Source organism: Atractosteus spatula, chromosome 17 (genome assembly GCF_055471065.1).
Source record: "Atractosteus spatula isolate fAtrSpa1 chromosome 17, fAtrSpa1.hap1, whole genome shotgun sequence".
Taxonomy (NCBI): Eukaryota; Metazoa; Chordata; class Actinopteri; order Semionotiformes; family Lepisosteidae; genus Atractosteus; species Atractosteus spatula.
In genome coordinates this window covers 1,239,501-1,311,589 of record NC_142722.1, presented here as the reverse complement: position 1 = coordinate 1,311,589, position 72,089 = coordinate 1,239,501, and the positions used below count along the sequence as shown (strand labels likewise).

At 41.3% G+C, this 72,089-nt stretch overlaps 2 protein-coding genes across 2 annotated transcripts; both read right to left on the bottom strand.

Moving 5' to 3' along the window:
* Positions 1–13,776: 13,776 nt before the first annotated feature.
* LOC148818815 (uncharacterized) lies at positions 13,777–17,887 on the bottom strand. Its single transcript, XM_088935293.1, has 11 exons — positions 17,862–17,887; positions 17,444–17,728; positions 17,223–17,345; positions 16,975–17,143; positions 16,554–16,855; positions 16,254–16,461; positions 15,479–15,610; positions 15,229–15,368; positions 14,929–15,135; positions 14,498–14,715; positions 13,777–14,402 (listed from the first exon to the last, which is right to left on the bottom strand). The coding sequence occupies exons 1-11, from the start codon at positions 17,885–17,887 to the stop codon at positions 13,777–13,779; spliced, it is 2,436 nt and encodes an 811-aa protein (XP_088791419.1).
* A 20,164-nt stretch (positions 17,888–38,051) lies between these two features.
* On the bottom strand, positions 38,052–42,162 carry LOC148818814 (uncharacterized). The gene is made up of 11 exons (XM_088935320.1): positions 42,137–42,162; positions 41,719–42,003; positions 41,498–41,620; positions 41,250–41,418; positions 40,829–41,130; positions 40,529–40,736; positions 39,754–39,885; positions 39,504–39,643; positions 39,204–39,410; positions 38,773–38,990; positions 38,052–38,677 (listed from the first exon to the last, which is right to left on the bottom strand). Exons 1-11 carry the CDS (start codon positions 42,160–42,162, stop codon positions 38,052–38,054), a joined length of 2,436 nt encoding a protein of 811 aa, XP_088791446.1.
* Between the last annotated feature and the right edge of the window lie 29,927 nt (positions 42,163–72,089).

The following is a 72,089-nucleotide window of genomic DNA, read 5'->3' as shown; positions in this document are numbered from 1 at the left end:
GTGTTTATTTCTGCCGAAAAACACGTTTTAAAAACTTTTGCACACTGGGGTTAAGGGCTGTCTCAGTGTGCTCTTCTTAGCCAGGCATTTACACTTGGATTCCAAAGTTTGAAAAAAGGCGTTTAATTCGGCTGAAAAACACGTTTTGAAAAGTGTGTTGTTCCTGCCACATAAGTTACATGGGGGTTACCAAAGTTGCCAAAACGTATTTATTTCTGCTGAAAAACACATTTTGACAACATCTGCACACTGGGGTTAAGGGCTGACTCAGTGCGCTCTTCTGAGCCAGGCAGTTACACTGGGATTCCAAAGTTTGAAAAAACGCGATTATTTAGATGAAAAACACGTTTTGAAAAGTGTGCTGTTCCTGCCCCATAAGTTACATGGGGGTGACCAAAGTTGCCAAAATGTGTTTATTTCTGCCGAAAAGCACGTTTTGACAACTTCTGCACACTGGGGTTAAGGGCTGTCTCAGTGTGCTCTTCTGAGCCAGGCAGTTACAATGGGATTCCAAAGTATGAAAAAAACGCGTTTATTGCGGCTGAAAAACACGTTTTAAAAAGTGTGCTGTTCCTGCCCCATAAGTTACATGGGGGTGACCAAAGTTGCCAAAATGTGTTTATTTCTGCCGAAAAACACGTTTTGACAACTTCTGCACACTGTGGTTAAGGGCTGTCTCAGTGTGCTCTTCTGAGCCAGGCAGTTACACTGCGTTTCCATGGGCTGAGAAAACGCGTTTATTCCGGGCTGAAAAACACATTTTGAAAAGTGTGGTGTTCCTGCCCTATAAGTTACATGGGGGTGACCAAAGTTGCCAAAATGTTTTTATTTCTGCTGAAAAACACGTTTAGACAACATCTGCACATTGGGGTTAAGGGCTGACTCAGTGGGCTCTTCTGAGCCAGGCAGTTACACTGCGATTCCATGGGCTGAGAAAACGCGTTTATTTCGGGCTGAAAAACACGTTTTGAAAAGTGTGCTGTTCCTGCCCTATAAGTTACATGGGGGTGATAAAGTTGCCAGAACGTGTTTATTTCTGCTGAAAAATACGTTTTGACAATTTCTGCACTCTGGGGTTAAGGGCTGACTCAGTGGGCTCTTCAGAGCCAGGCAGTTACACTGCGATTCCAAGGGCTGAGAAAACGCGTTTATTTCGGGCTGAAAAACACGTTTTGAAAAGGGTGCTGTTCCTGCCCCCTAATTTACATGGGGGTGACCAAAGTTGCCAAAACGTGTTTATTTCTGCTGAAAAGCATGTTTTGACAACCTCTGCACACTGGGGTTAAGGGCTGACTCAGTGGGCTCTTCTGAGCCAGGCAGTTACACTGGGATTCCAAAGGCTGAGAAAACGCATTTATTTCGGGCTGAAAAACAGGTTTTGAAAAGTGTGCTGTTCCTGCCCCATAAGTTACATGGGGGTGACCAATGATGCCAAAACGTGTTTATTTCTGCCGAAAACACGTTTTGACAACTTCTGCACACTGGGGTTAAGGGCTGACTCAGTGTGCTCTTCTGAGCCAGGCAGCTACACTGGCATTCCAAAGTTTAAAAAACGTGTTTTTTTCAGCTGAAAAACACGTTTTGAAAAGTGTGCTGTTCCTGCCGCATAAGTTACATGGGGGTTCCAAAGGTGCCAAAACGTGTTTACTTCTGCTGAAAAACACGTTTTGACATCATCTGCACACTGGGGTTAAGGGCTGACTCAGTGGGCTCTTCTGAGCCAGGCAGGTACACTGCCATTCCAAGGGCTGAGAAAACGCGTTTATTTCGGTCTGAAAAACACGTTTTGAAAAGGGTGCTGTTCCTGCCCCCTAATTTACATGGGGGTGACCAAAGTTGCCAAAACGTGTTTATTTCTGCTGAAAAGCATGTTTTGACAACCTCTGCACACTGGGGTTAAGGGCTGACTCAGTGGGCTCTTCTGAGCCAGGCAGTTACACTGGGATTCCAAAGGCTGAGAAAACGCATTTATTTCGGGCTGAAAAACAGGTTTTGAAAAGTGTGCTGTTCCTGCCCCATAAGTTACATGGGGGTGACCAAAGTTCCAAAATGTCTTTATTTCTGCTGAAAAACACGTTTTGACAACTTCTGCACACTGGGGTTAAGGGCTGTCTCAGTGTGCTCTTCTGAGCCAGGCAGTTAAACTGCGATTCCATGGGCTGAGAAAACGCGTTTATTCCGGGCTGAAAAACACGTTTTGAAAAGTGTGCTGTTCCTGCCCTATAAGTTACATGGGGGTGACCAAAGTTGCCAAAATGTGTTTATTTCTGCTGAAAAACACGTTTTGACAACATCTGCACACTGGGGTTAAGGGCTGACTCAGTGGGCTCTTCTGAGCCAGGCAGTTACACTGCGATTCCAAGGTCTGAGAAAACGCGTTTATTTCGGGCTGAAAAACACGTTTTGAAAAGTGTGCTGTTCCTGCCCCGTAAGTTACATGGGGGTGACCAAAGTTCCAAAATATGTTTATTTCTGCCGAAAAACACGTTTTGACAACTTCTGCACACTGGGGTTAAGGGCTGACTCAGTGTGCTCTTCTGAGCCAGGCAGCTACACTGGCATTCCAAAGTTTAAAAAACGTGTTTTTTTCAGCTGAAAAACACGTTTTGAAAAGTGTGCTGTTCCTGCCGCATAAGTTACATGGGGGTTCCAAAGGTGCCAAAACGTGTTTACTTCTGCTGAAAAACACGTTTTGACATCATCTGCACACTGGGGTTAAGGGCTGACTCAGTGGGCTCTTCTGAGCCAGGCAGTTACACTGGGATTCCAAAGGCTGAGAAAACGCATTTATTTCGGGCTGAAAAACAGGTTTTGAAAAGTGTGCTGTTCCTGCCCCATAAGTTACATGGGGGTGACCAAAGTTCCAAAATGTCTTTATTTCTGCTGAAAAACACGTTTTGACAACTTCTGCACACTGGGGTTAAGGGCTGTCTCAGTGTGCTCTTCTGAGCCAGGCAGTTAAACTGCGATTCCATGGGCTGAGAAAACGCGTTTATTCCGGGCTGAAAAACACATTTTGAAAAGTGTGCTGTTCCTGCCCTATAAGTTACATGGGGGTGACCAAAGTTGCCAAAATGTGTTTATTTCTGCTGAAAAACACGTTTTGACAACATCTGCACACTGGGGTTAAGGGCTGACTCAGTGGGCTCTTCTGAGCCAGGCAGTTACACTGCGATTCCAAGGTCTGAGAAAACGCGTTTATTTCGGGCTGAAAAACACGTTTTGAAAAGTGTGCTGTTCCTGCCCCGTAAGTTACATGGGGGTGACCAAAGTTGCCAAAACGTGTTTATTTCTGCCTAAAAACACGTTTTGACAATTTCTGCCCATTGGGGTTAAGGGATGACTCAGTGGGCTCTTCTGAGCCAGGCAGTTACACTGGGATTCCAAAGGCTTAGAAAACGCATTTATTTCGGGCTGAAAAACAGGTTTTGAAAAGTGTGCTGTTCCTGCCCCATAAGTTACATGGGGGTGACCAAAGTTCCAAAATGTCTTTATTTCTGCTGAAAAACACGTTTTGACAACTTCTGCACACTGGGGTTAAGGGCTGTCTCAGTGTGCTCTTCTGAGCCAGGCAGTTACACTGCGTTTCCATGGGCTGAGAAAACGCGTTTATTCCGGGCTGAAAAACACAATTTGAAAAGTGTGGTGTTCCTGCCCTATAAGTTACATGGGGGTGACCAAAGTTGCCAAAATGTGTTTATTTCTGCTGAAAAACACGTTTAGACAACATCTGCACACTGGGGTAAAGGGCTGACTCAGTGGGCTCTTCAGAGCCAGGCAGTTACACTGCGATTCCAAGGGCTGAGAAAACGAGTTTATTTCAGGCTGAAAAACACGTTTTGAAAACTCTGCTGTTCCTGCCCTATAAGTTACATGGGGGTGACCAAAGTTGCCAAAACGTGTTTATTTCTGCCGAAAACACGTTTTGACAACTTCTGCACACTGGGGTTAAGGGCTGACTCAGTGGGCTCTTCTGAGCCAGGCAGTTACACGGGGATTCCAAAGGCTGAGAAAACGCGTTTATTTCGGGCTGAAAAACACGTTTTGAAAAGTGTGCTGTTCCTGCCCCATAAGTTACATGGGGGTGACCAAAGTTCCAAAATATGTTTATTTCTGCCGAAAAACACGTTTTGACAACTTCTGCACACTGGGGTTAAGGGCTGACTCAGTGTGCTCTTCTGAGCCAGGCAGCTACACTGGCATTCCAAAGTTTAAAAAACGTGTTTTTTTCAGCTGAAAAACACGTTTTGAAAAGTGTGCTGTTCCTGCCGCATAAGTTACATGGGGGTTCCAAAGGTGCCAAAACGTGTTTACTTCTGCTGAAAAACACGTTTTGACATCATCTGCACACTGGGGTTAAGGGCTGACTCAGTGGGCTCTTCTGAGCCAGGCAGTTACACTGGGATTCCAAAGGCTGAGAAAACGCATTTATTTCGGGCTGAAAAACAGGTTTTGAAAAGTGTGCTGTTCCTGCCCCATAAGTTACATGGGGGTGACCAAAGTTCCAAAATGTCTTTATTTCTGCTGAAAAACACGTTTTGACAACTTCTGCACACTGGGGTTAAGGGCTGTCTCAGTGTGCTCTTCTGAGCCAGGCAGTTAAACTGCGATTCCATGGGCTGAGAAAACGCGTTTATTCCGGGCTGAAAAACAGGTTTTGAAAAGTGTGCTGTTCCTGCCCCGTAAGTTACATGGGGGTGACCAAAGTTGCCAAAACGTGTTTATTTCTGCCTAAAAACACGTTTTGACAACTTCTGCCCATTGGGGTTAAGGGATGACTCAATGGGCTCTTCTGAGCCAGGCAGTTACACTGGGATTCCAAAGGCTTAGAAAACGCATTTATTTCGGGCTGAAAAACAGGTTTTGAAAAGTGTGCTGTTCCTGCCCCATAAGTTACATGGGGGTGACCAAAGTTCCAAAATGTCTTTATTTCTGCTGAAAAACACGTTTTGACAACTTCTGCACACTGGGGTTAAGGGCTGTCTCAGTGTGCTCTTCTGAGCCAGGCAGTTACACTGCGATTCCATGGGCTGAGAAAACGCGTTTATTTCAGGCTGAAAAACACGTTTTGAAAAGTGTGCTGTTCCTGCCCTATAAGTTACATGGGGGTGACCAAAGTTGCCAAAACGTGTTTATTTCTGCTGAAAAACACGTTTTGACAATTTCTGCACACTGGGGTTAAGGGCTGACTCAGTGGGCTCTTCTGAGCCAGGCAGTTACACTGCGATTCCAATGGCTGAGAAAACGCGTTTATTTCGGGCTGAAAAACAAGTTTTGAAAAGTGTGCTGTTCCTGCCCTATAAGATACATGGGGGTGACCAAGGTTGCCAAAACGTGTTTATTTCTGCCGAAAAACACGTTTTGACAACTTCTGCACACTGGTTTTAAGGGCTGACTTAGTGTGCTCTTCTTAGCCAGGCAGCTACACTGGGATTCCAAAGTTTAAAAAACGCGTTTATTTAGATGAAAAACACGTTTTCAAAAGTGTGCTGTTCTTGCCCCATAAGTTACATGGGGGTGACCAATGTTGCCAAAACGTGTTTATTTCTGCCGAAAACACGTTTTGACAACTTCTGCACACTGGGGTTAAGGGCTGACTCAGTGGGCTCTTCTGAACCAGGCAGTTACACGTGGATTCCAAAGGCTGAGAAAACGCGTTTATTTCGGGCTGAAAAACACGTTTTGAAAAGTGTGCTGTTCCTGCCCCATAAGTTACATGGGGGTGACCAAAGTTCCAAAATGTGTTTATTTCTGCCGAAAAACACGTTTTGACAACTTCTGCACACTGGGGTTAAGGGCTGACTCAGTGTGCTCTTCTGAGCCAGGCAGCTACACTGGCATTCCAAAGTTTAAAAAACGTGTTTTTTTCAGCTGAAAAACACGTTTTGAAAAGTGTGCTGTTCCTGCCGCATAAGTTACATGGGGGTTCCAAAGGTGCCAAAACGTGTTTACTTCTGCTGAAAAACACGTTTTGACAACATCTGCACACTGGGGTTAAGGGCTGACTCAGTGGGCTCTTCTGAGCCAGGCAGTTACACTGCCATTCCAAGGGCTGAGAAAACGCATTTATTTCGGGCTGAAAAACAGGTTTTGAAAAGTGTGCTGTTCCTGCCCCATAAGTTACATGGGGGTGACCAAAGTTCCAAAACGTGTTTATTTCTGCCGAAAAACACGTTTTAAAAACTTCTGCACACTGGGGTTAAGGGCTGTCTCAGTGTGCTCTTCTTAGCCAGGCATTTACACTTGGATTCCAAAGTTTGAAAAAAGGCGTTTAATTCGGCTGAAAAACACGTTTTAAAAGTGTGTTGTTCCTGCCACATATTACATGGGGGTTACCAAAGTTGCCAAAACGTATTTATTTCTGCTGAAAAACACATTTTGACAACATCTGCACACTGGGGTTAAGGGCTGACTCAGTCCGCTCTTCTGAGCCAGGCAGTTACACTGGGATTCCAAAGTTTGAAAAAACGCGATTATTTAGATGAAAAACACGTTTTGAAAAGTGTGCTGTTCCTGCCACATATTACATGGGGGTGACCAAAGTTCCAAAATGTCTTTATTTCTGCTGAAAAACACGTTTTGACAACTTCTGCACACTGGGGTTAAGGGCTGTCTCAGTGTGCTCTTCTGAGCCAGGCAGTTACAATGGGATTCCAAAGTATGAAAAAAACGCGTTTATTGCGGATGAAAAACACGTTTTAAAAAGTGTGCTGTTCCTGCCCCATAAGTTACATGGGGGTGACCAAAGTAGCCAAAACATGTTTATTTCTGCCGGAAAACACGTTTTGACAACATCTGCACACTGGGTTTAAGGGCTGACTTAATGTGCTCTTCTTAGCCAGGCAGCTAAACTGGGATTCAAAAGTTTGAAGAAACACGTTTATTTCTGCTAAAAAACACGTTTTGAAAAGTGTGCTGTTTCTGCCCCATAAGTTACATGGGGGTGACCAAAGTTGCCAAAACGTGTTTATTTCTGCCGAAAAACACGTTTTGACAACTTCTGCACACTGGGTTTAAGGGCTGACTTAGTGTGCTCTTCTTAGCCAGGCAGCTACACTGGGATTCCAAAGTTTAAAAAACGCGTTTATTTAGATGAAAAACACGTTTTGAAAAGTGTGCTATTCTTGCCCCATAAGTTACATGGGGGTGACCAATGTTTCCAAAACGTGTTTATTTCTGCCGAAAACACGTTTTGACAACTTCTGTACACTGGGGTTAAGGGCTGATTCAGTTTGCTTTTCTAATCCAGGCAGTTACACTGGGATTCCAAAGTTTGAAAAAAAGCGTTTATTTCGGCTGAAGAACACGTTTTGAAAAGTGTGCTGTTCCTGCCCTGTAAGTTACATGGGGGTGACCAAAGTTGCCAAAACGTGTTTACTTCTGCTGAAAAACACGTTTTGACAACATCTGCACACTGGGGTTAAGGGCTGTCTCAGTGTGCTCTTCTGAGCCAGCAGTTACACAGGGATTCCGAAGGCAGAGAAAACGCGTTTATTTCGGGCTGAAAAACACGTTTTGAAAAGTGTGCTGTTCCTGCCCCATAAGTTACATGGGGATGACCAATGTTCCAAAATGTCTTTATTTCTGCTGAAAAACACGTTTTGACAACTTCTGCACACTGGGGTTAAGGGCTGTCTCAGTGTGCTCTTCTGAGCCAGGCAGTTACACTGGGATTCCAAAGTTTGAAAAAAACGCGTTTATTGCGGCTGAAAAACACGTTTTAAAAAGTGTGCTGTTTCTGCCCCATAAGTTACATGGGGGTGACCAAAGTTGCCAAAACGTGTTTATTTCTGCCGAAAAACACGTTTTGACAACATCTGCACACTGGGTTTAAGGGCTGACTTAGTGTGCTCTTCTTAGCCAGGCAGCTAACCTGGGATTCAAAAGTTTGAAGAAACACCTTTATTTCTGCTAAAAAACACGTTTTGAAAAGTGTGCTGTTCCTGCCCCATAAGTTACATGGGGGTGACCAAAGTTGCAAAAACGTGTTTATTTCTGCCGGAAAATACGTTTTGACAACTTCTGCACACTGGGTTTATGGGCTGACTTAGTATGCTCTTCTTAGCCAGGCAGCTACACTGGGATTCCAAAGTTTAAAAAACGCGTTTATTTAGATGAAAAACACGTTTTGAAAAGTGTGCTATTCTTGCCCCATAAGTTACATGGGGGTGACCAATGTTTCCAAAACGTGTTTATTTCTGCCGAAAACACGTTTTGACAACTTCTGTACACTGGGGTTAAGGGCTGATTCAGTTTGCTTTTCTAATCCAGGCAGTTACACTGGGATTCCAAAGTTTGAAAAAAAGCGTTTATTTCGGCTGAAGAACACGTTTTGAAAAGTGTGCTGTTCCTGCCCTGTAAGTTACATGGGGGTGACCAAAGTTGCCAAAACGTGTTTATTTCTGCCGAAAAACACGTTTTAAAAACTTTTGCACACTGGGGTTAAGGGCTGTCTCAGTGTGCTCTTCTTAGCCAGGCATTTACACTTGGATTCCAAAGTTTGAAAAAAGGCGTTTAATTCGGCTGAAAAACACGTTTTGAAAAGTGTGTTGTTCCTGCCCCATAAGTTACATGGGGGTGACCAAAGTTGCCAAAACGTATTTATTTCTGCTGAAAAACACATTTTGACAACATCTGCACACTGGGGTTAAGGGCTTACTCAGTGCGCTCTTCTGAGCCAGGCAGTTACACTGGGATTCCAAAGTTTGAAAAAACGCGATTATTTAGATGAAAAACACGTTTTGAAAAGTGTGCTGTTCCTGCCCCATAAGTTACATGGGGGTGACCAAAGTTGCCAAAATGTGTTTATTTCTGCCGAAAAGCACGTTTTGACAACTTCTGCACACTGGGGTTAAGGGCTGTCTCAGTGTGCTCTTCTGAGCCAGGCAGTTACAATGGGATTCCAAAGTATGAAAATAACGCGTTTATTGCGGCTGAAAAACACGTTTTAAAAAGTGTGCTGTTCCTGCCCCATAAGTTACATGGGGGTGACCAAAGTTGCCAAAACATGTTTATTTCTGCCGGAAAACACGTTTTGACAACATCTGCACACTGGGTTTAAGGTCTGACTTAATGTGCTCTTCTTAGCCAGGCAGCTAAACTGGGATTCAAAAGTTTGAAGAAACACGTTTATTTCTGCTAAAAAACACGTTTTGAAAAGTGTGCTGTTTCTGCCCCATAAGTTACATGGGGGTGACCAAAGTTGCCAAAACGTGTTTATTTCTGCCGAAAAACACGTTTTGACAACTTCTGCACACTGGGTTTAAGGGCTGACTTAGTGTGCTCTTCTTAGCCAGGCAGCTACACTGGGATTCCAAAGTTTAAAAAACGTGTTTATTCAGATGAAAAACACGTTTTCAAAAGTGTGCTGTTCTTACCCCATAAGTTACATGGGGGTGACCAATGTTTCCAAAACGTGTTTATTTCTGCCGAAAACACTTTTTGACAACTTCTGTACACTGGGGTTAAGGGCTGACTCAGTTTGCTTTTCTAATCCAGGCAGTTACACTGGGATTCCAAAGTTTGAAAAAAAGCGTTTATTTCGGCTGAAGAACACGTTTTGAAAAGTGTGCTGTTCCTGCCCCGTAAGTTACATGGGGGTGACCAAAGTTGCCAAAACGTGTTTACTTCTGCTGAAAAACACGTTTTGACAACATCTGCACACTGGGGTTAAGGGCTCACTCAGTGGGCTCTTCTGAGCCAGCAGTTACACTGGGATTCCGAAGGCAGAGAAAACGCGTTTATTTCGGGCTGAAAAACACGTTTTGAAAAGTGTGCTGTTCCTGCCCCATAAGTTACATGGGGATGACCAATGTTCCAAAATGTCTTTATTTCTGCTGAAAAACACGTTTTGACAACTTCTGCACACTGGGGTTAAGGGCTGTCTCAGTGTGCTCTTCTGAGCCAGGCAGTTACACTGGGATTCCAAAGTTTGAAAAAAACGCGTTTATTGCGGCTGAAAAACACGTTTTAAAAAGTGTGCTGTTTCTGCCCCATAAGTTACATGGGGGTGACCAAAGTTGCCACAATGTGTTTATTTCTACCGAAAAACACGTTTTGACAACTTCTGCACACTGGGGTTAAGGGCTGACTCAGTGTGCTCTTCTGAGCCAGGCAGCTACACTGGCATTCCAAAGTTTAAAAAACGTGTTTTTCTCGGCTGAAAAACACGTTTTGAAAAGTGTGCTGTTCCTGCCCCATAAGTTACATGGGTGTGACCAAAGTTGCCAAAACGTGTTTATTTCTGCTGAAAAACACATTTTGACAACTTCTGCACACTAGGGTTAAGGGCTGACTCAGTGGGCTCTTCTGAGCCAGGCAGTTACACTGGGATTCCAAAGGCTGAGAAAACGCGTTTATTTCGGGCTGAAAAACACGTTTTGAAAACTGTGCTGTTCCTGCCCTATAAGTAACATGGGGGTGACCAAAGTTGCCAAAACGTGTTTATTTCAGCCGAAAAACACATTTTGACAACTTCTGCACACTGGGGTTAAGGGCTGACTCAGTGGGCTCTTCTGAGCCAGGCAGTTACACTGCGTTTCCAAGGGCTGAGAAAACGTGTTTATTTCTGCTGAAAAACACGTTTTGACAATTTCTGCACAGTGGGGTTAAGGGCTGTCTCAGTGTGCTCTTTGAGCAAGGCAGTTACACTGGGATTCCAAAGTTTGCAAAAAACGCGTTTATTGCGGCTGAAAAACACGTTTTAAAAAGTGTGCTGTTTCTGCCCCATAAGTTACATGGGGGTGACCAAAGTTGCCAAAATGTGTTTATTTCTGCCGAAAAACACGTTTTGACAACTTCTGCACACTGGGGTTAAGGGCTGACTCAGTGTGCTCTTCTGAGCCAGGCAGCTACACTGGCATTCCAAAGTTTAAAAAACGTGTTTTTTTCGGCTGAAAAACACGTTTTGAAAAGTGTGCTGTTCCTGCCGCATAAGTTACATGGGGGTTCCAAAGGTGCCAAAACGTGTTTACTTCTGCTGAAAAACACGTTTTGACAACATCTGCACACTGGGGTTAAGGGCTGACTCAGTGGGCTCTTCTGAGCCAGGCAGTTACACAGGGATTCAAAAGTTTGAAAAAACGCGTTTATTTCGGGCTGAAAAACACGTTTTGAAAAGTGTGCTGTTACTGCCGCATAAGTTACATGGGGGTTCCAAAGTTGCCAAAACGTGTTTACTTCTGCTGAAAAACACGTTTTGACAACATCTGCACACTGGGGTTAAGGGCTCACTCAGTGGGCTCTTCTGAGCCAGCAGTTACACTGGGATTCCAAAGGCTGAGAAAACGCGTTTATTGCGGGCTGAAAAACACGTTTTGAAAAGTGTGCTGTTCCTGCCCCCTAATGTACATGGGGGTGACCAAAGTTGCCAAAACGTGTTTATTTCTGCTGAAAAACAAGTTTTGACAACTTCTGCACACTGGGGTTAAGGGCTGACTCAGTGGGCTCTTCTGAGCCAGGCAGTTACACTGCGATTCCAAGGGCTGAGAAAACGCGTTTATTTCGGGCTGAAAAACACGTTTTGAAAAGTGTGCTGTTCCTGCCCCATAAGTTACATGGGGGTGACCAAAGTTTGAAAATGTCTTTATTTCTGCTGAAAAACACGTTTTGACAACTTCTGCACAGTGGGGTTAAGGGCTGTCTCAGTGTGCTCTTCTGAGCCAGGCAGTTACAATGGGATTCCAAAGTATGAAAAAAACGCGTTTATTGCGGCTGAAAAACACGTTTTAAAAAGTGTGCTGTTCCTGCCCCATAAGTTACATGGGGGTGACCAAAGTTGCCAAAACATGTTTATTTCTGCCGGAAAACACGTTTTGACAACATCTGCACACTGGGTTTAAGGGCTGACTTAATGTGCTCTTCTTAGCCAGGCAGCTAAACTGGGATTCAAAAGTTTGAAGAAACACGTTTATTTCTGCTAAAAAACACGTTTTGAAAAGTGTGCTGTTTCTGCCCCATAAGTTACATGGGGGTGACCAAAGTTGCCAAAACGTGTTTATTTCTGCCGAAAAACACGTTTTGACAACATCTGCACACTGGGTTTAAGGGCTGACTTAGTGTGCTCTTCTTATCAGGCAGCTAACCTGGGATTCAAAAGTTTAAAAAACGCGTTTATTTAGATGAAAAACACGTTTTCAAAAGTGTGCTGTTCTTGCCCCATAAGTTACATGGGGGTGACCAATGTTTCCAAAACGTGTTTACTTCTGCTGAAAAACACGTTTTGACAACTTCTGCACACTGGGGTTAAGAGCTGACTAAGTGGGCTCTTCTGAGCCAGCAGTTACACTGGGATTCCAAAGGCTGAGAAAACGCGTTTATTGCGGGCTGAAAAACACGTTTTGAAAAGTGTGCTGTTCCTGCCCCATAAGTTACATGGGGGTGACCAAACTTGCCAAAACGTGTTTATTTCTGCCGAAAAACACGTTTTGACAACTTTTGCACCCTGGGGTTAAGGGCTGTCTCAGTGTGCTCTTCTTAGCCAGGTAGTTCCACTGGGATTCCAAAAGCTGTGAAAACGCGTTTATTTCGGGATGAAAAACACATTTTGAAAAGTGTGCTGTTCCTGCCCTATAAGTTACATGGGGGTGACCAAAGTTGCCAAAACGTATTTATTTCTGCTGAAAAACACGTTTTGACAACATCTGCAGACTGGGGTTAAGGGCTGACTCAGTGGGCTCTTCTGAGCCAGGCAGTTACACTGGGATTCCAAAGGCTGAAAAACGCGTTTATGTCGGCTGAAAAACACGTTTTTTCAAGTGTGCTGTTCCTGCCCCATAAGTTACACGGTGGTGACCAAAGTTGCCAAAACATGTTTATTTCTGCCGAAAAACACATTTTGACAACTTCTGCATACTGGGGTTAAGGGCTGACTCAGTGCGCTCTTCTTAGCCAGGCAGTTACACTGGGATTCCAAAGTTTGAAAAAACGCGATTATTTAGGATGAAAAACACGTTTTGAAAAGTGTGCTGTTCCTGCCCCATAAGTTACATGGGGGTGACCAAAGTTTCCAAAACGTGTTTATTTCTGCTGAAAAACAAGTTTTGACAACTTCTGCACACTAGGGTTAAGGGCTGACTCAGTGTGCTCTTCTTAGCCAGGCAGTTACACTGGGATTCCAAAGTTTGAAAAAAGGCGTTTATTTCGGCTGAAAAACACGTTTTGAAAAGTGTGTTGTTCCTGCCCCATAAGTTACATGGGGGTGACCAAAGTTTCCAAAACGTGTTTATTTCTGCTGGAAAACACGTTTCGACAACTTCTGCACACTGGGGTTAAGGGCTGTAACACATCATCTCAAAAAGATTTGAGAGTTTGTTCAATTTAAAGTGACCCAAAAGCAGATTTCTTACACTGAAAAAGATTATTTGCATTGCTCCACTCATCATGAAATTATTGGAAAACTTTTAAGTGTTTTAATGGAGTGTTTCTTTGAAACATTCTGATAAAGTCAACAGTTTTTCAAAAGTGGTGACAATTAGACCTCTTCATTCCAAAACTTTCAATAAGAACGAGAGCTGGACAGATGTCTCGTAGTGTTTTGTCTTGGGAATATTTGTGTGGGGTGGCTAATCAGCCTCTATGCTCTTCTGAGCTCCATATATCTACTTGTCTGTCTCTTATCCCCTCCTGGTGCCCTAGCTGTTGGAGAATGAGACATGTCTTCTTCAAAACAATGACACAAGCAATAATGAGATGGATTTCAAGTCACAAGAAGACACCATCTTTAATAGCTAAAAGAAGATATGTTCTTCATACTTACAAAGTATTTTCGGGAACTGGTCAGTTATCCAGCCACTCTAGAGCCTGTCCTTCACCCTGAAATGATTTCCTCGAAACTCTGTAATCAAAGAGGAGCTCTTCTCCCTCAGCAATGTCCCTCTTCGCTATAAACAGAATTGTCATGACGGGCTGTCCGTTGATTATGAATGACTCTCTGACAGCCCTGATGTTATCTTTTTTCTTAGAGGAATTTATCCGCCTTCCGATCGTCTCCTTATCCGGGTGGCAAGCGCAGTGTTCTTCAAAAGCATCAATGCACATTTTTTGTGCAGGTCCGTCAAAAAAGAAAAGACATCTCATTTCTCCCTCTGCCATATGTGCCATTAGGGCTTCTGCAGCTGTCTTTGTGATGACCTCGCCATGGTAATCACACACCACCTCTGCCTTCTGGAAACGCCTGGAAGTCACAACCTTCTTCCCCTTCACTGGATCGTCAGTGATAGTCAGGCCTCTCCAGGTTTGACGCTTTACCATCTTTTTAATTTGCCTTTCATTTGGTTGTGCACCTGTGTTGGGCTTCCACTTCTCAAGCACTTCAGACGCTTTTGGTGTATTTGCAGTCCAGCTCATCTTTTGAAAATAGCGGGTCACCTGGCCTTCCGTTGGTAACCGTCTAGCGTAATGGTCTGGAATGAAAACCAGAACAGAAACCCTCAGAATTGATTCCAAATTCACTTTCTTTGTCTGTTTCTCTGTGAAAATAATTGATACGTAAACTTACCAATAATGTTCTGCAGTCTCATCTTCCTCTGATCTGATCTCCACCTGTCGTAACAGTGTCGGTCATGACTTCCAGTCAGTCTCAGGCGCTCTTTCTTTCTGGGAAGCTGCCCATCTAACAACACTGGAAACTCCCGTGTCAGCTCCTGGAAGGCTGTGGCATCATCCATCTTCGGATTTCCAGATCCTGCAGCTGCCACAGCGGATTTTGGTGTTGATCTGATGTAAAAACGAATATTAGATCACAATAATCTCTGTAACACATTGGCTGAAAAGAACTGAAAGTGGTGTTTTCTCTTCCAGTTACACAGCAGATGTGCATCCTGCAGCACTGACTGGCGATTGCTCTCTTGATGTTTCAAAAGCATGAAGTAATTGCTGTTTTTGACACAAGAATATTTTGTCGTCTATTCAGAACATGGTGACACTTACTGAGCTCCCTCCTCTGCAACACCTTCAATGACTTCAATGGCTGAGCAGATGTTGTCTTGTGTCAGTATCCTATAGTGTTTCTCTGCAGTACCATCTGAGTGGGCCAGATAATCCGCCACAATGCTCTTCTGTGCATCTGTGAGCCTCTTTGTGGCCGTCTCAAATGCACTCCTGGCAGCCTGGCTGGTGATGAGTGAGAGGTGGTATCTACAAAACAAACACATACACACAGTGTATGATTGTTTCCAAGCCACAGACAGTTCAATTAATACATTAAAACAACTTTGTGATTTGGTTTACTTCTCATGCAGTCTTCGCAGGTCATTGGAAGGACTATAAATTGGCTCCCCCACAGAAGAAATGAAAAAATGTTCAGTCTCTGTTCCACAGATGCTGTCAGTGGCAGTACAGCGTAGTTTAGTGAAGTAAAGGTGAAACATCTGAAAAAACAGACAAAATGCAGTTATTGTACTTTTCAACTATTGTTGAATGCCGAAGACAGATGTTGGCAATGAACTGGAGAGAGTATATCAACGTAACTTTGACTTACATGTTCCTCTTCTTCATTCAGGGCAAAGCATGCCAGCTGCTGTGAGGAGGTTGTGTGCTTTGTCACTGCTATTATCGCCAGTTTTCGTCCTCTTTGTGACACAAAATTCTTTCTCTGCATCCATTCCTGGACCTGAAATCACAAGCAATTCAATAAATAATATCTGATTCAAAACTGCCAATGATCATTTTACAGTAGCAACAGCAGCACCCAGCAATGAAGTGTATGGAGAGTGTTGAGTGTTTCAATCAGTCAGTCTGACCCACTTGGCTGGGTGCTAAGGTTCTGTAGGGCGAGGCGGCTGGGATCCCAATGAGGACTCACAAGTAGGGGATGGTGTGGAAGAGAGGTGCCGAGAGGTGGAAGAGAGATAAATGGGAAAGAGAGAAGGGGCTTACATATAACACGAGGCGGTGTCATCAAGAATGATTACGATTTAGTGCCGCTGAGGCTGTTTGAACTTGATGTTTGCCATTCACTAACTCTTGTTCCATATGAAGTTACTGAAGAGAAGCTGGGGTGGAAATCAAATTCCACTCTCACACTTCCGCTGTCCAATCTCTCTGACTGAACACAGAGCTGAGAGCATCTTCTCCCTCACCCTTCCCTCCAGTCCAGGATCACTGGCACAGCAGGTCTCCCTGCAAAGGCCACCTAAATGACAGCGATGAGCCCCGACCAGCACTGTTATTCTGTCTCTTTATGAACGTCAGATCATTGTTTCATTGTTAGAATTTGGCCAAACAACTGAAATATGCATGACTGTCATGCTTACTGTCATATTCTTTACCACCCATGGGTGCTGCAGATGCTTCAGCTGGAGAATGGCCTGCAGGTAATACAGCACAAGAAGCTGCTCAGGCATGGTGATGTCTTCAGAAGTGTGCGTCTTCTCCAGTATCCGCTCCACATCTCTCTTTGCAGCCCTCAGCACCTTCCAGCAGTCACTGGCGCTCGGCCCAGGACTCTGCAGCTGTCTGTATCTGTGGCAGAAGGAGTAGTACCATCAACGTCAATTCCCGTCATGTACTGGAACCGGAAACCAACTGGAATCAGAGTTCCAAATGGAAAATACCTCTTTCTGATGACTTCCTGTGAGACATCCTTGCTGTTTTTCTGCTGAATGTCCTTCAGGATGCTTTGGAAGATGATGATGACGTTAGCCAGGCTGGGATCCTCCTGTCTTAGGTTGGTGGCATTCAGGATGTAGCGCAGGAACCGGTTGATGTTTTTGATGTAATTAGCAATGGTTTGGTGAGACAGTCCAGTCATCCTCAGTTGGTAAAAAAATTTGCGCGTTTTGGGAATGTCCTTCACAAACATCAAGGATGCTTTAGACGGATCCATAAAAAACAGGAATCTGGAAACGTTGTCTATCTAAAAAAAATGTTTTTAGGGTTTATTTTTAGGACAGGCACAATCTCAGATGGGTAAATTCTGTGCGGATGAGTTAAAATATGTACTTTGTGAGCCTCTGCCCAGTTTTTAATACCTACCTCCTGAGAGCAGTTTACCACACCCAGGTCCTGGATAAGGTACTGTTTAAACCCAGCCAGGAGAGGAGCATCCAGAGTGTGTTTTCTGTATAGTCCAGCCCGGGCCACTCTCTTCCGGAGAGCCTGCTGATAACTCTTAACTACTGGGGTCCTGTAGGGATATAGGACACTAATCATAGAATGATTTCATACGTAAGAGAGCCAGTGGAATTATTAATCAATCTGGAAACATGAAAGGAAAGTCTTACTGCTGCTCCAGTTCTTCAGAGCTCCCATGTTCCCCTTCATCTTCCTCGTCCTCCTCAGTCTTTGGAGGAGCCTGCGGCAGCTCTTTCTGCTGGACAGCAGGCGCTTCCTCAGGGCATCTGGAACTGTAAAAGTACCATTACATAAAATACTAACCGAGATAACCGGTTTCAAAAAAGCCTTTGAAAATACAATGAAGAAATGTCAAAATTTAATCTCTCACCTTGCTGGTTTGTCTTCAGGTCTCCCCCGTACGAAACAGCCCATGGACTCCACCAGTCTCACAGCTAGGTTCCTATTTGCCTTGTCAAACAATAGCTCTATGCTCTCGTAATCCACAACACGCCCTTTCCTCAGGTGACTCATCAAGTCCTTCCTGGCCTGGCGAGAGGCCATCCTGATCTCCTCTGGTGTGGCTTGCTTCATACACGCCCTCTTCAAGTGAGCAGGAAGCTGGTCAAATGTCCTCAGGCACATCTTGCACACCAGGGGAATCCTGCTGGGTTTCCTAAGACAACATAGAAAAATGTTTGTCTATAGAAACAAGAGAAGGCCTACATTTTCCTAATTAAGCTTTCTCCCTAATTGCATTTTATCAGATAGGTACGTGATTCTGAAATAAAACAACAATGAACTCTTACTTGGTGGATGTTCCAACTGAAGCCATTTGAGATCTGTCCCCAGACGTCTTCAGATGTAAAGGACTGAGGGAATTTTCCTTTTCAAAAGATATATGAAGAATGAAGTCAACATTATTAATATCAGGGGAAGTCAAAATGAATTAGCTAAAACAATTCCCTTAGGTTCTCATCTAATTGCCAGCAACCATACCACCCTGCAACTCACAACTAGCAACCCACTGAAGCTAAGCAGGTGTGAGCCTTGTCAGTACCTGGATGGGAGACCTCCTGGGAAAAAGAAAGGTAAGTAAAGTAAGGCTGCTGGAAGAGGTGTTAGTGGGACCAGCAGGGAGCGCTCACCCTGCAGTCTGTGTGGGTCTTAATGCCCCAGTATAGTGATAGAGAAACTGTACCGTAGAAAGGTGCTGTCTTTCGGATGAGATGTAAAACCGACCTGTTGGGTCCTGACCCCCTGTGGTGTTACCCAAGCATCCTGGCTAAATTTCTCATTGGCCTTTACCAATCATGGCCTTGTAATAATCCCTATTTATGAATTGGCTTCATCACACTGTTCTTCTCCCCACTGAGAGCTGGTGTGGTGAGTATTCTGGCACACTATGGCTGCCATCGCATCAGAAAGAAATGAGTTTTACATTTGTTCTGTAAGTACTTTTTCAGAGATGTTCTGAACAATAACACATTAAAAGATAACTGTATAATATTCATATTTAAATGAACTCTTAGTGCCATTTTAAATATTCCAATAAACAGAGAATGTGGGAAACAGTCTCTTAACAATCAGAGTTAGGAAGTCTTAAAGTTTTAATCTTATATCACGTCAAAACTAAAATCAGTAAGATCATTGGGACATATTTAGCTCCGCTTCCACTTTCCTTATTCAATATACTGACACTGTTATATTTTCCATAAGCTTCTGTGAAGATGTATGCATACCCACAGTCCAATTACCCAATTACCAAAAAAATTTAGGAAGAAGTAAGAGTGCAAAGGAATATTTAAATGACCTCTAGTTAAATTGGAGATTTTACAGAGAGAATTAACTGCCTATCTGTCCCCCAGTCTGAGAACAGCAGGTGTCTGTCTCAGGTTACACCCAGACCCTCACAGACACAGGAGATGGAGGCTGACTCCTGACATCCTGACTCTGAATGTCTCTCTGTGGACTTGATTAACTGTCCACTTTCCTTATTCAATATACTGACACTGTTATATCTTCCATGAGCTTCTGTGAAGATGTATGCATACCCACAAAACAGTTAAGATATATGGCAATAAGAATCCTAGGTTCTCAAAAGAATTGAGGACAGGTCTTTTATCATGGCTGACTGAACTGAATATATCTCTGACAAGTGTGAACTGTGCTCAGCAGTGAAGAAAGCAAAGAGAAGCCACATTACAAAGCTGGAAGAGCAATTGGATGAAAACAAGCAGAAATCAGACTGGAGAAAAAGAAAAAAATGACCAACTATGAAACAAAAAACTGGTCAAAGGCTCCAGCCTCCCAGGTAAATGTAATCAGTTTGATGCGCTCTTTGAGAAACTTGATTGAAGGGCTCTAGACAATATGTCACTGTGCAGACCACCTACAGATGCAGCCATTCAAAGTGCGCGGTACAGACACCGCGGTACAGATACCGCAGGTATGATGACACGGGATACCGCGGTGCGTGATTGGTTGACCGACAGGGGCACTCGTGGTCCGTTGGTCTGTCGTAGAAAGACTTACTGTAAACGTCTTTACTGTGCCCGTTGTAGATATTGAATTTTACCACTGAAGGGAAATCTTAGTAGCTGAGCATAAAAAGAATAGGAGCATACTGTAACGCGTGTGAAGGCCATAAACAATATTAATTTTGGAACGTAAACATACAGTATATAGCTGGTCTTGGTACTTTAAAGAAAAAAATACACACCGGTATTCCATTTCTCCCTAAACATTGTAAGCTTCGAAGTCTTTAACTAATGTGATACTGGAGTCAACAAGCATACTTTTAGAATTTGATTAAAAGGGAATATAATATGGAATCGCGTATCTAAAGAATTTAATAACGGTATGATTATATCCGTGTACTGCGGCAGGGCTGTGTAGGGCTGTTTCGCCTGCCTGATCATGCGAGCTCTCTTGTAGCCTACTGGTCTAGGTGCGTGACTACCAACTGGCAGGTTGTGTGTTCGAATCCAACTGGTGCTGAACTTTTATTTTAACAAACATTTCTTCGAAAAAATAGGTAAGCGATATTATGGACAATCAGTTGACTTTTATATTTCAAAATATCGCAACATGATCGATATTTGCGATATTTTGAACATATCTTCCCTTCTGACAGCGGTTCCTGCTTCTATTGTGTGTGTGTGTGCAACAGTAAATTTTTATAGAGAAATGGAGGCTGGACAGTATGCGTTACAATATAAACATTTATATTGATTTAAATCGTGTTCTGATTTAAATCGCAAACGCGTGTTTAATTATGTGTTTTTAATCATAATCAGGCTAATGCATTTCTACATTTTCTGTATGAACCAGCTTAGAGGTTCATACAGAAAGACAGCTTGTGTTTAAATTGAGTGTAAGGTAATTTATGCTTCTAAAGTCATGGTCAGTATTATTGTACTGTGCTGTACTGTGTCACAATATTTTATAGCGTTTTTATTGCGTTATTAAATCCGGTGGCGCTGTGTTAGTTTCCTGACTCACATTATTTAAACTACCACATTGATCATTCATCTCTAAATAAACTTTATTTTATATAGCGTTTTAAGCGATTAGGTAATTAGATTGCTCATATACCTAATCGCTTTTTCTACATAAACACAGCGTGATTGCTCTCTGAAAATGCTTTTCCTTTATTTTTAAAGTAGGCTCAGATTTCAACTATAGATCGTATTATTATAAACTTTCTTGGAAAAATGTATTTTATGTAAACCATGTTTGCTATTAATTCATTTAGGGCTAAAATACGTTCATTGTCTTCCAATCGAGTTGACATTGGAAGCCTGCCACACCCGGACTGTTAAACCAACGCATTAGCACGTCAAAGCCCATTGAGCCAGTATTGGCTTTAGTATCCCCCCCTTCTCCCCTCAATTCAATTCAATTCAAGGTGTTTTATTTGCATGACAGATGGGTACAAGCAGTGTTGGGTATGTATATTGTAACGCTTACGGCAGACAGGCACTGTGTAAGAGCCGGCGCACCAGAGCAGCGCACCGAGGGAGCGTCTGCATTTCTAACTTAGTTTTTAAAATTAGTCAAGCAATATGAAGCATCTCCTTTTACTTAGTGCCTGAGCATAAAAAGAATAGGAGCATACTGCAACGCGTGTGAAGGCCATAAACGATATTAATTTTGGAACATAAACATACAGTATATGGCTGGTCTTGGTACTTTAAAGAAAAAAATACACACCAGTATTCCATTTCTCCCTAAACATTTTAAGCATCGAAGTCTTTAACTAACACGATACCGGAGTCAACAAGCATACTTTTAGAATTTGATTAAAAGGGAATATAATATGGAATCGCGTATCTCAAGAAATTAATAACGATATATATTCATGTTATATTCAAAAGAACTGCAACGGACATAAAAACTCCCTTGCTTTTAACAGAGCGTTCCATAATTTCTAACTACGAAAATGCCAGGTGAAAGGATTTGTAAACATATTTTGTTAAAGCAAGTCAGTTTTTTCCACAACACATAAAAGACATTTTTCCAAGAAAGTTTAGCCTTTGTCACTAATGAAACCACTAAATAAAGACATAAATATAGAAATCTTAAGATTTGTTCTATTTAATGTTGGTAGCAGGATGAACTGTCAGAGTGTATATTTTGTCGCAGAGTTGCTGCAAGATGTTAACAGTGAAAAAGGTATTTAGAAATGAGTTATTTCAAGATGAAAATTTTCAGAATAATTGCAAATCTAGCAGGATAGAGAAAGCACAGAAAACTGGCAGTTAGATTGATCAGATTAGTATGAAAAGTCATTTAGCAAAGGGAATTAGAAGAGTGACAAACTAGTATACTTTAGATCTTTTTTTCTGAACCAGGGACAATCTGATCATGTTTCCCTATAACAATAATAAAAAACTTTATTTGATATATCACCATTAAAGGTGGCATCTCAAAGCAATACAGTAGATGTAAAAACAGATAAAAGGACCACAGATTACAAAGTAAATGCATATAAGAAAGACAAGCAGTTAGAGGTGCTACCAAAATTAGAAAATGAAGCAGATACAGACACTAAGTCTTCTGAAAAGAAAGGTTCTGAGGTTAGATTTAAACTGGCCTTGGTGTGTGTGTGTTTGTGTCTGTCTGTCCTGTGATGGACTGGCGCTATGTCCAGGGTGTATTCTGCCTTGTGTCCGTCGCTTACTGGGATAGGCTCCAAATCCTCTGTACTGGATAAAGAGATTAGAAATGGATGGAAGTAAAGGCACTGTGTGGATGGAACTATACACAGTGTTAGAAACCCACTATGAAATGGCAGCATCTCACTGAGAATAAAACATTTTATACTGCTGGCTTAAGGAAACAGCCTTTCCACCTCTCTTGCACATCAGTATCCATACCTAGTTATTTAAACAAATTGCCTCTAATTATAAACATCTTAATATGCTGGCTCTGTGGATCCTTATCAGCTATGTTTGCCCATTCCTTCAATTCATGTGCATCCAACACACAGTTCAACGCTAGCAACTACACAAAATCTAAAATATGAGCTCTACTTGCCACTTACAGTACCAACAGTACCAGCTAACTTTAGTAGTGACATTTTCATGGATCTTTTTAACAATAAAATTTACAACATCAGACTTCAGACACAATTAAACAGGCCTCAAAAAAGTCTGGTACAAACATTTTCAGCATGGAATAAACCGTTACTTTAATGGTATAAACCTTAAATGGATTCATATTCTCAATAAGATTTGGTGCTCAGTAACATGACAGAAGACATACGTATCATGCTTATCCTTCTATTTTTCATAATCGTAAACTCCTTAAGGCAGTTACATTTTCTCTGTTCCGACCTGGAGTTACAGAGAAATTTAAATTCTAATAAGAGATTTGTAATGAGGAAAGTCATACCAATCACTCATACAGTACCAGGATTTGCAATTACAATACAAATACTTTCTTTCTGTATGTGTTTATTTTGCAGTTTGAGTCTATGGCATTCCTTTGGGGGTCTATACTCCAAGGCATGACTTTTTTATGTATAAACATCAGTATTTACTGCTATTAATTACTGTACGATTTATAGTTGAAATCTGAGCCTAGATATAAAGTTAGATATAAAGTTAAAATCTCGACAAAGCAATGTAGGAAATACAGAGAAAATTAATCCTTTCTGACATCTAAAATCAGTTTCAATCAAGGTCTCTAAAACGAACAAGAAAAAGAAGATTTTCAGAGGGCAATTACGCTGTGTTTATATAGAATAAGTGATTTATGAGCAATCTAATTTCTTGTTCGTTTAAAACAGTGAAATGTCAGCTGTAAAAGATCGCACCAGAAACAGCACTCTCTCTGCCTGTCATAGACGTTCAGGAAAGGCTGAATGAAGTCATGTCAAGTACAATAATTCGGAGATCAATAATAACAGTTGTAGGACAGTATATAAGGAGGATAAGGATTTTGAAGTTGACTCGAAATCTGATAGGTAACCAGTGCAAGGACTTGAAAACAGGTGTAATGCATCCCTGATAGGATTCTTGCTGTCATATTCTGAACATATTGAAGATTGCTTAGTGTGGATTTAATTTCCCCAGTGAACAGGATGTGCATTTATTAATTCTAGAAAAAAACTAGATTTCTCTAGTTCTTAGTTTCTCTAGTTCCCTTTAAAATAAACTATTATTCCACAATGCAGAGTATTACATGGCCAGTATTTACACATGATATTTGTGATTTAAAGAAATTAACACAAGCAGCTTTTGGAGATTTAAGTGTTGGCTGAGTTATTGCAGGATAAAAGACTAGAGATGTTGGCAAGAAGAAGATAGTTTGGGGAAAGCTGAGGAATACACTTATAACAAGAACACTTCCTAATGGGGTTAGGCATACTTTTGATGAAGATGATGAAGTTAACAGACTATATGTTTACATAGATACTGAAATAAGGATTGTATTTTAGATTATGTGTAGTTGCTGGCATTGAACTGTGTGTTGGATGCACATGAATTGAAGGAATGGGCAAACATAGCTGATGCGGATCCACAGAGCCAGCATATTAAGATGTTTATAATTAGAGGCAAGTTGTTTAAATAACTAGGTATGGATACTGATGTGCAAGAGAGGTGGAAAGGCTGTTTCCTTAAGCCAGCAGTATAAAATATTTTATTCTCAGTGAGATGCTGCCATTTCATAGTGGGTTTCTAACACTGTGTATAGTTCCATCCACACAGTGCCTTTACTTCCATTTCTAATCTCTTTATCCAGTACAGAGGATTTGGAGCCTATCCCAGTAAGCAACGGACACAAGGCAGAATACACCCTGGACATAGCGCCAGTCCATCACAGGACAGACAGACACAAACACACACACACCAGGGCCAGTTTTCCCATAAACCAATTAACTTACCAGTATGTTTTGGAGTGCGAGAGGGAGTCATATCACACATATGGAGAAAAACCATGTAACCCAGAGAGAACATGTAAACCCCACACACACAGGATGGCAGGAATTGAACCTAGGACCCCAGTGCTGCAAGATAGCAATGCTAACCACTTTGCCACCATTAGAAATGGATGGATATCTTAGTTATCTTTCTAGTTCACAGGTTTGCATGCATAATTTAATTTTGAAAGCCACTGAGACATCAGGTACTACTGTTGTATTTATGAAAAAGAAACAAAACAAAAAACATACTAACAACTGTGCCATCCTACTCCTTAGCTAATACATTTTATTATTCATAAACAGTTAACATTGTTAGCAAAATATTTTGAATTATATTTAACCCTATTTTTTCTTTAGTTTTGTATTTAACTTATTATATGATAGTCAGACTTAATGTATATTTGAACAATGAAAATATATTTTTACAAGATTTTACATTAAGCACTTAAAATTAATATGGTTAATAATAGTAAACTGTAACATGCTGTAACAAGATCGGTTAAACTGCGAAGAAAATGCTTTCAGAGAAAATGTTTCAGGTGTGAAGAACATAGATCTCCAATGCAATTTCAACCAAACCTGTTCCCACACACCCTGCCCCCACTACCATTAGAATATACACAAAGCACTCAAATCTTTCGAGCTAATGATCAGGTGACCCGAGAGAGAGCGAGAGAAACACCAAGGGGTGCGGAACCAGGGAACTATTTACATGGAAAACGGGCGATCTCCCCAGACTGTCCGCCCGTTTCACTGTTACCTGGATACCTCTTTATTTAGAACTCACAAACACTGATTTTTAGTTTAGAAGGATTCAAGTAGGGTTTTAGATGAAAGGCAGCGACCTTAATCAAGCCCAAATCACAATTGAACCCATTCAGAGCCTACATTACATTTTAGCGTTTCATTCTGAGCAGAAGACCCTCACACCTGAAGAAGGGGGAGGTGTTTTTCGCTGGAAATCTCGCCTGCTTCTACTTTACAACCGGAGTGCTGGCTGTGACGAATTAAACCGGTATTACGGGTTTCAATCACAGACCATGTGACATGGGAGTCAGGAAACTAACAGCACAGTCCCAGCACGAAACGAAACTAAAACGCATACCGTTTCGCGCTTCTTATTAGTTGCTCAAAAGTAATTTGACCGTATGAAATGCATAATATAAACCTAGAAACATATACGTGAGCAGTACTTAAGCACTGTAGTATCGGTGTTAAGACATACCTCTCAAATACTGTAAATCAAGTTAAAAATATCTCAAGACAGATTCTGGTCATAATGAAACCATGTTTCGTGTATGTTTTCTTTAAAGTACCGAGACCAGCCATATACTGTATGTTTATGTTCCAAAATTAATATCGTTTATGGCCTTCACACGCGTTGCAGTATGCTCCTATTCTTTTTATGCTCAGCTACTAAGATTTCCCTTCAGTGGTAAAATTAGATATGAATAGTCAATACTTAAACGGGCACAGTTAAGACATTAAATATACATATACATACTGTATACAGTACAGTTTGCATACGGTAATATGTTTATGTTCCTAAATCAATCTCTTTTATGAGCATGTGTAAGGCATGGTGAATCGATTCTCAAAAATTACTGTACTTTGCATGATTGGAAAAAAATGCGTGATTGCGAAATGCTGTGGTGTTACTTTTACAAAGACGGTCAATGAAAAAAAGAATGTGGACCAGGGCAATACTTTGAGTTTACAGCTTGTCCAAGGTCATTTATTATTAATACTATTATTAATATCTTCGTTAAAGACTTTGATGGCTACAGCTCAAACATGAGAGGTTGAGCTTTATTAGCTCCACCTTGCGGAAATTCCGGATACTATTATTTTGCTAGCGGTATTTACCGGTAACTTGCGGTATTTACCGGTAACTTGCGGTAGACTGCGTACAGCATACCGGAAAATAATGCGGTATCGCCCGCGCATTTTGAATGGCTGCATCTGTAGCTCCTGTGTTCACCGGATTTGATGATACTTCACAGTTTCAGAGTGTCCACTCTAATTCCTGGTCCCGAATCTTCAAAAAAATCATGCCCTAATGGCTACAGGCCAGACCAACTGCTCTGAGCTCGAAGGCTATGAATGGCTTTGAGCATCTGGTGCTTAAGCACCTCCAGCTGTGCCCATCTCCCCTGTTGGATCCTTACCGGTCTGCCTCTCGGGCCATCAGGTCTGCTGAGGATGCTCTTAACCTGGCTCTCCACTTGACACCCCAGCACTTGGAAGAACCATATTTCTGCTCCTTGCTTTGTTTGGATTTTAGATTGGCCTTCGTCACCATTAACCCACATAAATTACTTGTTAAGATGGTAGTAGTGTCGTTGGCCTGTATAAGCATATATGATGTTTAAATACGATTTCTTACCTTTTGTCGGCAATATTGATTGCAGAAGCTGAACTCAGATGTTAATGATAGAAAATCCAGATCTTCGGGTTTTTTCTACCGCTAAAATAGAGGAGAAATCGAAAATGCAGCCAACAGTAGAAATGCCGAAGAGCTCATCCAGTGACTTGTGTCTCAAATGGAATTGGTGTCTCTAGTGAGTAGAGAGATGTGGCTTATCAAAAGAAATCCGTTCGGCTGCTCCACCCCCGCAGTCTCCTCCCCTCCTCCAAGCCCAGCCTTTTATTCAATCTAACTAACCAGATCAACTAACCAGGTCATGGAAAATAATGGCTTTCATATTAGCACACATCACTAGAAAAGGATTATATTTGTATATTTCTCTTAAATACAATTAATTTAGAAGTGCTGTTATTGCCTGGTCCTGATGCCCTTCATTGTGTGGTTCCCATATGGTTGTACAGTCAATACAGCGGGAAGAGTTTTACTCACTACACTCAAAACTTACAGAACAGAGACGTTCTGAACGACAAAACATAATTATTCTTAATCCTACAAGAAAGAAAAGAACAATCTTAATGTTAAGACATCATAAATTGTGTTCTTCCCAGTAGTAATTTGTACTACCAACCAACCCATCTTTGGGAACAGTCCAATTACCCAATTACCAAAAAAATGTAGGAAGAAGTAAGAGTGCAAAGGAATATTTTAATGATCTCTAGTTAAATTGGAGATTTTACAGAGAGAATTAACTGCCTCTCTGTCCCCCAGTCTGAGAGCAGCAGGTGTCTGTCTCAGGTTACACCCAGACCCTCACAGACACAGGAGATGGAGGCTATAACATCCTGACTCTGAATGTCTCTCTGTGGACTTGATTAACTGTCCACTTAGCATGTCAATCAGCCCCATCAGTCTGTGCAGGAAGGGAAACTACTGAAACTAACCTCCAACCTGAAATTAGATTCCACGAGACACATTTATCTGTCTTTAGCGCCACGGTGAAAACAAAACTAAAACAATAATGAGAGTATTTTAATAAAGGAACAAGTAATAGGTTTATTCCATGCTGAAAAGAGAAGAGAGAAAACACATTATTTCGTCTGTGAAGCCTTCTTCAGGTGTGAGCAGGTGTGAATATTTTAATAAACCTGTGTGAGCAAGAGCTGTGATCTACATGAGACTTGGAAGAAGGTACATGGTGACATATTACATATATGGAGAATCTCAGTCATTATATACATCATGCTAACACACACTCTTCTGAAAAAATAAGAATATCATCTTATATACATCATGCTAACAGTGACAGACTGTGCTTCAGTGTGTCTCAGCGCTTCCACTCCACCTACACTCTTCTGAAGAAATAAGACGGAATGGAGGAACACGCTGTAAGATGTTGGTGCCACAATAATATTTTCTTGGTTAGCTGAATACCCAGCTATATACAGTAAATAGACTAAACACAAAGAAAAGTCTTTTCTGATGACTATTACATAACGTGAAATGTACAGTACACAAAATTAATTTCATAGACTCCCTTCAACAATTTATAAATAACATATGAACAAAAATCACATTTCTGACAGAGCGCCATCATGAAGCTGAAATGTAGCACTCATGGTGTGTTCAACCAGCTCTCACATTTTAATTAACATCTTACACATTAAAATCTAACCCAGACATAAAATGAAATGAATAAATGAATGAATGAAAATGAATAAAACTAAAATATTTTCATTCTTGCTTAATTCTGAATGTTTAATTTGTTGTCTTGCTACAATGTAAACTGTTTTGGTGCAAAAGTGTCTGGATTCTGTGCTTCTTATGCCCCTTCAGATTTGTTGACGTTTTTCAACTTATAATGTTAGCCACATTCTGTTTCTTTATCTTCAGTAATATTTTACAAGAGTTTTTCTTGGTTTGCTCGTCGTATATGAAGTATCTCAGGCTCCAAATCTTTTTCTTCCAGCTGAAAGCATGAAGAACCACAGGCATTTCTTTTGTCTCCTTGCCTTTTATTTTCTCGAATCAAGGTGCTCTGATTTGAATCTTTAATCTAATTAACAGTGTACACATCTCATTGTCTATCTGCGTAGCAATCAGTTAACACACAATAGGGATTCATGACGTGGGGTGTGGAGCAGACCGAATGGAAAGAACTACAACTCAACAAGGGAGAAGAGGAGAGAGAACAGCATACCCCGATACTGGAGATTCTCACACAGCAGTAGCCCTGAGGCACTGCACAGCTCTGGGATTATTCCCAACACAGCCAGCCTGCTGTTGGCCAGACAGAAAGTAAATGCGCAAACTGCCAACTTAATGTGATGAAATTAATTTCCGTTTGAGTTTTAGTCAAACAGGTCATTTTGACTCATCCTAATTCACTCAAATAAAAATGCAAAGCAATTTAGTCTTCATCACGGTCACTGTGGATTTTATTCGCTAGCATTTCGTCATTGTTAACTAAAATGAGAAAAAGATTTTTTTTATCGGTTCAACCAATGGTTTTATTGTAGAAACCATTTACGTTAAGTTGGGGAGAAAGGTTTTATTCATTGGTTTTTCAAACACTTTGAATCTGGAGATGTCTTCTAATCAACAATGATCCTGTAAAGGGAGAGGTTGTGTGTGCTTACCATGGAGAAGTCATAACAAAGAAAACAGCACAGTCCTAAAGACATAGCTGGCACAGGAATCACAAGAATCTCTGCACCTGTCATCCAGATAAAGACACGTTTGGAAGACAAATAAATTAAAGAGTCAACCTTAGACCAGTGAGGCAGGCTTTTGTGGTCGATGAACAGGACTTCATGACATTACTGTTCCTTGCCAAAAGAGATTGCTGTGGGAGAAGACCTGAAATATGATTAAGTGTCTCCAGGAGGTTTTTTTAGGGAGAACGACACGCTTTGGAGCAGGCGGATGACTGTTTTTATCTTCTCTGCAAAATATGAGATTTGTTAGAGAGAGTTAATTGCCTCTCTGCAGCCCAGTCTGGGAACAGCAGGGGTCTCTCTCAGGACACACCCAGACCCTCATAGACAAACGAGAGGGAGGCTGTAACATCTTGACTCTGAATGTTTCTCTGTGAACTTGATTAACTGTCCACTTAGCATGAGAATCAGACCCATCAGTCTGTGCAGGAAGTGAAACTGCTGAAACCAACCTCTAACTTGACACCTTTATCTGCCTTTAGAGCAACAGAGAAACCAAACAAAAAAATACTGAAATTGAGAGTGTGTATTTTAATACCACAGATGGTACACATAGGCCAGATGATATACGGGACACCTGGAAGAACCCATGAATCTCAGTCATGGGTCATTGCTGAGAAAACTGGGCCTGCTCTCCAGCAAGGCACATGAGAAATTTCTGTTGGGATTTGGGCTTTATTGAAGGTAAAGGCCTTAAAGAGCCTCGTTGATAACAAATAACCAACAGCTGGCTTTATTCCTCAGGAACAAAAATAGACTGAAACTGGCTTTTGTTTGAATATTTTCTCATGTAATTTTATGCTAAGTCTGTGTTGTTGCTTGTACTGTGTTGCTGTACAGTTTCTCAAGTTCAACACTTCTATTTCCATAACAACTTCCTGAATTTTGCATCGAGTCTGGTTTGGTCAGCTCATGCAAGCAAAAGACATCAGTACAATATAGGACAGTACAAACATAAAACCAATAATAACATTCCCACATCATATACTGTCCTTACATACTCCAGTAATAATGTATTCATTTAACCTACATTATATAACTGTATTCACACATCTCAAAGCCTCTGGGCAGGTGCTGTTACAGAAGCTGTGCACCTTATTTTAACAGACCTAAGCACTACCAGAGAGGAGAAAGGTAAACAAAGGCTGGGCAGGGTGGAAGCAGCCGGCGAGCATCTTTAGAGCTTTGTGTTTCAGTCTAGAGATGGAGAATGAATCCACAAAGGGAAGGGGAGTTTTAGAGGCGATATACACTGCCCTCTCTACCTGTTCCGTGTCCTGGGCAGAAGTGTTGCCATCTCACACAGTGATGGGAAACAGCACAACACTCTCAATGACAGATCCGTAAAAGAGGGCCATTGCTTCCTGTGACCCTTCAAACTTCTTCTTGTGCTTCAGGGATAAATTGAAAATCTCTCTAAGACAGTAGCAAGATGGTTGGCACAGGATTTCAGTGTAGAGGTTACAGGAAAGCCAAGATGCTTCCCTGCTGTTCTGTATGTAGAAAAACAATCAACCCAGCAGCCCCTGCTCTCTAAAGCTACACTATAAGTAAGTAAGGGTTACCTTTTATGCTACTGTGGAGAGATAGTTGTCATTGAACTGTAGTAAAGTGTGTTCAAAGGTAAAATTCCAAAAAGAGTCTTTTGTTCCCTGAAAAATAGAAATGGTTGCCAGATAATCTGAAGTTCAGTGGTTTATAATTAGGATCTCTCATTGCGACAATCCTGGTTACTGGGACAGTACTAAGAAGTCTGACTTTAGATTACAGATTGAAAACACCCACGCAGAAATCCTAGCCAAGGCAATTTCCTCGTTTAAAAAGGAAGGGTACGGGTCTTATCCAGTTTAGCTTTAAACTGCTCTAGATAAATTTGAATTGACACTGGCCTGGTTGTCAAAAGCTCAGACGCTCAGAAGAAGAGTAAGCTGGAGGAATATAAAAAAGAGCAATTTGAAATATTGGGCATAATCAGTGGAAAGAAAATGGAAAATGAACAGAAAAAGAAACTACTCAAAGAAGCATTAGTGAAAATAGAAAATAGAAGACCCTCTGTCATGGACGAGGCCAGAAAAGAGATACAGGTAAGCTTGCATGAACAGGAAATCAAACTGGAAAGTTTACACAACAAGACTAACGAATAACTGAACAAAGAGAAATACTGATCAAGGAACAAGACTCTGCCCTGCAAGAAATCAGAGATCTCGAGCAGGGCATGTGTGTCTCAGGTAGGGACCAAGGGAACAAGGGCATTCAGGAAGCCTGGGCACAGAGAATCTCTAGGGCAAGATCTCCGAGTAGATCAGAAAGAACCCTATACAGGACGCTCAGGTGTATCCATCATGTTCTTGGTCCTTTTTGCAGGTAAGACAGCGGATTTAACCTCAAAAGACAAAGAAATGTTTGATCTGACAATACCTAGTTGTAATGTCAAGACCTATATTGAGGAGCTGAAGGATATGTTCCAGTTCATGCCTGAAGCTGTGAAACCAAAGAAAGTTATTTTAGTGAGAAAAACTACCAGCAGGGCAGTACATGAGTAGATGGCAAGGCAAGCTATGATATTGAAATATTCTGTCCATATTGATCAGGTATTGGCTGTTGCAGAGTTTATTGCATGCAAGGAACAATAAAACCAAAGTCCTGTTCCCTCAAGGAACAGCAAAACCGAAGTATTGTTCAAAGTGCCGGTACAAACTTTTAGTTTATACAGCCCTTCCTTGCCGCTTCTGATGTGGCTCATTATTATGGTAAAGGGGGGAGGTCACGGTGTTTGACCAGTTTACAAACTCTGGCCAAATGGTCAGGGTTTTAGATTACCCTCCCTGGGGTTTCCTAGCTGGCATCTGGAATCCTTATCACTTATCTCCCTTTCCTGCCATAAACACCAGCCTGTTGATTAGAAGTCCAGTCCTTGTGCAGAAAGGACTCAGTTAACCCCTTCTTCACATCTTGTATCTTTCTTCACAGCTTTCCACCGGGTTAATAGGTAACACTACTACTCAGAAGAAATATGGAAGATTGGAGTGAAAATTACAATGTCCAGAAGACCATATGAAGAATAATGACCCAATTGACTCGGAACTGATTAAAAATATGTAGAAAGAAACAGATGAGTTACATGAGTTATATGAGGAAAAACATGGGAAGAAGCACAGATTTGTGTGGCAAACATACTATGAAGTAGAGCCAAAGGCAGAAGGCTTCATAAACAGCAAGCCTCAAACATAATCTGTAAGATAAAAGACCCCTGGGTGGGAGGGGGTTGACCGACACGCGCCACAGCTGGGCAGATCCGTGGGAAGGGCCTGGCGTGCGTCCAGATTCGCCACCGCAGCCGACGGCTTGGCACCCCGGCCTTCCCCCCGCCCTCCCTCCGCGACGAGGGGAGGGGGGCTGCGGCACACGGCGCCTCGTCCAGCTAAGACTCGCGCCCAGCCCTGCTTCCCAAACCAACCCGACCGATCCAGCCCTTAGAGCTAATCCTTATCCCAGAGTTACGGATCTGACTTGCTGACTTACCTTACCTACTTGGTTCTAACATGCCAGAGGCTGTTCACCTTGGAGACCTGCTGCATACTACAAGCTTGAAACTGAATGCACGTGAAAGCAGAGAATCAGAGCTTTCATTTAATGTCTAGTATCCCCAGTTTTAAACTCAGCATCACGTCCACCTCCATAAAAATATGTATCTAATAATTTTGAATATTGACTAAATGGATGGCTTGTTTTCATTCATATCTCCAAAAGGTGCATACTACAAGCGCAAAACCAAATGCCAAATGCATCAACCCCACGGTTCAGCTCAGCATCAGCCCTGCACTCCCTTTAATACTTTTCCCCTACTTTGAACTTGAACTTGAACTTTATTGCCATATGTAACCAGTACATGTACTGGTACAATGGAATTCTTACAGAAAGTCTCTTGATTCTTAAAACAAGAGTAAAAACACAAAGTGCAGACAGTGCATCAAGACAATATACAAACAGTAGACAATGTACAAGTAAACAACTAAACAGTTTGAATGTAAACAATGCAGATATGTAAACAATGACTGAAGATGTGCAATAAATAAGAAATCATATTGAGGTAGATGGTGTAGGTGTGGTCCGAGGGGCATGGGCAAATGTGTTCGCCAATCGCACTGCTTGTGGATCGAAGCTATCGAAGTATCTAGTGGTAAGTGTCCGTATGCTCTTGCATCTCTTGCCTGAGGGCAGTGGGGTGAAGAGCTCATGCCCAGGGTGGTGACTGTCCTCTGTGATGGCCAGAATTCTATCACGGCAGCGGTCCTCATAGAGCTGTTTAATCTTGGTGAGACCACAGCCGATGATCTTCTGGGACACATTTACCATTTTCTGCAGTGCCTGTCTTTTTCGAAAAGAGGTGTTGCCGTACCACACGGTGATACCGTTGGTGAGGATGCTCTCGATGGTGCAGCGGTAGAAGTTCACCAATACAGGTACTGGCATCCCCCATCGTTTGAGGCACCTCAGGAAATAGAGGCGCTGCTGAGCCTTCTTCAAGATAGAGTCCGTGTGCACAGTCCAGGTTAGATCATTAGAAATGTGAATTCCCAAACACCTAAAGTTGGTGACTGTTTCCACTTCTGTTCCATCAATACTGAGTGGGCTGTGAGTGTGTGGCCTGTGTCTCCAAAAGTCCACTATTAGCTCTTTTGTTTTATTTACGTTCAAGTCCAGGCTATTGCTATGACACCACCTAAGCAGCTGTATGACTTCGTCCCTGTAAGCGGACCCATCATCGTTCAGGCCTATTATAGTGGTGTCATCTGCAAATTTAATGATGCGGTTGTTGCTGTGTCTTGCTGTGCAGTCGTGAGTGAACAGGGAGAACAACCTTGTGGTGTTCCAGTACTCAGGGAGTGTGGTGTTGATGTTTTATTACATAGCCGCACCACCTGTGGTCTCTTGATTAAGAAGTCCAGCAACCAGTTGCAGACAGAGTTGCACAGACCTAGTCCCCTGAGCTTTGTCACCAGTTGGCTGGGTATGATGGAATTGAATGCTGAACTGTAGTCCACAAACAGCATTCTCACATATGAGTCCTTAGTGTCCAGGTGTTCCAAGGCTGTATGTAGAGCCAGGGGGACATCACCAATCCACTGATCTGTTGTTCTGGTAGGCAAACCGCAAGGGGTCCAGGGACTCTGTGATGGAGTTGTTGTGTGGCTACACCCGCTTCTTCAGACATTTCATCACCACAGATGTTAATGCAACTGGGCAGTAATCATTCAGGCACATCACTTTTGCCTTTTTGGGGAGTGGAACAATAGTGTTTTTTTTAAGCATGTGGGGACAATGGATTGTGACAGGGAGGAGTTAAATATGTCTGTAAACACTGTGGTCAACTGGGCTGCACATGTCCTGAGGATGTGGGGTGGTATCCCATCAGGCCCTGCAGCCTTACGGATTTTCACCGTTGTTTTTTCAATATTGTTTATTCTGCTCGATTGATTTCTTCTTCTTCCAAAGGTGTCCTTTTTGGGATGACAGGTGAAAAGGAAAAGCTTTCTGATTTCGAACTGAGCCAGCACTGCCAGAATGTCATCATGGTCATTGCACACCACTTCACCCTTGTGCCACCACTGGGAACTGACCATATCATCTCCTCCCTTTCTCAGGGAATTCTTAGTAAGATGTAGACCCCTCTAGTTTTAGGACTTTTTTAAGGTTAATAATGTCATTGTTGAAGTTAAATCTTCATCTTGGGAATCCAGTTTCCAAGGAGTTTTTAAAATGATGTAGATGTGGAAACATAAATGTAGGCAAGAGTTCTTCCCCTATGGTCTGCTGTACTTCAGCTTGTCACATTTTGGCTGTGTTGTGTGTCCTCCTGGGAACCCTGGCCTGTAATGAATATCAGGTGTTATGTAAAAATTAATAATGTGAGCATATTATTGTGTTGAAGCCAAACACAAAGAATCACTTCTAAAACTTCAATTTAATCTCCAGTGTCTGGTCTTGAAGTGCTGTTCCCATTACCCATCTTCTGTGTTAATAGATAAATGTCTTGTTTTCTTTTTCCCTTATGCTCTTCTCTGCATCATTAAGTCCTTGTGGATCATACCATGTACTTCCTGGCATCTTGACTGGCAGGCGGCTGCTACAAAAAAGTAACATAAATGATAACATCTGCATATTAACATAAATGATAACATCTGCATATGATTGTGTTGAAGACAAAAACAAAAGAATTCAACAACTCTATACTTTACATTTACTATAGCTTTTACATTACGACAATCTTGTCATATTTACAATCATCAATTGTTTTAGGTTGCTGAGCTGATTATCTGGAGACACTTGTTCCGATGAGCAAATAGTGACCTTTGTTTAAGAGACAACTTACATTTTTAAACATTCCTTTAAAGATAAAACCTCTGAAAATATGTTTTTAATCCAACTTCTTAATTCTGTTATAAAATGGCTAAGAAATGATTTAGTCCTTAAGCTATTCAGAAAACTTCACTAAAAGGATTAAGGAATTGTTCTCTCGTCTCATCTTCAATTCAAATACATTTATTTTTATATAGTGCCTTTCACAACAAGATTGCCCAAGGCGCTTAACAAAGCAAGTGACCATACATGTTGTGAATACAAAACAGAAAAGACCAGAAGACACTGGAAGAGAGGAACCAAAAACTCCTTAGTAAGGAGAAAAAAAACCTCTAGGGGTCCAAGGTCAACCCCTAGGCTGCCCAACCCCTTTGGGCATGTTAGCATTATACAATTAAAAAAAGGAATAAATGAATAAGGGTATTAATCCATCCATCATGTCTTGTACATGTCAGTACTTGTACTGTACTGTACTCAGATCTCTGTAGACCAGCAAAATCCCACTAAACGATAGCTACATACACGATGTCCCTCTTGGATCCATGGCAATGATGCAGCATTAAACTCCCAGCCCATATCATATCATGTCATATCATATCATATCATATCATATCATCTTGTGGGCTCTGTTCTGGGTGAAATCAAACGGTGTCGTTTATGAAGCGCAATCAGTCTCAGTCCATCTCTTCCCAAGAGGCTGCTGAAACATTACAGTGCGCTTCTGTTGTGCCTGCATGTTCTCCGGGACCTCAGTCAGCTGCTTTGTGGCTTCTCGTGTGTCCTACTGGCAACATGGCTGGAGATGAGTGGCAGGCGGACTCTACAAAACAGCAGGAGCACATTAATATGATTTTGTTGAAGGCACAATGAAAGAACAACTTCAAGAACTCCATTTGTTGCACTTTTCTATTGCTTTGAAATTCTCAGAAACCTGTCATATTTTAAAAGCTGCAGTGGACTGAGGCTGCTTATCTGCTCTAATGCAGTAAATCCTTATGGAATGTGATAGACTTTGCTGGGAAGTGACACCTGTTAGAGTGAAAAATCTCCTTTGTGTAAGAGACAGGTCTCTATTAAACAGAAATCACAGCTCAGTCATAGATACGAACCGCTATAGCTAATAATTGCCTCTCAATTTCAAAATCAACTGGATTGGGTGTTCTGAATTAATATTTTTTTCAATTAAACTATTTACAACAGTTTATGGCTAAAATGAAAATAAAATGCAGTCATTGTCGATTCGGTCTACGGCATCTATTGAACTGCAATTAAAGTTTTAAAACATTCTTGTAAAGATAAACCACTTTTCATCAAATGTCTAACTACTTAATGAGGTTTTAAAATATCTCTGTAGTCCAAAAATAATTGCTGTAGTCCTTAGCCTTTTCAGAAATCTTCACTAAAAGGTTTAAGGAATTGTTATCTAGACTCATCTTGTAGGCTCTGTTCTTGGTGTCATTCATGAAGTCTAGTGAGTCTCAGTCGATGTCTCTTCCCAAGCGGCTACCCATCTAATGCCGCTGGAAACTCCAGTGTCCGTTCTGGGAATCCTGGGCCATCATCCGTCTTCTGACAATGAATATGTCCTCTGTCTGTAAACAATAAATTCATAAATCAATAATTAGTGTAACACATCATCTCAAAAAGATTTGAGTTTGTTCAATTTAAAGTGACCCAAAAGCAGATGTCTTACACTGAAAAAGATTCTTTGCATTGCTCCACTCATCATGAAATAATTGGAAAACTTTTAAGTGTTGTAAGTGGAGTGTTTCTTTTGAAACATTCAGATAAAGTCAACAGTTTTTCAAAAGTGGTGACAATTAGACCTCTTCATTCCAAAACTTTCAATAAGAACAAAAGCTGGACAGATGTCTCGTAGTGTTTTGTCTTGGGAATATTTGTGTGGGGTGGCTAATCAGCCTCTACGCTCTTCTGAGCTTCATATATCTACTTGTCTGTCTCTTATCCCCTCCTGGTGCCCTAGCTGTTGGAGAATGAGACATGTCATCTTCAAAACAATGACATAAGCAATAATGAGATGGATTTCAAGTCACAAGAAGACACCATCTTTAATAGCTAAAAGAAGATATGTTCAACATACTTACAAAGTATTTTCGGGAACTGGTCAGTTATCCAGCCACTCTCGAGCCTGTCCTTCACCCTGAAATGATTTCCTCGAAACTCTGTAATCAAAGAGGAGCTCTTCTCCCTCAGCAATGTCCCTCTTCGCTATAAACAGAATTGTCATGACGGGCTGTCCGTTGATTATGAATGACTCTCTGACAGCCCTGATGTTATCTTTTTTCTTAGAGGAATTTATCCGCCTTCCGATCGTCTCCTTATCCGGGTGGCAAGCGCAGTGTTCTTCAAAAGCATCAATGCACATTTTTTGTGCAGGTCCGTCAAAAAAGAAAAGACATCTCATTTCTCCCTCTGCCATATGTGCCATTAGGGCTTCTGCAGCTGTCTTTGTGATGACCTCGCCATGGTAATCACACACCACCTCTGCCTTCTGGAAACGCCTGGAAGTCACAACCTTCTTCCCCTTCACTGGATCGTCAGTGATAGTCAGGCCTCTCCAGGTTTGACGCTTTACCATCTTTTTAATTTGCCTTTCATTTGGTTGTGCACCTGTGTTGGGCTTCCACTTCTCAAGCACTTCAGACGCTTTTGGTGTATTTGCAGTCCAGCTCATCTTTTGAAAATAGCGGGTCACCTGGCCTTCCGTTGGTAACCGTCTAGCGTAATGGTCTGGAATGAAAACCAGAACAGAAACCCTCAGAATTGATTCCAAATTCACTTTCTTTGTCTGTTTCTCTGTGAAAATAATTGATACATAAACTTACCAATAATGTTCTGCAGTCTCATCTTCCTCTGATCTGATCTCCACCTGTCGTAACAGTGTCGGTCATGACTTCCAGTCAGTCTCAGGCGCTCTTTCTTTCTGGGAAGCTGCCCATCTAACAACACTGGAAACTCCCGTGTCAGCTCCTGGAAGGCTGTGGCATCATCCATCTTCGGATTTCCAGATCCTGCAGCTGCCACAGCGGATTTTGGTGTTGATCTGATGTAAAAACGAATATTAGATCACAATAATCTCTGTAACACATTGGCTGAAAAGAACTGAAAGTGGTGTTTTCTCTTCCAGTTACACAGCAGATGTGCATCCTGCAGCACTGACTGGCGATTGCTCTCTTGATGTTTCAAAAGCATGAAGTAATTGCTGTTTTTGACACAAGAATATTTTGTCGTCTATTCAGAACATGGTGACACTTACTGAGCTCCCTCCTCTGCAACACCTTCAATGACTTCAATGGCTGAGCAGATGTTGTCTTGTGTCAGTATCCTATAGTGTTTCTCTGCAGTACCATCTGAGTGGGCCAGATAATCTGCCACAATGCTCTTCTGTGCATCTGTGAGCCTCTTTGTGGCCGTCTCAAATGCACTCCTGGCAGCCTGGCTGGTGATGAGTGAGAGGTGGTATCTACAAAACAAACACATACACACAGTGTATGATTGTTTCCAAGCCACAGACAGTTCAATTAATACATTAAAACAACTTTGTGATTTGGTTTACTTCTCATGCAGTCTTCGCAGGTCATTGGAAGGACTATAAATTGGCTCCCCCACAGAAGAAATGAAAAAATGTTCAGTCTCTGTTCCACAGATGCTGTCAGTGGCAGTACAGCGTAGTTTAGTGAAGTAAAGGTGAAACATCTGAAAAAACAGACAAAATGCAGTTATTGTACTTTTCAACTATTGTTGAATGCCGAAGACAGATGTTGGCAATGAACTGGAGAGAGTATATCAACGTAACTTTGACTTACATGTTCCTCTTCTTCATTCAGGGCAAAGCATGCCAGCTGCTGTGAGGAGGTTGTGTGCTTTGTCACTGCTATTATCGCCAGTTTTCGTCCTCTTTGTGACACAAAATTCTTTCTCTGCATCCATTCCTGGACCTGAAATCACAAGCAATTCAATAAATAATATCTGATTCAAAACTGCCAATGATCATTTTACAGTAGCAACAGCAGCACCCAGCAATGAAGTGTATGGAGAGTGTTGAGTGTTTCAATCAGTCAGTCTGACCCACTTGGCTGGGTGCTAAGGTTCTGTAGGGCGAGGCGGCTGGGATCCCAATGAGGACTCACAAGTAGGGGATGGTGTGGAAGAGAGGTGCCGAGAGGTGGAAGAGAGATAAATGGGAAAGAGAGAAGGGGCTTACATATAACACGAGGCGGTGTCATCAAGAATGATTACGATTTAGTGCCGCTGAGGCTGTTTGAACTTGATGTTTGCCATTCACTAACTCTTGTTCCATATGAAGTTACTGAAGAGAAGCTGGGGTGGAAATCAAATTCCACTCTCACACTTCCGCTGTCCAATCTCTCTGACTGAACACAGAGCTGAGAGCATCTTCTCCCTCACCCTTCCCTCCAGTCCAGGATCACTGGCACAGCAGGTCTCCCTGCAAAGGCCACCTAAATGACAGCGATGAGCCCCGACCAGCACTGTTATTCTGTCTCTTTATGAACGTCAGATCATTGTTTCATTGTTAGAATTTGGCCAAACAACTGAAATATGCATGACTGTCATGCTTACTGTCATATTCTTTACCACCCATGGGTGCTGCAGATGCTTCAGCTGGAGAATGGCCTGCAGGTAATACAGCACAAGAAGCTGCTCAGGCATGGTGATGTCTTCAGAAGTGTGCGTCTTCTCCAGTATCCGCTCCACATCTCTCTTTGCAGCCCTCAGCACCTTCCAGCAGTCACTGGCGCTCGGCCCAGGACTCTGCAGCTGTCTGTATCTGTGGCAGAAGGAGTAGTACCATCAACGTCAATTCCCGTCATGTACTGGAACCGGAAACCAACTGGAATCAGAGTTCCAAATGGAAAATACCTCTTTCTGATGACTTCCTGTGAGACATCCTTGCTGTTTTTCTGCTGAATGTCCTTCAGGATGCTTTGGAAGATGATGATGACGTTAGCCAGGCTGGGATCCTCCTGTCTTAGGTTGGTGGCATTCAGGATGTAGCGCAGGAACCGGTTGATGTTTTTGATGTAATTAGCAATGGTTTGGTGAGACAGTCCAGTCATCCTCAGTTGGTAAAAAAATTTGCGCGTTTTGGGAATGTCCTTCACAAACATCAAGGATGCTTTAGACGGATCCATAAAAAACAGGAATCTGGAAACGTTGTCTATCTAAAAAAAATGTTTTTAGGGTTTATTTTTAGGACAGGCACAATCTCAGATGGGTAAATTCTGTGCGGATGAGTTAAAATATGTACTTTGTGAGCCTCTGCCCAGTTTTTAATACCTACCTCCTGAGAGCAGTTTACCACACCCAGGTCCTGGATAAGGTACTGTTTAAACCCAGCCAGGAGAGGAGCATCCAGAGTGTGTTTTCTGTATAGTCCAGCCCGGGCCACTCTCTTCCGGAGAGCCTGCTGATAACTCTTAACTACTGGGGTCCTGTAGGGATATAGGACACTAATCATAGAATGATTTCATACGTAAGAGAGCCAGTGGAATTATTAATCAATCTGGAAACATGAAAGGAAAGTCTTACTGCTGCTCCAGTTCTTCAGAGCTCCCATGTTCCCCTTCATCTTCCTCGTCCTCCTCAGTCTTTGGAGGAGCCTGCGGCAGCTCTTTCTGCTGGACAGCAGGCGCTTCCTCAGGGCATCTGGAACTGTAAAAGTACCATTACATAAAATACTAACCGAGATAACCGGTTTCAAAAAAGCCTTTGAAAATACAATGAAGAAATGTCAAAATTTAATCTCTCACCTTGCTGGTTTGTCTTCAGGTCTCCCCCGTACGAAACAGCCCATGGACTCCACCAGTCTCACAGCTAGGTTCCTATTTGCCTTGTCAAACAATAGCTCTATGCTCTCGTAATCCACAACACGCCCTTTCCTCAGGTGACTCATCAAGTCCTTCCTGGCCTGGCGAGAGGCCATCCTGATCTCCTCTGGTGTGGCTTGCTTCATACACGCCCTCTTCAAGTGAGCAGGAAGCTGGTCAAATGTCCTCAGGCACATCTTGCACACCAGGGGAATCCTGCTGGGTTTCCTAAGACAACATAGAAAAATGTTTGTCTATAGAAACAAGAGAAGGCCTACATTTTCCTAATTAAGCTTTCTCCCTAATTGCATTTTATCAGATAGGTACGTGATTCTGAAATAAAACAACAATGAACTCTTACTTGGTGGATGTTCCAACTGAAGCCATTTGAGATCTGTCCCCAGACGTCTTCAGATGTAAAGGACTGAGGGAATTTTCCTTTTCAAAAGATATATGAAGAATGAAGTCAACATTATTAATATCAGGGGAAGTCAAAATGAATTAGCTAAAACAATTCCCTTAGGTTCTCATCTAATTGCCAGCAACCATACCACCCTGCAACTCACAACTAGCAACCCACTGAAGCTAAGCAGGTGTGAGCCTTGTCAGTACCTGGATGGGAGACCTCCTGGGAAAAAGAAAGGTAAGTAAAGTAAGGCTGCTGGAAGAGGTGTTAGTGGGACCAGCAGGGAGCGCTCACCCTGCAGTCTGTGTGGGTCTTAATGCCCCAGTATAGTGATAGAGAAACTGTACCGTAGAAAGGTGCTGTCTTTCGGATGAGATGTAAAACCGACCTGTTGGGTCCTGACCCCCTGTGGTGTTACCCAAGCATCCTGGCTAAATTTCTCATTGGCCTTTACCAATCATGGCCTTGTAATAATCCCTATTTATGAATTGGCTTCATCACACTGTTCTTCTCCCCACTGAGAGCTGGTGTGGTGAGTATTCTGGCACACTATGGCTGCCATCGCATCAGAAAGAAATGAGTTTTACATTTGTTCTGTAAGTACTTTTTCAGAGATGTTCTGAACAATAACACATTAAAAGATAACTGTATAATATTCATATTTAAATGAACTCTTAGTGCCATTTTAAATATTCCAATAAACAGAGAATGTGGGAAACAGTCTCTTAACAATCAGAGTTAGGAAGTCTTAAAGTTTTAATCTTATATCACGTCAAAACTAAAATCAGTAAGATCATTGGGACATATTTAGCTCCGCTTCCACTTTCCTTATTCAATATACTGACACTGTTATATTTTCCATAAGCTTCTGTGAAGATGTATGCATACCCACAGTCCAATTACCCAATTACCAAAAAAATTTAGGAAGAAGTAAGAGTGCAAAGGAATATTTAAATGACCTCTAGTTAAATTGGAGATTTTACAGAGAGAATTAACTGCCTATCTGTCCCCCAGTCTGAGAACAGCAGGTGTCTGTCTCAGGTTACACCCAGACCCTCACAGACACAGGAGATGGAGGCTGACTCCTGACATCCTGACTCTGAATGTCTCTCTGTGGACTTGATTAACTGTCCACTTTCCTTATTCAATATACTGACACTGTTATATCTTCCATGAGCTTCTGTGAAGATGTATGCATACCCACAAAACAGTTAAGATATATGGCAATAAGAATCCTAGGTTCTCAAAAGAATTGAGGACAGGTCTTTTATCATGGCTGACTGAACTGAATATATCTCTGACAAGTGTGAACTGTGCTCAGCAGTGAAGAAAGCAAAGAGAAGCCACATTACAAAGCTGGAAGAGCAATTGGATGAAAACAAGCAGAAATCAGACTGGAGAAAAAGAAAAAAATGACCAACTATGAAACAAAAAACTGGTCAAAGGCTCCAGCCTCCCAGGTAAATGTAATCAGTTTGATGCGCTCTTTGAGAAACTTGATTGAAGGGCTCTAGACAATATGTCACTGTGCAGACCACCTACAGATGCAGCCATTCAAAGTGCGCGGTACAGACACCGCGGTACAGATACCGCAGGTATGATGACACGGGATACCGCGGTGCGTGATTGGTTGACCGACAGGGGCACTCGTGGTCCGTTGGTCTGTCGTAGAAAGACTTACTGTAAACGTCTTTACTGTGCCCGTTGTAGATATTGAATTTTACCACTGAAGGGAAATCTTAGTAGCTGAGCATAAAAAGAATAGGAGCATACTGTAACGCGTGTGAAGGCCATAAACAATATTAATTTTGGAACGTAAACATACAGTATATAGCTGGTCTTGGTACTTTAAAGAAAAAAATACACACCGGTATTCCATTTCTCCCTAAACATTGTAAGCTTCGAAGTCTTTAACTAATGTGATACTGGAGTCAACAAGCATACTTTTAGAATTTGATTAAAAGGGAATATAATATGGAATCGCGTATCTAAAGAATTTAATAACGGTATGATTATATCCGTGTACTGCGGCAGGGCTGTGTAGGGCTGTTTCGCCTGCCTGATCATGCGAGCTCTCTTGTAGCCTACTGGTCTAGGTGCGTGACTACCAACTGGCAGGTTGTGTGTTCGAATCCAACTGGTGCTGAACTTTTATTTTAACAAACATTTCTTCGAAAAAATAGGTAAGCGATATTATGGACAATCAGTTGACTTTTATATTTCAAAATATCGCAACATGATCGATATTTGCGATATTTTGAACATATCTTCCCTTCTGACAGCGGTTCCTGCTTCTATTGTGTGTGTGTGTGCAACAGTAAATTTTTATAGAGAAATGGAGGCTGGACAGTATGCGTTACAATATAAACATTTATATTGATTTAAATCGTGTTCTGATTTAAATCGCAAACGCGTGTTTAATTATGTGTTTTTAATCATAATCAGGCTAATGCATTTCTACATTTTCTGTATGAACCAGCTTAGAGGTTCATACAGAAAGACAGCTTGTGTTTAAATTGAGTGTAAGGTAATTTATGCTTCTAAAGTCATGGTCAGTATTATTGTACTGTGCTGTACTGTGTCACAATATTTTATAGCGTTTTTATTGCGTTATTAAATCCGGTGGCGCTGTGTTAGTTTCCTGACTCACATTATTTAAACTACCACATTGATCATTCATCTCTAAATAAACTTTATTTTATATAGCGTTTTAAGCGATTAGGTAATTAGATTGCTCATAAACCTAATCGCTTTTTCTACATAAACACAGCGTGATTGCTCTCTGAAAATGCTTTTCCTTTATTTTTAAAGTAGGCTCAGATTTCAACTATAGATCGTATTATTATAAACTTTCTTGGAAAAATGTATTTTATGTAAACCATGTTTGCTATTAATTCATTTAGGGCTAAAATACGTTCATTGTCTTCCAATCGAGTCGAGTTGACATTGGAAGCCTGCCACACCCGGACTGTTAAACCAACGCATTAGCGCGTCAAAGCCCATTGAGCCAGTATTGGCTTTAGTATCCCCCCCTTCTCCCCTCAATTCAATTCAATTCAAGGTGTTTTATTTGCATGACAGATGGGTACAAGCAGTGTTGGGTATGTATATTGTAACGCTTACGGCAGACAGGCACTGTGTAAGAGCCGGCGCACCAGAGCAGCGCACCGAGGGAGCGTCTGCATTTCTAACTTAGTTTTTAAAATTAGTCAAGCAATATGAAGCATCTCCTTTTACTTAGTGCCTGAGCATAAAAAGAATAGGAGCATACTGCAACGCGTGTGAAGGCCATAAACGATATTAATTTTGGAACATAAACATACAGTATATGGCTGGTCTTGGTACTTTAAAGAAAAAAATACACACCAGTATTCCATTTCTCCCTAAACATTTTAAGCATCGAAGTCTTTAACTAACACGATACCGGAGTCAACAAGCATACTTTTAGAATTTGATTAAAAGGGAATATAATATGGAATCGCGTATCTCAAGAAATTAATAACGATATATATTCATGTTATATTCAAAAGAACTGCAACGGACATAAAAACTCCCTTGCTTTTAACAGAGCGTTCCATAATTTCTAACTACGAAAATGCCAGGTGAAAGGATTTGTAAACATATTTTGTTAAAGCAAGTCAGTTTTTTCCACAACACATAAAAGACATTTTTCCAAGAAAGTTTAGCCTTTGTCACTAATGAAACCACTAAATAAAGACATAAATATAGAAATCTTAAGATTTGTTCTATTTAATGTTGGTAGCAGGATGAACTGTCAGAGTGTATATTTTGTCGCAGAGTTGCTGCAAGATGTTAACAGTGAAAAAGGTATTTAGAAATGAGTTATTTCAAGATGAAAATTTTCAGAATAATTGCAAATCTAGCAGGATAGAGAAAGCACAGAAAACTGGCAGTTAGATTGATCAGATTAGTATGAAAAGTCATTTAGCAAAGGGAATTAGAAGAGTGACAAACTAGTATACTTTAGATCTTTTTTTCTGAACCAGGGACAATCTGATCATGTTTCCCTATAACAATAATAAAAAACTTTATTTGATATATCACCATTAAAGGTGGCATCTCAAAGCAATACAGTAGATGTAAAAACAGATAAAAGGACCACAGATTACAAAGTAAATGCATATAAGAAAGACAAGCAGTTAGAGGTGCTACCAAAATTAGAAAATGAAGCAGATACAGACACTAAGTCTTCTGAAAAGAAAGGTTCTGAGGTTAGATTTAAACTGGCCTTGGTGTGTGTGTGTTTGTGTCTGTCTGTCCTGTGATGGACTGGCGCTATGTCCAGGGTGTATTCTGCCTTGTGTCCGTCGCTTACTGGGATAGGCTCCAAATCCTCTGTACTGGATAAAGAGATTAGAAATGGATGGAAGTAAAGGCACTGTGTGGATGGAACTATACACAGTGTTAGAAACCCACTATGAAATGGCAGCATCTCACTGAGAATAAAACATTTTATACTGCTGGCTTAAGGAAACAGCCTTTCCACCTCTCTTGCACATCAGTATCCATACCTAGTTATTTAAACAAATTGCCTCTAATTATAAACATCTTAATATGCTGGCTCTGTGGATCCTTATCAGCTATGTTTGCCCATTCCTTCAATTCATGTGCATCCAACACACAGTTCAACGCTAGCAACTACACAAAATCTAAAATATGAGCTCTACTTGCCACTTACAGTACCAACAGTACCAGCTAACTTTAGTAGTGACATTTTCATGGATCTTTTTAACAATAAAATTTACAACATCAGACTTCAGACACAATTAAACAGGCCTCAAAAAAGTCTGGTACAAACATTTTCAGCATGGAATAAACCGTTACTTTAATGGTATAAACCTTAAATGGATTCATATTCTCAATAAGATTTGGTGCTCAGTAACATGACAGAAGACATACGTATCATGCTTATCCTTCTATTTTTCATAATCGTAAACTCCTTAAGGCAGTTACATTTTCTCTGTTCTGACCTGGAGTTACAGAGAAATTTAAATTCTAATAAGAGATTTGTAATGAGGAAAGTCATACCAATCACTCATACAGTACCAGGATTTGCAATTACAATACAAATACTTTCTTTCTGTATGTGTTTATTTTGCAGTTTGAGTCTATGGCATTCCTTTGGGGGTCTATACTCCAAGGCATGACTTTTTTATGTATAAACATCAGTATTTACTGCTATTAATTACTGTACGATTTATAGTTGAAATCTGAGCCTAGATATAAAGTTAGATATAAAGTTAAAATCTCGACAAAGCAATGTAGGAAATACAGAGAAAATTAATCCTTTCTGACATCTAAAATCAGTTTCAATCAAGGTCTCTAAAACGAACAAGAAAAAGAAGATTTTCGGAGGGCAATTACGCTGTGTTTATATAGAATAAGTGATTTATGAGCAATCTAATTTCTTGTTCGTTTAAAACAGTGAAATGTCAGCTGTAAAAGATCGCACCAGAAACAGCACTCTCTCTGCCTGTCATAGACGTTCAGGAAAGGCTGAATGAAGTCATGTCAAGTACAATAATTCGGAGATCAATAATAACAGTTGTAGGACAGTATATAAGGAGGATAAGGATTTTGAAGTTGACTCGAAATCTGATAGGTAACCAGTGCAAGGACTTGAAAACAGGTGTAATGCATCCCTGATAGGATTCTTGCTGTCATATTCTGAACATATTGAAGATTGCTTAGTGTGGATTTAATTTCCCCAGTGAACAGGATGTGCATTTATTAATTCTAGAAAAAAACTAGATTTCTCTAGTTCTTAGTTTCTCTAGTTCCCTTTAAAATAAACTATTATTCCACAATGCAGAGTATTACATGGCCAGTATTTACACATGATATTTGTGATTTAAAGAAATTAACACAAGCAGCTTTTGGAGATTTAAGTGTTGGCTGAGTTATTGCAGGATAAAAGACTAGAGATGTTGGCAAGAAGAAGATAGTTTGGGGAAAGCTGAGGAATACACTTATAACAAGAACACTTCCTAATGGGGTTAGGCATACTTTTGATGAAGATGATGAAGTTAACAGACTATATGTTTACATAGATACTGAAATAAGGATTGTATTTTAGATTATGTGTAGTTGCTGGCATTGAACTGTGTGTTGGATGCACATGAATTGAAGGAATGGGCAAACATAGCTGATGCGGATCCACAGAGCCAGCATATTAAGATGTTTATAATTAGAGGCAAGTTGTTTAAATAACTAGGTATGGATACTGATGTGCAAGAGAGGTGGAAAGGCTGTTTCCTTAAGCCAGCAGTATAAAATATTTTATTCTCAGTGAGATGCTGCCATTTCATAGTGGGTTTCTAACACTGTGTATAGTTCCATCCACACAGTGCCTTTACTTCCATTTCTAATCTCTTTATCCAGTACAGAGGATTTGGAGCCTATCCCAGTAAGCAACGGACACAAGGCAGAATACACCCTGGACATAGCGCCAGTCCATCACAGGACAGACAGACACAAACACACACACACCAGGGCCAGTTTTCCCATAAACCAATTAACTTACCAGTATGTTTTGGAGTGCGAGAGGGAGTCATATCACACATATGGAGAAAAACCATGTAACCCAGAGAGAACATGTAAACCCCACACACACAGGATGGCAGGAATTGAACCTAGGACCCCAGTGCTGCAAGATAGCAATGCTAACCACTTTGCCACCATTAGAAATGGATGGATATCTTAGTTATCTTTCTAGTTCACAGGTTTGCATGCATAATTTAATTTTGAAAGCCACTGAGACATCAGGTACTACTGTTGTATTTATGAAAAAGAAACAAAACAAAAAACATACTAACAACTGTGCCATCCTACTCCTTAGCTAATACATTTTATTATTCATAAACAGTTAACATTGTTAGCAAAATATTTTGAATTATATTTAACCCTATTTTTTCTTTAGTTTTGTATTTAACTTATTATATGATAGTCAGACTTAATGTATATTTGAACAATGAAAATATATTTTTACAAGATTTTACATTAAGCACTTAAAATTAATATGGTTAATAATAGTAAACTGTAACATGCTGTAACAAGATCGGTTAAACTGCGAAGAAAATGCTTTCAGAGAAAATGTTTCAGGTGTGAAGAACATAGATCTCCAATGCAATTTCAACCAAACCTGTTCCCACACACCCTGCCCCCACTACCATTAGAATATACACAAAGCACTCAAATCTTTCGAGCTAATGATCAGGTGACCCGAGAGAGAGCGAGAGAAACACCAAAGGGTGCGGAACCAGGGAACTATTTACATGGAAAACGGGCGATCTCCCCAGACTGTCCGCCCGTTTCACTGTTACCTGGATACCTCTTTATTTAGAACTCACAAACACTGATTTTTAGTTTAGAAGGATTCAAGTAGGGTTTTAGATGAAAGGCAGCGACCTTAATCAAGCCCAAATCACAATTGAACCCATTCAGAGCCTACATTACATTTTAGCGTTTCATTCTGAGCAGAAGACCCTCACACCTGAAGAAGGGGGAGGTGTTTTTCGCTGGAAATCTCGCCTGCTTCTACTTTACAACCGGAGTGCTGGCTGTGACGAATTAAACCGGTATTACGGGTTTCAATCACAGACCATGTGACATGGGAGTCAGGAAACTAACAGCACAGTCCCAGCACGAAACGAAACTAAAACGCATACCGTTTCGCGCTTCTTATTAGTTGCTCAAAAGTAATTTGACCGTATGAAATGCATAATATAAACCTAGAAACATATACGTGAGCAGTACTTAAGCACTGTAGTATCGGTGTTAAGACATACCTCTCAAATACTGTAAATCAAGTTAAAAATATCTCAAGACAGATTCTGGTCATAATGAAACCATGTTTCGTGTATGTTTTCTTTAAAGTACCGAGACCAGCCATATACTGTATGTTTATGTTCCAAAATTAATATCGTTTATGGCCTTCACACGCGTTGCAGTATGCTCCTATTCTTTTTATGCTCAGCTACTAAGATTTCCCTTCAGTGGTAAAATTAGATATGAATAGTCAATACTTAAACGGGCACAGTTAAGACATTAAATATACATATACATACTGTATACAGTACAGTTTGCATACGGTAATATGTTTATGTTCCTAAATCAATCTCTTTTATGAGCATGTGTAAGGCATGGTGAATCGATTCTCAAAAATTACTGTACTTTGCATGATTGGAAAAAAATGCGTGATTGCGAAATGCTGTGGTGTTACTTTTACAAAGACGGTCAATGAAAAAAAGAATGTGGACCAGGGCAATACTTTGAGTTTACAGCTTGTCCAAGGTCATTTATTATTAATACTATTATTAATATCTTCGTTAAAGACTTTGATGGCTACAGCTCAAACATGAGAGGTTGAGCTTTATTAGCTCCACCTTGCGGAAATTCCGGATACTATTATTTTGCTAGCGGTATTTACCGGTAACTTGCGGTATTTACCGGTAACTTGCGGTAGACTGCGTACAGCATACCGGAAAATAATGCGGTATCGCCCGCGCATTTTGAATGGCTGCATCTGTAGCTCCTGTGTTCACCGGATTTGATGATACTTCACAGTTTCAGAGTGTCCACTCTAATTCCTGGTCCCGAATCTTCAAAAAAATCATGCCCTAATGGCTACAGGCCAGACCAACTGCTCTGAGCTCGAAGGCTATGAATGGCTTTGAGCATCTGGTGCTTAAGCACCTCCAGCTGTGCCCATCTCCCCTGTTGGATCCTTACCGGTCTGCCTCTCGGGCCATCAGGTCTGCTGAGGATGCTCTTAACCTGGCTCTCCACTTGACACCCCAGCACTTGGAAGAACCATATTTCTGCTCCTTGCTTTGTTTGGATTTTAGATTGGCCTTCGTCACCATTAACCCACATAAATTACTTGTTAAGATGGTAGTAGTGTCGTTGGCCTGTATAAGCATATATGATGTTTAAATACGATTTCTTACCTTTTGTCGGCAATATTGATTGCAGAAGCTGAACTCAGATGTTAATGATAGAAAATCCAGATCTTCGGGTTTTTTCTACCGCTAAAATAGAGGAGAAATCGAAAATGCAGCCAACAGTAGAAATGCCGAAGAGCTCATCCAGTGACTTGTGTCTCAAATGGAATTGGTGTCTCTAGTGAGTAGAGAGATGTGGCTTATCAAAAGAAATCCGTTCGGCTGCTCCACCCCCGCAGTCTCCTCCCCTCCTCCAAGCCCAGCCTTTTATTCAATCTAACTAACCAGATCAACTAACCAGGTCATGGAAAATAATGGCTTTCATATTAGCACACATCACTAGAAAAGGATTATATTTGTATATTTCTCTTAAATACAATTAATTTAGAAGTGCTGTTATTGCCTGGTCCTGATGCCCTTCATTGTGTGGTTCCCATATGGTTGTACAGTCAATACAGCGGGAAGAGTTTTACTCACTACACTCAAAACTTACAGAACAGAGACGTTCTGAACGACAAAACATAATTATTCTTAATCCTACAAGAAAGAAAAGAACAATCTTAATGTTAAGACATCATAAATTGTGTTCTTCCCAGTAGTAATTTGTACTACCAACCAACCCATCTTTGGGAACAGTCCAATTACCCAATTACCAAAAAAATGTAGGAAGAAGTAAGAGTGCAAAGGAATATTTTAATGATCTCTAGTTAAATTGGAGATTTTACAGAGAGAATTAACTGCCTCTCTGTCCCCCAGTCTGAGAGCAGCAGGTGTCTGTCTCAGGTTACACCCAGACCCTCACAGACACAGGAGATGGAGGCTATAACATCCTGACTCTGAATGTCTCTCTGTGGACTTGATTAACTGTCCACTTAGCATGTCAATCAGCCCCATCAGTCTGTGCAGGAAGGGAAACTACTGAAACTAACCTCCAACCTGAAATTAGATTCCACGAGACACATTTATCTGTCTTTAGCGCCACGGTGAAAACAAAACTAAAACAATAATGAGAGTATTTTAATAAAGGAACAAGTAATAGGTTTATTCCATGCTGAAAAGAGAAGAGAGAAAACACATTATTTCGTCTGTGAAGCCTTCTTCAGGTGTGAGCAGGTGTGAATATTTTAATAAACCTGTGTGAGCAAGAGCTGTGATCTACATGAGACTTGGAAGAAGGTACATGGTGACATATTACATATATGGAGAATCTCAGTCATTATATACATCATGCTAACACACACTCTTCTGAAAAAATAAGAATATCATCTTATATACATCATGCTAACAGTGACAGACTGTGCTTCAGTGTGTCTCAGCGCTTCCACTCCACCTACACTCTTCTGAAGAAATAAGACGGAATGGAGGAACACGCTGTAAGATGTTGGTGCCACAATAATATTTTCTTGGTTAGCTGAATACCCAGCTATATACAGTAAATAGACTAAACACAAAGAAAAGTCTTTTCTGATGACTATTACATAACGTGAAATGTACAGTACACAAAATTAATTTCATAGACTCCCTTCAACAATTTATAAATAACATATGAACAAAAATCACATTTCTGACAGAGCGCCATCATGAAGCTGAAATGTAGCACTCATGGTGTGTTCAACCAGCTCTCACATTTTAATTAACATCTTACACATTAAAATCTAACCCAGACATAAAATGAAATGAATAAATGAATGAATGAAAATGAATAAAACTAAAATATTTTCATTCTTGCTTAATTCTGAATGTTTAATTTGTTGTCTTGCTACAATGTAAACTGTTTTGGTGCAAAAGTGTCTGGATTCTGTGCTTCTTATGCCCCTTCAGATTTGTTGACGTTTTTCAACTTATAATGTTAGCCACATTCTGTTTCTTTATCTTCAGTAATATTTTACAAGAGTTTTTCTTGGTTTGCTCGTCGTATATGAAGTATCTCAGGCTCCAAATCTTTTTCTTCCAGCTGAAAGCATGAAGAACCACAGGCATTTCTTTTGTCTCCTTGCCTTTTATTTTCTCGAATCAAGGTGCTCTGATTTGAATCTTTAATCTAATTAACAGTGTACACATCTCATTGTCTATCTGCGTAGCAATCAGTTAACACACAATAGGGATTCATGACGTGGGGTGTGGAGCAGACCGAATGGAAAGAACTACAACTCAACAAGGGAGAAGAGGAGAGAGAACAGCATACCCCGATACTGGAGATTCTCACACAGCAGTAGCCCTGAGGCACTGCACAGCTCTGGGATTATTCCCAACACAGCCAGCCTGCTGTTGGCCAGACAGAAAGTAAATGCGCAAACTGCCAACTTAATGTGATGAAATTAATTTCCGTTTGAGTTTTAGTCAAACAGGTCATTTTGACTCATCCTAATTCACTCAAATAAAAATGCAAAGCAATTTAGTCTTCATCACGGTCACTGTGGATTTTATTCGCTAGCATTTCGTCATTGTTAACTAAAATGAGAAAAAGATTTTTTTTATCGGTTCAACCAATGGTTTTATTGTAGAAACCATTTACGTTAAGTTGGGGAGAAAGGTTTTATTCATTGGTTTTTCAAACACTTTGAATCTGGAGATGTCTTCTAATCAACAATGATCCTGTAAAGGGAGAGGTTGTGTGTGCTTACCATGGAGAAGTCATAACAAAGAAAACAGCACAGTCCTAAAGACATAGCTGGCACAGGAATCACAAGAATCTCTGCACCTGTCATCCAGATAAAGACACGTTTGGAAGACAAATAAATTAAAGAGTCAACCTTAGACCAGTGAGGCAGGCTTTTGTGGTCGATGAACAGGACTTCATGACATTACTGTTCCTTGCCAAAAGAGATTGCTGTGGGAGAAGACCTGAAATATGATTAAGTGTCTCCAGGAGGTTTTTTTAGGGAGAACGACACGCTTTGGAGCAGGCGGATGACTGTTTTTATCTTCTCTGCAAAATATGAGATTTGTTAGAGAGAGTTAATTGCCTCTCTGCAGCCCAGTCTGGGAACAGCAGGGGTCTCTCTCAGGACACACCCAGACCCTCATAGACAAACGAGAGGGAGGCTGTAACATCTTGACTCTGAATGTTTCTCTGTGAACTTGATTAACTGTCCACTTAGCATGAGAATCAGACCCATCAGTCTGTGCAGGAAGTGAAACTGCTGAAACCAACCTCTAACTTGACACCTTTATCTGCCTTTAGAGCAACAGAGAAACCAAACAAAAAAATACTGAAATTGAGAGTGTGTATTTTAATACCACAGATGGTACACATAGGCCAGATGATATACGGGACACCTGGAAGAACCCATGAATCTCAGTCATGGGTCATTGCTGAGAAAACTGGGCCTGCTCTCCAGCAAGGCACATGAGAAATTTCTGTTGGGATTTGGGCTTTATTGAAGGTAAAGGCCTTAAAGAGCCTCGTTGATAACAAATAACCAACAGCTGGCTTTATTCCTCAGGAACAAAAATAGACTGAAACTGGCTTTTGTTTGAATATTTTCTCATGTAATTTTATGCTAAGTCTGTGTTGTTGCTTGTACTGTGTTGCTGTACAGTTTCTCAAGTTCAACACTTCTATTTCCATAACAACTTCCTGAATTTTGCATCGAGTCTGGTTTGGTCAGCTCATGCAAGCAAAAGACATCAGTACAATATAGGACAGTACAAACATAAAACCAATAATAACATTCCCACATCATATACTGTCCTTACATACTCCAGTAATAATGTATTCATTTAACCTACATTATATAACTGGATTCACACATCTCAAAGCCTCTGGGCAGGTGCTGTTACAGAAGCTGTGCACCTTATTTTAACAGACCTAAGCACTACCAGAGAGGAGAAAGGTAAACAAAGGCTGGGCAGGGTGGAAGCAGCCGGCGAGCATCTTTAGAGCTTTGTGTTTCAGTCTAGAGATGGAGAATGAATCCACAAAGGGAAGGGGAGTTTTAGAGGCGATATACACTGCCCTCTCTACCTGTTCCGTGTCCTGGGCAGAAGTGTTGCCATCTCACACAGTGATGGGAAACAGCACAACACTCTCAATGACAGATCCGTAAAAGAGGGCCATTGCTTCCTGTGACCCTTCAAACTTCTTCTTGTGCTTCAGGGATAAATTGAAAATCTCTCTAAGACAGTAGCAAGATGGTTGGCACAGGATTTCAGTGTAGAGGTTACAGGAAAGCCAAGATGCTTCCCTGCTGTTCTGTATGTAGAAAAACAATCAACCCAGCAGCCCCTGCTCTCTAAAGCTACACTATAAGTAAGTAAGGGTTACCTTTTATGCTACTGTGGAGAGATAGTTGTCATTGAACTGTAGTAAAGTGTGTTCAAAGGTAAAATTCCAAAAAGAGTCTTTTGTTCCCTGAAAAATAGAAATGGTTGCCAGATAATCTGAAGTTCAGTGGTTTATAATTAGGATCTCTCATTGCGACAATCCTGGTTACTGGGACAGTACTAAGAAGTCTGACTTTAGATTACAGATTGAAAACACCCACGCAGAAATCCTAGCCAAGGCAATTTCCTCGTTTAAAAAGGAAGGGTACGGGTCTTATCCAGTTTAGCTTTAAACTGCTCTAGATAAATTTGAATTGACACTGGCCTGGTTGTCAAAAGCTCAGACGCTCAGAAGAAGAGTAAGCTGGAGGAATATAAAAAAGAGCAATTTGAAATATTGGGCATAATCAGTGGAAAGAAAATGGAAAATGAACAGAAAAAGAAACTACTCAAAGAAGCATTAGTGAAAATAGAAAATAGAAGACCCTCTGTCATGGACGAGGCCAGAAAAGAGATACAGGTAAGCTTGCATGAACAGGAAATCAAACTGGAAAGTTTACACAACAAGACTAACGAATAACTGAACAAAGAGAAATACTGATCAAGGAACAAGACTCTGCCCTGCAAGAAATCAGAGATCTCGAGCAGGGCATGTGTGTCTCAGGTAGGGACCAAGGGAACAAGGGCATTCAGGAAGCCTGGGCACAGAGAATCTCTAGGGCAAGATCTCCGAGTAGATCAGAAAGAACCCTATACAGGACGCTCAGGTGTATCCATCATGTTCTTGGTCCTTTTTGCAGGTAAGACAGCGGATTTAACCTCAAAAGACAAAGAAATGTTTGATCTGACAATACCTAGTTGTAATGTCAAGACCTATATTGAGGAGCTGAAGGATATGTTCCAGTTCATGCCTGAAGCTGTGAAACCAAAGAAAGTTATTTTAGTGAGAAAAACTACCAGCAGGGCAGTACATGAGTAGATGGCAAGGCAAGCTATGATATTGAAATATTCTGTCCATATTGATCAGGTATTGGCTGTTGCAGAGTTTATTGCATGCAAGGAACAATAAAACCAAAGTCCTGTTCCCTCAAGGAACAGCAAAACCGAAGTATTGTTCAAAGTGCCGGTACAAACTTTTAGTTTATACAGCCCTTCCTTGCCGCTTCTGATGTGGCTCATTATTATGGTAAAGGGGGGAGGTCACGGTGTTTGACCAGTTTACAAACTCTGGCCAAATGGTCAGGGTTTTAGATTACCCTCCCTGGGGTTTCCTAGCTGGCATCTGGAATCCTTATCACTTATCTCCCTTTCCTGCCATAAACACCAGCCTGTTGATTAGAAGTCCAGTCCTTGTGCAGAAAGGACTCAGTTAACCCCTTCTTCACATCTTGTATCTTTCTTCACAGCTTTCCACCGGGTTAATAGGTAACACTACTACTCAGAAGAAATATGGAAGATTGGAGAGAAAATTACAATGTCCAGAAGACCATATGAAGAATAATGACCCAATTGACTCGGAACTGATTAAAAATAAGTAGAAAGAAACAGATGAGTTACATGAGTGATATGAGGAAAAACATGGGAAGAAGCACAGATTTGTGTGGCAAACATACTATGAAGTAGAGCCAAAGGCAGAAGGCTTCATAAACAGCAAGCCTCAAACACAATCTGTAAGATAAAAGACCCCTGGGTGGGAGGGGGTTGACCGACACGCGCCACAGCTGGGCAGATCCGTGGGAAGGGCCTGGCGTGCGTCCAGATTCGCCACCGCAGCCGACGGCTTGGCACCCCGGCCTTCCCCCCGCCCTCCCTCCGCGACGAGGGGAGGGGGGCTGCGGCACACGGCGCCTCGTCCAGCTAAGACTCGCGCCCAGCCCTGCTTCCCAAACCAACCCGACCGATCCAGCCCTTAGAGCTAATCCTTATCCCAGAGTTACGGATCTGACTTGCTGACTTACCTTACCTACTTGGTTCTAACATGCCAGAGGCTGTTCACCTTGGAGACCTGCTGCATACTACAAGCTTGAAACTGAATGCACGTGAAAGCAGAGAATCAGAGCTTTCATTTAATGTCTAGTATCCCCAGTTTTAAACTCAGCATCACGTCCACCTCCATAAAAATATGTATCTAATAATTTTGAATATTGACTAAATGGATGGCTTGTTTTCATTCATATCTCCAAAAGGTGCATACTACAAGCGCAAAACCAAATGCCAAATGCATCAACCCCACGGTTCAGCTCAGCATCAGCCCTGCACTCCCTTTAATACTTTTCCCCTACTTTGAACTTGAACTTGAACTTTATTGCCATATGTAACCAGTACATGTACTGGTACAATGGAATTCTTACAGAAAGTCTCTTGATTCTTAAAACAAGAGTAAAAACACAAAGTGCAGACAGTGCATCAAGACAATATACAAACAGTAGACAATGTACAAGTAAACAACTAAACAGTTTGAATGTAAACAATGCAGATATGTAAACAATGACTGAAGATGTGCAATAAATAAGAAATCATATTGAGGTAGATGGTGTAGGTGTGGTCCGAGGGGCATGGGCAAATGTGTTCGCCAATCGCACTGCTTGTGGATCGAAGCTATCGAAGTATCTAGTGGTAAGTGTCCGTATGCTCTTGCATCTCTTGCCTGAGGGCAGTGGGGTGAAGAGCTCATGCCCAGGGTGGTGACTGTCCTCTGTGATGGCCAGAATTCTATCACGGCAGCGGTCCTCATAGAGCTGTTTAATCTCGGTGAGACCACAGCCGATGATCTTCTGGGACACATTTACCATTTTCTGCAGTGCCTGTCTTTTTCGAAAAGAGGTGTTGCCGTACCACACGGTGATACCGTTGGTGAGGATGCTCTCGATGGTGCAGCGGTAGAAGTTCACCAATACAGGTACTGGCATCCCCCATCGTTTGAGGCACCTCAGGAAATAGAGGCGCTGCTGAGCCTTCTTCAAGATAGAGTCCGTGTGCACAGTCCAGGTTAGATCATTAGAAATGTGAATTCCCAAACACCTAAAGTTGGTGACTGTTTCCACTTCTGTTCCATCAATACTGAGTGGGCTGTGAGTGTGTGGCCTGTGTCTCCAAAAGTCCACTATTAGCTCTTTTGTTTTATTTACGTTCAAGTCCAGGCTATTGCTATGACACCACCTAAGCAGCTGTATGACTTCGTCCCTGTAAGCGGACCCATCATCGTTCAGGCCTATTATAGTGGTGTCATCTGCAAATTTAATGATGCGGTTGTTGCTGTGTCTTGCTGTGCAGTCGTGAGTGAACAGGGAGAACAACCTTGTGGTGTTCCAGTACTCAGGGAGTGTGGTGTTGATGTTTTATTACATAGCCGCACCACCTGTGGTCTCTTGATTAAGAAGTCCAGCAACCAGTTGCAGACAGAGTTGCACAGACCTAGTCCCCTGAGCTTTGTCACCAGTTGGCTGGGTATGATGGAATTGAATGCTGAACTGTAGTCCACAAACAGCATTCTCACATATGAGTCCTTAGTGTCCAGGTGTTCCAAGGCTGTATGTAGAGCCAGGGGGACATCACCAATCCACTGATCTGTTGTTCTGGTAGGCAAACCGCAAGGGGTCCAGGGACTCTGTGATGGAGTTGTTGTGTGGCTACACCCGCTTCTTCAGACATTTCATCACCACAGATGTTAATGCAACTGGGCAGTAATCATTCAGGCACATCACTTTTGCCTTTTTGGGGAGTGGAACAATAGTGTTTTTTTTAAGCATGTGGGGACAATGGATTGTGACAGGGAGGAGTTAAATATGTCTGTAAACACTGTGGTCAACTGGGCTGCACATGTCCTGAGGATGTGGGGTGGTATCCCATCAGGCCCTGCAGCCTTACGGATTTTCACCGTTGTTTTTTCAATATTGTTTATTCTGCTCGATTGATTTCTTCTTCTTCCAAAGGTGTCCTTTTTGGGATGACAGGTGAAAAGGAAAAGCTTTCTGATTTCGAACTGAGCCAGCACTGCCAGAATGTCATCATGGTCATTGCACACCACTTCACCCTTGTGCCACCACTGGGAACTGACCATATCATCTCCTCCCTTTCTCAGGGAATTCTTAGTAAGATGTAGACCCCTCTAGTTTTAGGACTTTTTTAAGGTTAATAATGTCATTGTTGAAGTTAAATCTTCATCTTGGGAATCCAGTTTCCAAGGAGTTTTTAAAATGATGTAGATGTGGAAACATAAATGTAGGCAAGAGTTCTTCCCCTATGGTCTGCTGTACTTCAGCTTGTCACATTTTGGCTGTGTTGTGTGTCCTCCTGGGAACCCTGGCCTGTAATGAATATCAGGTGTTATGTAAAAATTAATAATGTGAGCATATTATTGTGTTGAAGCCAAACACAAAGAATCACTTCTAAAACTTCAATTTAATCTCCAGTGTCTGGTCTTGAAGTGCTGTTCCCATTACCCATCTTCTGTGTTAATAGATAAATGTCTTGTTTTCTTTTTCCCTTATGCTCTTCTCTGCATCATTAAGTCCTTGTGGATCATACCATGTACTTCCTGGCATCTTGACTGGCAGGCGGCTGCTACAAAAAAGTAACATAAATGATAACATCTGCATATTAACATAAATGATAACATCTGCATATGATTGTGTTGAAGACAAAAACAAAAGAATTCAACAACTCTATACTTTACATTTACTATAGCTTTTACATTACGACAATCTTGTCATATTTACAATCATCAATTGTTTTAGGTTGCTGAGCTGATTATCTGGAGACACTTGTTCCGATGAGCAAATAGTGACCTTTGTTTAAGAGACAACTTACATTTTTAAACATTCCTTTAAAGATAAAACCTCTGAAAATATGTTTTTAATCCAACTTCTTAATTCTGTTATAAAATGGCTAAGAAATGATTTAGTCCTTAAGCTATTCAGAAAACTTCACTAAAAGGTTTAAGGAATTGTTCTCTCGTCTCATCTTCAATTCAAATACATTTATTTTTATATAGTGCCTTTCACAACAAGATTGCCCAAGGCGCTTAACAAAGCAAGTGACCATACATGTTGTGAATACAAAACAGAAAAGACCAGAAGACACTGGAAGAGAGGAACCAAAAACTCCTTAGTAAGGAGAAAAAAAACCTCTAGGGGTCCAAGGTCAACCCCTAGGCTGCCCAACCCCTTTGGGCATGTTAGCATTATACAATTAAAAAAAGGAATAAATGAATAAGGGTATTAATCCATCCATCATGTCTTGTACATGTCAGTACTTGTACTGTACTGTACTCAGATCTCTGTAGACCAGCAAAATCCCACTAAACGATAGCTACATACACGATGTCCCTCTTGGATCCATGGCAATGATGCAGCATTAAACTCCCAGCCCATATCATATCATGTCATATCATATCATATCATATCATATCATCTTGTGGGCTCTGTTCTGGGTGAAATCAAACGGTGTCGTTTATGAAGCGCAATCAGTCTCAGTCCATCTCTTCCCAAGAGGCTGCTGAAACATTACAGTGCGCTTCTGTTGTGCCTGCATGTTCTCCGGGACCTCAGTCAGCTGCTTTGTGGCTTCTCGTGTGTCCTACTGGCAACATGGCTGGAGATGAGTGGCAGGCGGACTCTACAAAACAGCAGGAGCACATTAATATGATTTTGTTGAAGGCACAATGAAAGAACAACTTCAAGAACTCCATTTGTTGCACTTTTCTATTGCTTTGAAATTCTCAGAAACCTGTCATATTTTAAAAGCTGCAGTGGACTGAGGCTGCTTATCTGCTCTAATGCAGTAAATCCTTATGGAATGTGATAGACTTTGCTGGGAAGTGACACCTGTTAGAGTGAAAAATCTCCTTTGTGTAAGAGACAGGTCTCTATTAAACAGAAATCACAGCTCAGTCATAGATACGAACCGCTATAGCTAATAATTGCCTCTCAATTTCAAAATCAACTGGATTGGGTGTTCTGAATTAATATTTTTTTCAATTAAACTATTTACAACAGTTTATGGCTAAAATGAAAATAAAATGCAGTCATTGTCGATTCGGTCTACGGCATCTATTGAACTGCAATTAAAGTTTTAAAACATTCTTGTAAAGATAAACCACTTTTCATCAAATGTCTAACTACTTAATGAGGTTTTAAAATATCTCTGTAGTCCAAAAATAATTGCTGTAGTCCTTAGCCTTTTCAGAAATCTTCACTAAAAGGTTTAAGGAATTGTTATCTAGACTCATCTTGTAGGCTCTGTTCTTGGTGTCATTCATGAAGTCTAGTGAGTCTCAGTCGATGTCTCTTCCCAAGCGGCTACCCATCTAATGCCGCTGGAAACTCCAGTGTCCGTTCTGGGAATCCTGGGCCATCATCCGTCTTCTGACAATGAATATGTCCTCTGTCTGTAAACAATAAATTCATAAATCAATAATTAGTGTAACACATCATCTCAAAAAGATTTGAGTTTGTTCAATTTAAAGTGACCCAAAAGCAGATGTCTTACACTGAAAAAGATTCTTTGCATTGCTCCACTCATCATGAAATAATTGGAAAACTTTTAAGTGTTGTAAGTGGAGTGTTTCTTTTGAAACATTCAGATAAAGTCAACAGTTTTTCAAAAGTAGTGACAATTAGACCTCTTCATTCCAAAACTTTCAATAAGAACAAAAGCTGGACAGATGTCTCGTAGTGTTTTGTCTTGGGAATATTTGTGTGGGGTGGCTAATCAGCCTCTACGCTCTTCTGAGCTTCATATATCTACTTGTCTGTCTCTTATCCCCTCCTGGTGCCCTAGCTGTTGGAGAATGAGACATGTCATCTTCAAAACAATGACATAAGCAATAATGAGATGGATTTCAAGTCACAAGAAGACACCATCTTTAATAGCTAAAAGAAGATATGTTCAACATACTTACAAAGTATTTTCGGGAACTGGTCAGTTATCCAGCCACTCTCGAGCCTGTCCTTCACCCTGAAATGATTTCCTCGAAACTCTGTAATCAAAGAGGAGCTCTTCTCCCTCAGCAATGTCCCTCTTCGCTATAAACAGAATTGTCATGACGGGCTGTCCGTTGATTATGAATGACTCTCTGACAGCCCTGATGTTATCTTTTTTCTTAGAGGAATTTATCCGCCTTCCGATCGTCTCCTTATCCGGGTGGCAAGCGCAGTGTTCTTCAAAAGCATCAATGCACATTTTTTGTGCAGGTCCGTCAAAAAAGAAAAGACATCTCATTTCTCCCTCTGCCATATGTGCCATTAGGGCTTCTGCAGCTGTCTTTGTGATGACCTCGCCATGGTAATCACACACCACCTCTGCCTTCTGGAAACGCCTGGAAGTCACAACCTTCTTCCCCTTCACTGGATCGTCAGTGATAGTCAGGCCTCTCCAGGTTTGACGCTTTACCATCTTTTTAATTTGCCTTTCATTTGGTTGTGCACCTGTGTTGGGCTTCCACTTCTCAAGCACTTCAGACGCTTTTGGTGTATTTGCAGTCCAGCTCATCTTTTGAAAATAGCGGGTCACCTGGCCTTCCGTTGGTAACCGTCTAGCGTAATGGTCTGGAATGAAAACCAGAACAGAAACCCTCAGAATTGATTCCAAATTCACTTTCTTTGTCTGTTTCTCTGTGAAAATAATTGATACGTAAACTTACCAATAATGTTCTGCAGTCTCATCTTCCTCTGATCTGATCTCCACCTGTCGTAACAGTGTCGGTCATGACTTCCAGTCAGTCTCAGGCGCTCTTTCTTTCTGGGAAGCTGCCCATCTAACAACACTGGAAACTCCCGTGTCAGCTCCTGGAAGGCTGTGGCATCATCCATCTTCGGATTTCCAGATCCTGCAGCTGCCACAGCGGATTTTGGTGTTGATCTGATGTAAAAACGAATATTAGATCACAATAATCTCTGTAACACATTGGCTGAAAAGAACTGAAAGTGGTGTTTTCTCTTCCAGTTACACAGCAGATGTGCATCCTGCAGCACTGACTGGCGATTGCTCTCTTGATGTTTCAAAAGCATGAAGTAATTGCTGTTTTTGACACAAGAATATTTTGTCGTCTATTCAGAACATGGTGACACTTACTGAGCTCCCTCCTCTGCAACACCTTCAATGACTTCAATGGCTGAGCAGATGTTGTCATGTGTCAGTATCCTATAGTGTTTCTCTGCAGTACCATCTGAGTGGGCCAGATAATCCGCCACAATGCTCTTCTGTGCATCTGTGAGCCTCTTTGTGGCCGTCTCAAATGCACTCCTGGCAGCCTGGCTGGTGATGAGTGAGAGGTGGTATCTACAAAACAAACACATACACACAGTGTATGATTGTTTCCAAGCCACAGACAGTTCAATTAATACATTAAAACAACTTTGTGATTTGGTTTACTTCTCATGCAGTCTTCGCAGGTCATTGGAAGGACTATAAATTGGCTCCCCCACAGAAGAAATGAAAAAATGTTCAGTCTCTGTTCCACAGATGCTGTCAGTGGCAGTACAGCGTAGTTTAGTGAAGTAAAGGTGAAACATCTGAAAAAACAGACAAAATGCAGTTATTGTACTTTTCAACTATTGTTGAATGCCGAAGACAGATGTTGGCAATGAACTGGAGAGAGTATATCAACGTAACTTTGACTTACATGTTCCTCTTCTTCATTCAGGGCAAAGCATGCCAGCTGCTGTGAGGAGGTTGTGTGCTTTGTCACTGCTATTATCGCCAGTTTTCGTCCTCTTTGTGACACAAAATTCTTTCTCTGCATCCATTCCTGGACCTGAAATCACAAGCAATTCAATAAATAATATCTGATTCAAAACTGCCAATGATCATTTTACAGTAGCAACAGCAGCACCCAGCAATGAAGTGTATGGAGAGTGTTGAGTGTTTCAATCAGTCAGTCTGACCCACTTGGCTGGGTGCTAAGGTTCTGTAGGGCGAGGCGGCTGGGATCCCAATGAGGACTCACAAGTAGGGGATGGTGTGGAAGAGAGGTGCCGAGAGGTGGAAGAGAGATAAATGGGAAAGAGAGAAGGGGCTTACATATAACACGAGGCGGTGTCATCAAGAATGATTACGATTTAGTGCCGCTGAGGCTGTTTGAACTTGATGTTTGCCATTCACTAACTCTTGTTCCATATGAAGTTACTGAAGAGAAGCTGGGGTGGAAATCAAATTCCACTCTCACACTTCCGCTGTCCAATCTCTCTGACTGAACACAGAGCTGAGAGCATCTTCTCCCTCACCCTTCCCTCCAGTCCAGGATCACTGGCACAGCAGGTCTCCCTGTAAAGGCCCTAAGTAACGGGAGCGCCACCTAAATGACAGCGATGAGCCCTGACCAGCACTGTTATTCTGTCTCTTTATGAACGTCAGATCATTGTTTCATTGTTAGAATTTGGCCAAACAACTGAAATATGCATGATTGTCATGCTTACTGTCATATTCTTTACCACCCATGGGTGCTGCAGATGCTTCAGCTGGAGAATGGCCTGCAGGTAATACAGCACAAGAAGCTGCTCAGGCATGGTGATGTCTTCAGAAGTGTGCGTCTTCTCCAGTATCCGCTCCACATCTCTCTTTGCAGCCCTCAGCACCTTCCAGCAGTCACTGGCGCTCGGCCCAGGACTCTGCAGCTGTCTGTATCTGTGGCAGAAGGAGTAGTACCATCAACATCAATTCCCGTCATGTACTGGAACCGGAAACCAACTGGAATCAGAGTTCCAAATGGAAAATACCTCTTTCTGATGACTTCCTGTGAGACATCCTTGCTGTTTTTCTGCTGAATGTCCTTCAGGATGCTCTGGAAGATGATGATGACGTTAGCCAGGCTGGGATCCTCCTGTCTTAGGTTGGTGGCATTCAGGATGTAGCGCAGGAACCGGTTGATGTTTTTGATGTAATTAGCAATGGTTTGGTGAGACAGTCCAGTCATCCTCAGTTGGTAAAAAAATTTGCGCGTTTTGGGAATGTCCTTCACAAACATCAAGGATGCTTTAGACGGATCCATAAAAAACAGGAATCTGGAAACGTTGTCTATCTAAAAAAAATGTTTTTAGGGTTTATTTTTAGGACAGGCACAATCTCAGATGGGTAAATTCTGTGCGGATGAGTTAAAATATGTACTTTGTGAGCCTCTGCCCAGTTTTTAATACCTACCTCCTGAGAGCAGTTTACCACACCCAGGTCCTGGATAAGGTACTGTTTAAACCCAGCCAGGAGAGGAGCATCCAGAGTGTGTTTTCTGTATAGTCCAGCCCGGGCCACTCTCTTCCGGAGAGCCTGCTGATAACTCTTAACTACTGGGGTCCTGTAGGGATATAGGACACTAATCATAGAATGATTTCATACGTAAGAGAGCCAGTGGAATTATTAATCAATCTGGAAACATGAAAGGAAAGTCTTACTGCTGCTCCAGTTCTTCAGAGCTCCCATGTTCCCCGTCATCTTCCTCGTCCTCCTCAGTCTTTGGAGGAGCCTGCGGCAGATCTTTCTGCTGGACAGCAGGCGCTTCCTCAGGGCATCTGGAACTGTAAAAGTACCATTACATAAAATACTAACCGAGATAACCGGTTTCAAAAAAGCCTTTGAAAATACAATGAAGAAATGTCAAAATTTAATCTCTCACCTTGCTGGTTTGTCTTCAGGTCTCCCCCGTACGAAACAGCCCATGGACTCCACCAGTCTCACAGCTAGGTTCCTATTTGCCTTGTCAAACAATAGCTCTATGCTCTCGTAATCCACAACACGCCCTTTCCTCAGGTGACTCATCAAGTCCTTCCTGGCCTGGCGAGAGGCCATCCTGATCTCCTCTGGTGTGGCTTGCTTCATACACGCCCTCTTCAAGTGAGCAGGAAGCTGGTCAAATGTCCTCAGGCACATCTTGCACACCAGGGGAATCCTGCTGGGTTTCCTAAGACAACATAGAAAAATGTTTGTCTATAGAAACAAGAGAAGGCCTACATTTTCCTAATTAAGCTTTCTCCCTAATTGCATTTTATCAGATAGGTACGTGATTCTGAAATAAAACATGACTTTGTAAAACAACAATGAACTCTTACTTGGTGGATGTTCCAACTGAAGCCATTTGAGATCTGTCCCCAGACGTCTTCAGATGTAAAGGACTGAGGGAATTTTCCTTTTCAAAAGATATATGAAGAATGAAGTCAACATTATTAATATCAGGGGAAGTCAAAATGAATTAGCTAAAACAATTCCCTTAGGTTCTCATCTAATTGCCAGCAACCATACCACCCTGCAACTCACAACTAGAAACCCACTGAAGCTAAGCAGGTATGAGCCTTGTCAGTACCTGGATGGGAGACCTTCTGGGAAAAAGGAAGGTAAGTAAAGTAAGGCTGCTGGAAGAGGTGTTAGTGGGACCAGCAGGGAGTGCTCACCCTGCAGTCTGTGTGGGTCTTAATGCCCCAGTATAGTGATAGAGAAACTGTACCGTAGAAAGGTGCTGTCTTTCGGATGAGATGTAAAACCGACCTGTTGGGTCCTGACTCCCTGTGGTGTTACCCAAGCATCCTGGCTAAATTTCTCATTGGCCTTTACCAATCATGGCCTTGTAATAATCCCTATTTATGAATTGGCTTCATCACACTGTTCTTCTCCCCACTGAGAGCTGGTGTGGTGAGTATTCTGGCACACTATGGCTGCCATCGCATCAGAAAGAAATGAGTTTTACATTTGTTCTGTAAGTACTTTTTCAGAGATGTTCTGAACAATAACACATTAAAAGATAACTGTATAATATTCATATTTAAATGAACTCTTAGTGCCATTTTAAATATTCCAATAAACAGAGAATGTGGGAAACAGTCTCTTAACAATCAGAGTTAGGAAGTCTTAAAGTTTTAATCTTATATCACGTCAAAACTAAAATCAGTAAGATCATTGGGACATATTTAGCTCCGCTTCCACTTTCCTTATTCAATATACTGACACTGTTATATTTTCCATAAGCTTCTGTGAAGATGTATGCATACCCACAGTCCAATTACCCAATTACCAAAAAAATTTAGGAAGAAGTAAGAGTGCAAAGGAATATTTAAATGACCTCTAGTTAAATTGGAGATTTTACAGAGAGAATTAACTGCCTATCTGTCCCCCAGTCTGAGAACAGCAGGTGTCTGTCTCAGGTTACACCCAGACCCTCACAGACACAGGAGATGGAGGCTGACTCCTGACATCCTGACTCTGAATGTCTCTCTGTGGACTTGATTAACTGTCCACTTTCCTTATTCAATATACTGACACTGTTATATCTTCCATGAGCTTCTGTGAAGATGTATGCATACCCACAAAACAGTTAAGATATATGGCAATAAGAATCCATGGTTCTCAAAAGAATTGCAAGACCTGTGCCATAAAGAGGACAGGTCTTTTATCATGGCTGACTGAGCTGAATATATCTCTAACAAGTGTGAACTGTGCTCAGCAGTGAAGAAAGCAAAGAGAAGCCACATTACAAAGCTGGAAGAGCAATTGGATGAAAACAAGCAGAAATCAGACTGGAGAAAAAGAAAAAAATGACCAACTATGAAACAAAAAACTGGTCAAAGGCTCCAGCCTCCCAGGTAAATGTAATCAGTCTGATGCGCTTTTTGAGAAACTTGATTGAAGGGCTCTAGACAATATGTCACTGTGCAGACCACCTGGCTCCTGTGTTCACCGGATTTGATGATACTTCACAGTTTCAGAGTATCCACTCTAATTCCTGGTCCCGAATCTTCAAAAAAATCATGCCCTAATGGCTACAGGCCAGACCAACTGCTCTGAGCTCGAAGGCTATGAATGGCTTTGAGCATCTGGTGCTTAAGCACCTCCACCTGTGCCCATCTCCCCTGTTGGATCCTTACCAGTCTGCCTCTCGGGCCATCAGGTCTGCTGAGGATGCTCTTAACCTGGCTCTCCACTTGACACCCCAGCACTTGGAAGAACCATATTTCTGCTCCTTGCTTTGTTTGGATTTTAGATTGGCCTTCGTCACCATTAACCCACATAAATTACTTGTTAAGATGGTAGTAGTGTCGTTGGCCTGTATAAGCATATATGATGTTTAAATACGATTTCTTACCTTTTGTCGGAAATATTGATTGCAGAAGCTGAACTCAGATGTTAATGATAGAAAATCCAGATCTTCGGGTTTTTTCTACCGCTAATATAGAGGAGAAATTGAAAATGCAGCCAACAGTAGAAATGCCGAAGAGCTCATCCAGTGACTTGTGTCTCAAATGGAATTGGTGTCTCTAGTGAGTAGAGAGATGTGGCTTATCAAAAGAAATCCGTTCGGCTGCTCCACCCCCGCAGTCTCCTCCCCTCCTCCAAGCCCAGCCTTTTATTCAATCTAACTAACCAGATCAACTAACCAGGTCATGGAAAATAATGGCTTTCATATTAGCACACATCACTAGAAAAGGATTATATTTGTATATTTCTCTTAAATACAATTAATTTAGAAGTGCTGTTATTGCCTGGTCCTGATGCCCTTCATTGTGTGGTTCCCATATGGTTGTACAGTCAATACAGCGGGAAGAGTTTTACTCACTGCACTCAAAACTTACAGAACAGAGACGTTCTGAACGACAAAACATAATTATTCTTAATCCTACAAGAAGGAAAAGAACAATCTTAATGTTAAGACATAATAAATTGTGTTCTTCCCAGTAGTAATTTGTACTACCAACCAACCCATCTTTGGGAACAGTCCAATTACCCAATTACCAAAAAAATGTAGGAAGAAGTAAGAGTGCAAAGGAATATTTTAATGATCTCTAGTTAAATTGGAGATTTTACAGAGAGAATTAACTGCCTCTCTGTCCCCCAGTCTGAGAGCAGCAGGTGTCTGTCTCAGGTTACACCCAGACCCTCACAGACACAGGAGAGGGAGGCTATAACATCCTGACTCTGAATGTCTCTCTGTGGACTTGATTAACTGTCCACTTAGCATGTCAATCAGCCCCATCAGTCTGTGCAGGAAGGGAAACTACTGAAACTAACCTCCAACCTGAAATTAGATTCCACGAGACACATTTATCTGTCTTTAGCGCCACGGTGAAAACAAAACTAAAACAATAATGAGAGTATTTTAATAAAGGAACAAGTAATAGGTTTATTCCATGCTGAAAAGAGAAGAGAGAAAACACATTATTTCGTCTGTGAAGCCTTCTTCAGGTGTGAGCAGGTGTGAATATTTTAATAAACCTGTGTGAGCAAGAGCTGTGATCTACATGAGACTTGGAAGAAGGTACATGGTGACATATTACATATATGGAGAATCTCAGTCATTATATACATCATGCTAACACACACTCTTCTGAAAAAATAAGAATATCATCTTATATACATCATGCTAACAGTGACAGACTGTGCTTCAGTGTGTCTCAGCGCTTCCACTCCACCTACACTCTTCTGAAGAAATAAGACGGAATGGAGGAACACGCTGTAAGATGTTGGTGCCACAATAATATTTTCTTGGTTAGCTGAATACCCAGCTATATACAGTAAATAGACTAAACACAAAGAAAAGTCTTTTCTGATGACTATTACATAACGTGAAATGTACAGTACACAAAATTAATTTCATAGACTCCCTTCAACAATTTATAAATAACATATGAACAAAAATCACATTTCTGACAGAGCGCCATCATGAAGCTGAAATGTAGCACTCATGGTGTGTTCAACCAGCTCTCACATTTTAATTAACATCTTACACATTAAAATCTAACCCAGACATAAAATGAAATGAATAAATGAATGAATGAAAATGAATAAAACTAAAATATTTTCATTCTTGCTTAATTCTGAATGTTTAATTTGTTGTCTTGCTACAATGTAAACTGTTTTGGTGCAAAAGTGTCTGGATTCTGTGCTTCTTATGCCCCTTCAGATTTGTTGACGTTTTTCAACTTATAATGTTAGCCACATTCTGTTTCTTTATCTTCAGTAATATTTTGTAAAGTAAAGAGTTTTTCTTGGTTTGCTCGTCGTATATGAAGTATCTCAGGCTCCAAATCTTTTTCTTCCAGCTGAAAGCATGAAGAACCACAGGCATTTCTTTTGTCTCCTTGCCTTTTATTTTCTCGAATCAAGGTGCTCTGATTTGAATCTTTAATCTAATTAACAGTGTACACATCTCATTGTCTATCTGCGTAGCAATCAGTTAACACACAATAGGGATTCATGACGTGGGGTGTGGAGCAGACCGAATGGAAAGAACTACAACTCAACAAGGGAGAAGAGGAGAGAGAACAGCATACCCCGATACTGGAGATTCTCACACAGCAGTAGCCCTGAGGCACTGCACAGCTCTGGGATTATTCCCAACACAGCCAGCCTGCTGTTGGCCAGACAGAAAGTAAATGCGCAAACTGCCAACTTAATGTGATGAAATTAATTTCCGTTTGAGTTTTAGTCAAACAGGTCATTTTGACTCATCCTAATTCACTCAAATAAAAATGCAAAGCAATTTAGTCTTCATCACGGTCACTGTGGATTTTATTTGCTAGCATTTCGTCATTGTTAACTAAAATGAGAAAAAGATTTTTTTTATCGGTTCAACCAATGGTTTTATTGTAGAAACCATTTACGTTAAGTTGGGGAGAAAGGTTTTATTCATTGGTTTTTCAAACACTTTGAATCTGGAGATGTCTTCTAATCAACAATGATCCTGTAAAGGGAGAGGTTGTGTGTGCTTACCATGGAGAAGTCATAACAAAGAAAACAGCACAGTCCTAAAGACATAGCTGGCACAGGAATCACAAGAATCTCTGCACCTGTCATCCAGATAAAGACACGTTTGGAAGACAAATAAATTAAAGAGTCAACCTTAGACCAGTGAGGCAGGCTTTTGTGGTCGATGAACAGGACTTCATGACATTACTGTTCCTTGCCAAAAGAGATTGCTGTGGGAGAAGACCTGAAATATGATTAAGTGTCTCCAGGAGGTTTTTTTAGGGAGAACGACACGCTTTGGAGCAGGCGGATGACTGTTTTTATCTTCTCTGCAAAATATGAGATTTGTTAGAGAGAGTTAATTGCCTCTCTGCAGCCCAGTCTGGGAACAGCAGGGGTCTCTCTCAGGACACACCCAGACCCTCATAGACAAACGAGAGGGAGGCTGTAACATCTTGACTCTGAATGTTTCTCTGTGAACTTGATTAACTGTCCACTTAGCATGAGAATCAGACCCATCAGTCTGTGCAGGAAGTGAAACTGCTGAAACCAACCTCTAACTTGACACCTTTATCTGCCTTTAGAGCAACAGAGAAACCAAACAAAAAAATACTGAAATTGAGAGTGTGTATTTTAATACCACAGATGGTACACATAGGCCAGATGATATACGGGACACCTGGAAGAACCCATGAATCTCAGTCATGGGTCATTGCTGAGAAAACTGGGCCTGCTCTCCAGCAAGGCACATGAGAAATTTCTGTTGGGATTTGGGCTTTATTGAAGGTAAAGGCCTTAAAGAGCCTCGTTGATAACAAATAACCAACAGCTGGCTTTATTCCTCAGGAACAAAAATAGACTGAAACTGGCTTTTGTTTGAATATTTTCTCATGTAATTTTATGCTAAGTCTGTGTTGTTGCTTGTACTGTGTTGCTGTACAGTTTCTCAAGTTCAACACTTCTATTTCCATAACAACTTCCTGAATTTTGCATCGAGTCTGGTTTGGTCAGCTCAT

Coding starts and splice junctions, on each gene's coding strand:
- LOC148818815 (XM_088935293.1), bottom strand. CDS start 17,887: ATGGCTTCAGTTGGAACATCCACCAA. Junction 15,136..15,228: donor CTGCGAAGACTGCATGAGAA/GTAAACCAAATC, acceptor TTTGTTTTGTAG/ATACCACCTCTCACTCATCA. Junction 14,403..14,497: donor GAGACTGCAGAACATTATTG/GTAAGTTTACGT, acceptor TTTTCATTCCAG/ACCATTACGCTAGACGGTTA.
- LOC148818814 (XM_088935320.1), bottom strand. CDS start 42,162: ATGGCTTCAGTTGGAACATCCACCAA. Junction 39,886..40,528: donor GGGTGGTAAAGAATATGACA/GTAAGCATGACA, acceptor TTGTGATTTCAG/GTCCAGGAATGGATGCAGAG. Junction 39,644..39,753: donor TGAATGAAGAAGAGGAACAT/GTAAGTCAAAGT, acceptor CTGTTTTTTCAG/ATGTTTCACCTTTACTTCAC.